Here is a 72,089-nt window from a genome sequence, read left to right on the forward strand (position 1 = left end):
ATCTCAGCACGCAACCGGGAATCCCTGTTCAGGGGTGAGTTTCTCAAAAGGGAAGTTGTTAGCCTGTTAGCAACTTCGGTAGTTGCCAATGGGAAAATGCATTGAAAGCAACAAAGTAACTAATGTAGTAAGCAACTTTGGTTTCGAGAAATTCACCCCAGAGCCGCAGCTGCTTCTCACACAACACTGAGAAGTCACACTGACTGGCACACTGACTGACACTTGCTCACGCACAGACCACTGACATTTCTGTGCTATCACATACTGTATCATACTCAAAGGCCTGTGGATTGTGGAGGCCATCAGAGAGGTATTGCTTTGGACTTATCAAACTAGGGCAGGAACAGTTTGTCACCACCAGTGAACATTGTAATGGCAGGCGGTGTGAGTAAGCTACTATGTGTAGACTTGAAATAGGACTTCAAGGCCTGCTTTGTCCAACTATGCATATTTCCAGCCCTGTTTAAAATGCATACCTTGCATTGCATAATCACGTCAATAAAATGCACTGCTACTTTGTTTAAATGCCTTTACTGATTCAAACTATTAAAATATGTGCAATCTATATGTCTTTATGTTTTAGCCTACTTTCTACTATCCTTTGAAGGGCAAAATGTTGTTTATTGATCATGATTTTGTCCTCTATTCATCCAATGTTCATCAGTAAAATGTATGGTTTTGAGAAACTGGGTTGGTAGAGAACCTATTATGTTGTATCGATGACAAATGAAAACTCTATGGGTGTTGTCAGGGCTCTCAAGTCTCACGCATTGAGCGTGTGACACACTCTTCAAAGTGTTTTCACACGCCACACACGCGTTTTCACACGCCCGTCAGTAAATACCATTGAAGTCAATTTTCCTCCTGGCAGCCTTTTAGACTTTGTTCAGGGTAAAGGTATAGCCCTGCAAGCCCTACCACCCATGACACGCCAAACACAGTAGGGGAATGCATCAACGTAAAGTGTTGTGCACCAGCTTGCATAACAATGGTGACAACTCTTTAAAATATAAAATAAACCCATCCACCCCAACATCGCGATCATAAAATGTTCACAATATCCCTCGTATATTTACACCCCACAGTTTAAGCATAACCCACTCCCAGCGTGCTCAGTTTCAGGAAGTAACAGGTACAGTACTGTCGTTGAGCCAATCAGAATAATAGATCGCTATGTTGTTGCGCAGACCTAGTCAAAGAGGGTGGAGTTTCCCTAGGGTGTCAGCTAAGCGCGCGAATAACTGTCAGATTCGAAACTTTTCTGACTTTTCTGGAGAACGGCACAGCTGTGACAGACAAGGAAATTGGATTGGCCTTCCCAAGACGGACCGGCAGGTAAAAAAAATCACGTTACAAATATATTCCATTAGGCTGTAGTGTTACTCGTGGTGAGTGACCAACACTACACATATCCGTTTCAAGTTACCGTTAGTTTAGGAATTAATAGCAAGCTATAAGCTATTAAAAACAGGCTATGCTGGCTATGTTTTAGTGTTTGTTTAGTCCTTTAGTTAAGTACTTTTCCCGAGTATTATAGAGTAGGCCTAGGCCTAGAATGACTTTAGTCACCTTAGAGCTGTCATGGACATGTAGGCATAGGCCTACGTTTTTTCTACACGTTTGTAACAGGCTGTTGTTTATTTAGAATGTCACGGAAGAAACAGAAGAGCCTTCTTTCCTTCTGGGAAAAGGCTCAGAAACCAAAGGCAGGGGGGGCAGATAATGTGATGATGGAAGAAATTGCTACTACATCAGTAGAGATGGCAGAGAAGACTTTGGCTGTGTGTTCATATATCTGTATGTCGTCCAGTATTTCACTGGAAATATAATTGTAGAGGTTTGGTCTTAGTGAGACCGCGAGGAAACTTCTCCGACCAAAGTTATTGTTTCCACTGTCTTTGTCCATGTAATTGAAATAAATCCACTCCACAACGTCTTGAAATGATAATCAAACTTTAGTGTTCTTCTCAAGGTATTTACAAAACGTACATGAACTAACAAAATGTCTCTAATGAAAATAAAAAGGTTTAAAGTCTCTCGGGTAGTTGAAGAGCAACAGGCAAGAAGACTGTTCGCTTCCACGGTTCCTTGCGATCTGAAATGAAAAGCGCGAGAGGCTATGGAAGCCGGCTCGTGAGTCTTAAAGCGACAGTACACATTTTTAATCCAAAACAACAAGTAATCTTATAAACATGAATTCTTATTCTTTTAACCTTCCTATATAATATTCATCATTTCAATCATGAAATTAACTTATCTATGAAATTACAAATTCAAATGAAATTATTTATTATCTATTTATGCATTTTTAAGCCATTTCTATTTATTTAAACTAAAAGACCACTTTGGCCGCTACAATAATAATTACTGGGGAAACCCAGCACCCATCTTTCGCATGGGCCTTTGGGTTTCTCACGCTAACTTGGTTGTTTTGAAAGGCAATATATAAAATTATTATTATTATTATTATTAGTAGTAGTAGCAGTATAACACACACAAAATATTCAACATATTTTAGTTTTCTTTACTAGATGAAACAAATGTCATAACTAGGCCTATTAGTGCTACTTATGTGTTATTGTTGTTGTAATAACCGGCCGATGGGCCGATGGGCCATGGGCCGAAGGTTTGGTGCCCCCCCCCACCCAATCTCACTCCCAACAAACTTCAAAACTTGAGAGCCCTGGTGTTGTTGTCAAGTAACAACCTTAATTTTGTTACTTGGCTGCCATCTGGTGGACAGACAAAGCATTGCACTGAAAAAGTTGAACAATAGCGTTCTTCATTGTGACACCCAAAATTAGGGTAGACTACTGGGGAAAAACATTCCTATAGGATTAAACACTTCTAGTGAACAATGAGGGCTCTTCCTGGTTAATGACATCATTTCTTTGTCACGTGAACAAGAATACACTTATTTACAACATGCAGTGGAATTTCCTCCCTTGAGAGAGGTTTGTGGAAACATTTTATCTCAGCCTCTCACACACACACACACACACACACGGGCGCGCGCGGACACACACGCACACGCACACTACATAATTGGGTTTCAGAAATAATGTCTTTATTATCTTCATTATTGCATTCAGAATGGCATGGGCATGATTAATAATAAGACGAAATGTACAATACTGCTGAAATGGGGTTGTTATGTTGGAATTCCTCCACCTTCCAGGTTGCTTTATGAACATTAAAACCATTTTACACAAGGACACTACGACACAAATCCCAACATGTAAGTATCAAAAGTGGGTCAGGCTGGAACATCACATTTTTCACAAAAAGCCTCGATATCTTAGTTTGTTGTTGATATTGGTGAATACCCGCCTTGGCTCATTCTTTTGAAATTCGGTAGTCGGAAACACAGACCTCCACCTTGGGAAAGTGCAAAAGAACGGGAATTCAACTCGGGGTTCCGAAACAAAGACCTCCGCCTCGGGGAAGTGCAATAGTCAAGTCAAGTCAAGTCAAGTCAAGTTTATTTATAGAGCGCATTTCGTACATAAAAGCATTTCAATGTGCTTCACAAAAAAACAGCCCAAATTACCTGAAAGGGGCGGCCCATTTTACCTTAACATGTTCAGCTGTGTTTAACCGGATCACACCGCACTCTCGACTAAAAGGTGCCAAACATAAACAAAAACTGTGTGAAATTGAAAGAAAAATGTCTGCACACTTAAATCCCCTTTGAGTTCTTTTTAATAATAGGCCAAGCTTTCGGTCTACTGACCTTCCTCAGGGCTCAGTTACAAATGGAACATACAAACAAACTTATCAATTAAGTGAGGTTAAATGGTGTCTCATTCTGCGGTGCTGTGAAAATCACACTCCTCTAATTGGTGTCCTCCTTCACTCATCTCAGTTGCTTTCTGCTCCTCCCCCTGGCTCAATGGTGCCATACTTGCCAGCAAAGTCTCATTCACTTGTATCTGTATGGTGACATAGCAGCAAATGTTATCAGCTTACAGTACTTCCATCTAAATACGGAAAACACGAAAAACTCACTCCATCAAGTCATCTTGAATGATTTAAGTTGTGGGAACTTATATAGGCTAGTGTGTATCCATGCAGCCTGATCTCACAGAATTCTGTGAAATGGGCATGGACCGGACAAATAATCTGTGGTAGTTTCACTGATGTGGGAATATAAAGAGAGCACTTCCATAGACCCATTAAAGAACTTCTGTGACCCCATCACAGAATTTTGGCAAAATCATTGAAACTGACACAGATTTTGTGTCGTAATGGCCCATGTCCTTTTTACGGAACTCTGTGATGTTATGTTGATCCATGTCGGTGGAAACAGCCAGCTCAGTTTTTGAAAATGTTCTGAGGAAGTATTTTGTGAAGAATTTGTTCATGGGCTTTCACATACTTCTGAAGCAGAAGTTGGTATACATGAACTCTATAATTATTTTGTTGTTATGAATAATTAGTTCACTCGTCAACAGCCGTTCTTATTGTAACATGATGGGAAGTGTGCCTTTAAGTGCGCCATGTGAAGTGTGCCTTTAAGTGCGCCATGTGATCAGTAGGCACCAATTGGCACTACTTGGCACGCCTTTAAAAGGTTGGCACAATCTTCACGGAGGTAAGTGGCAGATTGTTTGTCTGCTTGGGGCAAGTTTTGCCTTTGTTGGTGGTGCAGCTAGGGAATCGAACCCGTGTAGAGCCTCGCTTAACGAGAGATGGTCAATTTCGTGTAGTTTGGTCTATGACGGGGGTGCAACTTTGCCACATTTGACCACATTTAGTTCACTTCATCTTTGGGTATGTAGCTCTCGTCTATTTTCTACATCGCAATTTTAAGCCCATTCTATTGCATGCACGCTCATTATTGCTGTTATTTGGCGTCACAGGAACCGGGTGTTGTGCGCCCTCTTGCCCTGCGACTTGGAGACAGTCGGTGCTCCTCGCTGTTCTTGGTATAGGTCAGAGAGAGTAGAGAGAGAGAGGTTCCATTAGCCCATTGTTTCCGGGTTCTATTATTGGAAGGGGGGGGGGGGGGGGATCCCCCTTCAGGCAGACCTAGGCAGACCTAAGGACTGTTCTATTCAATGCTAGGAGCATTATGACACGCCCCTTTAGGCAGACAGGAACCTGGTCACGTTAGGTGCCCATAGAAACCTATTATGTTGGCATATCTCTATATACTTAAAGAATCTCTGGTATAGGTGACCATCTCATTGTAACCTAACCTAAGCATTACGCATTGCCTGTGTTGTTATGAGTACTTTACGGTAATTTCTGTGTGCAGGTACCTGTGAATCCACCTGCTAGCCTGTCTGCGGGCTGCTGCTTAGCCTAAGTTGTAGGAGAATACCTGTGTGTGTGTGTGTGTGTGTGTGTGTGTGTGTGTGTGTGTGTGTGTGTGTGTGTGTGTGTGTGTGTGTGCATGGGCGAGTGTGTGACGTTTTCCCTTTACTTGAGTTCTTAGTTGTGTTAATAACGAGAAAGTGAGAGTTCTCTGTTTGTGGCGGGTTACCCCCAGATAGCTCTTGTTTGCCGTGCGTAAAAGTAAAACACAAGTGTGCAGTGGTATTGGTGTGGGTTTGCCGTGCTTTGCATTTTCATTTCATTACTTAATTTTGGTTTGCTGTGCTGTGTACAACTAGTGGGGAAAATCTTGGCCTCCTTGGCCCATGTGGGGGGTGCGGGTGTCCAATAGCTGTTATTTTAATTGTTTGTATAATTTTAAAAAGAAAGTGTAAGACAATAAAAGAAAAAAAGTACTTTGAACCCTGTCTATGTGGTCCTTATCGAACCTGTGCTGCCTTGGGTTTACAAAGTTAGAGTTAAACTATATTCTGGGGGCGAAATCCCCCCAGTGGTGTAGTCGTGCAGTCATCTGTTTAAAATTGGTAATTATCATTTTGGCTAATTACCGTTAAATCTCCGCCATGCTACATTATGCAACAAGTCAACTAATCCTTTTTGACTGATAGTGATACAAATACATACAAGGACTATGCTGCAGAAACTCAGGATTGAAAACATTTCCAGAGACTACAGTATATAGGCCTACAATAGCTGCTGTGTTACATTAACTTAAATAGATATTTACCATAGGGCAGTCTGAAGTGCTTGTGTTGCTCTGTGTCCTGTTTGGAATAAGAGCATAGGAATGAAAGAAGTCAGTCTATCAACAAAAATGTGGATAAAACAAATAATAGACTTGTGTGTGAAATTAAGGGTTGGGCTTACTTGCAATTGCGTGTCCCTGTGTTAGGGGGTTATGGAGGATGCAAATTCAGTTTAGTTTACAGCTGTAACAAACACTCTGTAATGTTTTTCATTGTAAATTAACTAGAGAAGGCTACATCATGCATTTCATATCCACTCATAGTAGTTTTTTTGGAAACATTTTTTTAAACTCATTAACAATAATCAATTATCAATCCCAACCAATCAAGAGGTCAATGGTCCTTAAATCCAGCCCAAAGGTGACACAATTAACGAGAGACCATTACACAGTAATTGGCAAGCATACAGTGTTTGTCAATCCTAATTAAATCTGAATAAATACATAAACACTAAATGTAATCAGTAAATACTTACAGTAGCCATGTGTCTGCAGGGAAAACCATCCAAATACAAATATACAGTCTAATGGAAAGGTAACGAGTCTAAGATCAGGTAAATTTTTACTGCCATATCCTGAAATTAAGAAGGAAAACACAGAATATTACTACCATAATGGCTAACTAACTAATAAACTCAAAATATCAATTGAAATTTCCAACATTTGAGTGATTCTACGATTATAGTTCACTTTTAGGTGCATGGATTTTATTTGCCAATTCCACTAACTATTAACAGCATCCAATGATGTTTGGACATTAGCACACATTCATCTTTCATATAATACAGAAAGTGAAGACATACCATTATTTTCCTCTGCAATAATGAATATTTAATACTGGTTTTTGGACGAGTTCATGCCATCCTCGTTTTCCAATTGTCAGATTCAGTCTTCATATCGGCATGTAAAAAATCTTGTTTTGTCCAAGATCATTGCAAATCTTGATTCTTGATCACAATATGACAAAACTGTTAAAAAGTCTATTGTGCTTTCCATTATGCATTAAATTGGCCATTTTGTGTGCGTCTCAGAAAACTGTGTCAACCGTGTCACACACTGAAACCCCCGCCATAAATCAGTAAGGGTTTGGTCCTAAGTCCTCTGACCAACGCCATAAAATGTCATTACCTCTTTAGGTGGTGATGTGAAGACTGTTCGGTGAGTTTTGAGTTCACCTCTTCCATAATTTAATCCATTATTTTTTATGGTCTTAGAGAGGGTAAATTGGCTGTCAACTGTGTTTTCAACATAATCATAATAACCTGAATTAGAAATCAAAAGTAGAAAAACACAGATAAAGCGCACAAAGACATGAATTGATTAAGGTGTTTTGGTGGAAGTTCTGAGGTCTTCGGTTAGCACAACACTCTGAAAATGGCAAAGCTATGTTACCGTCAATTGTGTTACACATCAGCTATGACAGTTGAGTAGGAGTATGTTTTTGCCAATTTATCTCCATATTGATAGACAAACAAACAGAATCATTTGTGTTTTAGGGAGATGGGTTTGCTCTGTTTTCTTCTCCTAAAAAAAGTGCCGACTTGTTCCCCTGCACTGTTGACTGTAAGACAGTTGAGTAACACAGTTGACTGTTTTGAAAGTGTTTTTGTGCTATTGGTCTCTTATGTATTGGACAAATCCCATGAACAGATACTATCTCTGGAGAAGGAAGTCTTGTGTAAGGAGGGTGACTAAATTCAAATCAGACGAGGGATGTATAATGAAAAAAATGTCAGTCTGTATCACAGAGAATCATAAATTCCTACTTATGAAGCTCAACAATTACATTCTCCATATCAGTTGCACAGAATGACAACATTATTGTTTATGGACATAAGCACTGTCAAACGTATGCTGTTTCAACTGTGTAGTATTTTTGTATATGTTTGAAATGACAAAGTATTTGTCCATAACACTGTTGTCAAAATAATCAAGCAAACGTTCGCTTTCATTAAAATATTTAACAAATGATTTACGATTAAGCTTGGCAATTTGTTTGTTTGAAAACTTAAATGTATACACTATGGAAATATGTAGGTCTTTAAAAAAAAAAAAAAAAATACTGACCGTTGACATTTTGCTTTTGCCAAAAGCACACTCGAATCGTATAATCACTCATTTACAAATAAATGTTTTTTTACCTGTTGTCAGGAGCAGTTTGGTTGCCAATCCAATAGAATTGGCAATGCTTAGACCTACAGCTCCAAATATATAGAGAAGGGTTTGTGGTATTTCTGTGAATTAACAGCATTGTTTTTGTTAGGACACATGGGTGCATTATATGCATGATTCCAAAGTCCAACTGACTGTAACTGTAGCCTATACTTTGTGATAAGAGGTGTTAAACTAATGATGAAAGTGATCGATATAACCTTGCATTATTACATGAAAAATAAGACAAATACGTATACAGGTAATTAGAAATAGAACAATTGCATAAACAATGAATGCATTTAATTGCAATCCAAGGATCCGAGTAAGTACAGAATCAGAGTGACTTGTTAATGAATTACCATTATATTTCTATTAGCCTAATTTTGAAAAGTGCATCAACCACAACTTCTGCCAGAGTGCTCATTCTACAGCAAAGATGTCCAAACCTACTTGTTAACCCAGGACTTACTAGGTGTGTTATCTGGGTAATTAGAAAGGGAGACATACGACAACATCTTCAACAGAGCAAAAACACACAGGAGCGCTGTGCCCTCGCCAGGTAAAATGGCTGCAATCACACAGGATGATCAAAGAAGTATAAACACAAATTAAACAGCTTTTGTTTAAGTAACAACATACAGTAATGATTTGTTGTCATGGTTAGTCTTTGAGGGATTCAACAGAATAGTAGACATGACAGGCATACTGGAATATCTACATGTAATATTATTTTAACAAAATGTCCATTTCATGTCTTTCTTTTCATAGCCCTGCTGACTTTGAACTACAAGGCTTATGGACTGAATCACACTATTTTTAGTGTTACAAACAGTAACACATCTGTTTTGCAAAGTGCTTTTTCAAAGACAATAAGGTCCTTACCTTCAGATGCATCCTGGGCTTGCCCAAATACCGAAATGGTTATGACAAAATAAACAGGCATTAAAATGCCCATGGTTGCTGTCCAGCAGAAGGCTGCAATTAACCAAAAAAAGAAAATGTGTTCTTTTAGCAAGAGTATGTACTAAAACTACCCACATATTACTGCCGATGATATCAGCAAATATCCATTAATTTGTGTGTGAAAAAGTGGGAAAAAAAAGGTCAGTTTTAGTGTCATTGCTCATCATTACCTTTAAAAGTTAAGCAGAACAGTATGTGTAACACAATGTATTTTGGGCCCTATAGCACATGGGGACCTGGGGAACCTCACATCCCCAACATCTACCCTAGAATTGACTTAGGCACAAGGCACAGCCACACTCACAAAGTTGCTACTGTTATCAAGGCGCCCCCTCCATACAAAAGGGGGTCCTCTGCCTACTGTAGTTTACAGTATAATAACACTTGATAATGCCCAGGCAACCTTAAAGTGTTTATGAAACGAAAACAAAGTAAAGGAATTTGACCATTTCCAGGACAGATTCTGAAAGTTCTAAGCCTTGTGAATAAAATGGGATATTGTCTGGGTGATATTTTGTCCTAAAAGTCATGTTAAAACGTTCGCAAAAAGTGTTTTTTTGGTGACATGCAAATTTTATGCAAATGATATGCGTGACATAGAAGGGGTGAGTTCACCTCATTCCACCTTGTTCAGATCAATGGCGGCTAGTACCAAAACAAAGCGCAGTGTCAAGCAGTGTGTTGCTGGAGGGCCGAACGGTGCCAGCTGCAAAAATGGCTACTTGACAGAAGGAATATCTTTGCACAAGTTCCCTTCTGTGAAGAATGATGGAACTGTGGCCGACAAGGAGAAGGCTAAATCAAGCTAGGGCTCTGTGGATCCAATGCGTGGTTTTGAAGCAAGCTCTTGGTCACTGTTGTGCTCGGCACATTTCCACCCATTGTGCTTCACCACAAATGTGGAGGTCGCGGGCATGGTTGGACTGAAGAGAATGCTATTGCCTCAAGCAGTTCCAACAATTGACATCGCCGGCGTGCAGACTGAAACTGCCCCTGTAACTGCTCGGGCACGAAGACAGGTGAGTGCACTGCTTTGCTTTAGGCTACTCGTTTTACCTTGTCCATCTGCTTTTTATGTTGTTTTCAGGAAAGGGTAATGCACATTACATGCCAAACCGATGCAAATGCTCTTGGAATATGCACTTTTTATTAATTGCCATTCAACTGGTCAATAAATTGGTTTTGGGAGGATATCTGCACATCAGCATGGTGCTCTCGGTCGAGGACAGCCAACTCACAGATTGGGCTGCTTAGCGAATAAACAGAGATGCACATAGCGTAGGCCTACTTTGAAGCGTTGATTGTTTGTTTTTAGTATTGTGGTGCACGTGTGACTGACGTTTGGACACACCTCGTCCTCAGAGTCCGGCTGAGGGACACGCGACACCTGTGACTTTGAGCACAAAAAATAATAATAATGATAAACGCTAAAAATATGCTGAGGACTCAGGCTATATAGGGCGTTTTTCCAACAGCCTAATACCTCAGTTTTTTCTCTAGTTGATGATATTTTTGCATGTAGCCTACATGCATTTCAATCACACTATATCGCGCAATTGAATCAAAATGCCCCCCATTTGTCAACAAATACACACGCCATGTCATCTGTGGGTCATGGCAAAGCGCCCTTAGCAACCGTAACCATAAACAAAACGAACTGTCAGGCTATGTCAACAATCGTCACTTCGCCTGTCAGACATGTCACTTTCTGCAGATGTATCAGTGCCTCTGAAATAGATTTGTGCTGCTGTTTTTTTTTTTTCTCATGAGGTTGGATGTGTGGTTTTTCGACACGCTGATGTTTGTATCAGAATTTTGGTTCCTTTATAAGATGTGGGTCCATCAAATGTGTGTTGTTTTCTCAGATCGCCATACTAGCAAACCAGGGACTCCCCTCTATGATGTCACAGCCCAGCTCATTAGTCACACCAAATTTCACAGAATTCACACTTTGAGTTGCCATTTTCACAAGTTCCTCCAGGATGATTGGGTTCAAAGTCTCATCGATGCTATCAGAAAAAACAAGGCTTTAATGGGAATGACTGTTTGTTTTCGTTTCATAAACACTTTAAAGGTCCACTATGTAGGATGGTGGACAGAGAAGGTATTGCTGCTCAAATTTGATATTTTCATGCTGCGTGCCGAGTGGTGCTGTTAAACCAGGCCTATTCGTGTTTCCATTACAAATCGTGTTATCCAGACTATGGTTGGAGTTACATTTTTGCCATTGTCACGGGGCATTACATCACATAGGCTAGTTGACTTAACGCAAGGCAGACAGATATCTGACCTATCGAAGTAAGCCATAAATGCTTTTAGCGACATCATATTCGGATACTACAATTTTGATTTCTGCCCTCAATTTTTAATATCAAAATAATAGTGTCAAACTAAACAGCATTCCAACGGAGTCGATCTGGTGGCTGCCATGATTGCTTTTGATTCACTTGTCAGGGCGCGCTGCAGGGTATTCTGGGTAGTAGGCAGCTACGGTACTGCTCAGGGCCTCGTTGCCCGATAACGATGGTTCTTAGCCTTACGTGTGACGTTAACCAGTGATCCAATGTTCTTAGATTTCCTACGACTGTTTCCCAAAGACACTTGTACATGAACGCGCGTGCACAGCCTCTAAGATCATTCGTAGCGTCGCTCCTAAGGATCGCTGTCCACATATGTGGTGCTGAAGTGTCCTCGGAGTGAACTGCGCCGTCATGCTGCTAAACCATTTACAAAATGTAAGGCGTGTGTCAGTATCAAAAGTTGTTTTCTATAAGGGTGGGACTACATTTGTAGCAGTTTGCAACTATCAACAGGAGTTATTGTTGGCAAATGAAATAAAATGCACACACACAATGAAATCATGCAAAACCATGAGCTACGCCGTTAAACCAGACAAAGCGCGTGCAGTTGGCTACCGTGCTTAATATTTAAGAAGACAAGTAGGCCTTAGAGTTCCAAATTGGGATGCGCATTTGGGGAGCGGCGCGCAAAGTACCGGGCACTCAAGGCTTTAACTGTGAGGAACATTTTGCACGGCAGTCTGCTATTATTAAAACTAAAAATCTACACGAATCCCCATCGCTGCCTTTTTTATGTCATAGTTTACCCTTTGCCTACAACTATTGTGTCTTTTCTGCGTCGCCTTCCCTTTCTTAGGGTATTTGAAAATGAAAGAGGGCGCAACAACTCGCTGACCATTTGTCTTTTTTTTTAATGTTTCGGTAGTGGCCTTCCGACATCACCACTCTTGTCTCTGGTCGCCGAAGCCCCCTATTTATTTTGCGTGTGGATGCCTTGTTCTTGTTCACGAAGCACCCACACAAATTATGATTGATCACAGTTTAATAATGCCCTGATTTATCACAGCTGAACTATTTCACTGCCTGTAAAATATTTTCCAAACACATTGCTTTTATTTTATACACTTACACAATTAATGTTACCTTCTTATTCTCGTTACAGTGTCAACTGTGGTGCCATGATATTTACACTCCCGTCTTAAAACATCAACTTGAAGCGCAAGTTTCCTCTTTTCCTGTGGGTGTCTCCACTGTGCCATGCCACTCGCGTGTTAAAATAGCAATCTTATGCGCAAGTTTCTTTTTTTCCCTTCATATCCTGTGGGTGTCTCCACTGTGCTATGCCGTTATGATCAATCTTAGCGCGTTAAGACTACTCCAAACCACTCGTGGATTTCTCTTAGAGTTACGTGTCAACCTGCGATGGTTCTTTGCTAAGTTGGCTTTGGGAAACGCTCTGTGAGCTCTACAATGGTGTTACGTGTGAACTTAAGTAGCACGTAGCGTTAAGTAGTACTTAAGGCCCTTTCGGAAACGAGGCCCAGCTCAGTTGGGCCGGCTGGAACAACAGCTGGTTCTTGCCGTGTAATACTTGACTAGTCAAAACGGAATAAATGGCGGCCGTGCCGAGCTGCAGAAAACGGGCAGTGGAAAAGGGCTAATGGATGAAAAGTGCAATTTTCACAGTCATACTTAATACTTAGAATTTGATAATGTGTGAATGGGCAGCATGAATTGTGGAAATAAATTACTAAAAATGATCACACAGAGCACCTTTAATCCTGTTGACCAAACTTACGTGTCCAGCATTGCTGCTTGTACCTCACTAGTCTGCGGATCAGCAGAACAGAAATCAGCAAAAGAGGAGCACCACCATAAATTAGGAAGTTGTTGCTGAAGCCTGAAAGAGACAAAGACCCTTGTGGTTGCTCCCTGGGTAGTAGATTTCAATGAAATATTCTGGTACACAGGTGCTCTTTAAGTAGGCCTATGTCCATCTTAAGTTTTAAACAGAAGTGTACACTGATGATTTGTTATACTTTTGGTTCCATTAATATTTTTAAACATCAGACCTGAGCCATGATAGCAGAATATGTTTAGTGTTAACATGTTTACCGTCTTGAAATGCTCTAGTATGCATTGAGAGAAACAGCATCTGAAGTATGCAGCTACTTTCCAAAAATAAAAATGTCCAGGCTTGCTTAGAAGGCTCCTTCTGAGAATGGAGTGCTGAGGGAGTGTTGAAAATTTGCATCACAAGGTATGTGAAATGCAGTGGATGATGACCTTCTCCAATACATATAGTAACACAACGGCAATTGACATCAACAAGTTCAATGCAAAATGGTGAGCTTAAATGATGATGATTTATTAACATACAATTTCCTGTAACCTAATGCAGTAGCTGTGACTTTAAAATTAAATTTATGCATCAACTGACGCAATTTGTTGCTTGGGTCGAAAACCAGTTTTCCTGTAATGGCTCTGCACACGAGGTCTCATGTCACGAGCAGCGTGAGTTTCCCTCACTAATCCGCAAACACTATGGGCATTAAGCAATATTGTTTCTAGTTCAGTCAGCTGGGTATTTTGTTAAACAAAATGCAGAGGCAAGGCACTGGTATCATTGTAAAAATTTTGTTAAACACTGCACGCTTAGGCTACGCGTCCGAGTGTCAGAGGCTATGCGTCGGGAGCAAATATTGGGCTTTAATGGTTATGGAAGGGTCTCGTCCTATAGGCCTATCTGTAGGCATCTCTTACGCACTCATCTACTGAATTTCTGAAGTGCCCATGAACATGCACCTATCCCCACGTTGCTCCTAGGGCCTTTGCCAAAATCCCTTTGGATAAAGATGTATTCCAATAGTAAAGATGCAAAGCAAAAGGAAAAGCAAAAACATCTAAACAACTCACCTGATTCAGACCTTGGTAGCATGCATGGCAATGTACATGCAGTGTCTATGTCTACAAGAGTTGAAGGATATAAGGAATTTCTTGATTTTAATAACTATTTTAAAATTGTATTTACAACAAGAATAACTACTCCTCAACTTCCACTTCCATACAGCAATTTGATCATCGATGACCAATCAGTTTCAGCTTGCTTTTACATAATACTGTAACACTGTCAATGTAGAGTCAACAATTGATGAGTTCAGAGAGCTCATCTCAGATATAAGCGCAAGAATGTGAAAATGTGTATACAATATACTACACCTGGAAAGATTCCACATAGAGTCAAGAGAGCTGTTCCTATAAAATAGCCATGTAGTCTCAGTCTATGTATATGCCATCCTGAAAAAACGCCCATAGAGATCCAATGCAGTCGTTTAATATAGGCATCTGTGAAAAAAGTACACATATTTATAAACCATGGAAATGTATGGTCAATAGAATAGGTTTACAATACATTGCATTTGTGGGCAATTGTACAGCTTTCACAGATAATCACAGTCTCTCTCAAAGGTGCTTTTGAGCTTGTAGCCTACTCAGTCAACTTGGCATTTGCAACTCTGCATTGGGACATGTAAAACTTGACTTTTGACATACACAAGAGTTTAATTCCATCTATATGAGATGTAAAATCTAAAACTTAATATATATATATATTTACTCTTTCTTTTAAAACATACCTGTATATACTGCTACTACAATAACTGTGTACACCACACTAACACTCACACTTTTGATCAGTTTTTGGAGAGAATCTGTAGGAACAGAAATAGGTAAGTTTGAACTAAATCCAAAATTTCACAAATGTCCAATATGTATGATTGCTCAGGGTGACAGGGTAAAAGAAGACAACAAGACACACCCACAAGTGAGTTCATGATGTCATAATAACAGGAAGTAATAACAAAACAATTCTGTGACTACTAATAACAATATACTTTGTAGAAGTTGCCCCCACCCCTCACTCCCAACTCCAAACATTGTTTGACAGTTCACATCTACAAATGTTACACTGGCTGCCTCGTTATGTTTTACAACTATGCATCTCACTGTGAAGTTCTCTGAGGTACGGACAAGTCAAAAGCAGCAAGAGAATCCGTGTCAGATTGACTACCGAGCATGCAACTGCTTCACTGCACACGTCTTCTATGAATACAAAATAAAGACCAATTCAAAATGTAACATACATCCTAATTAATATATTTCTAATGTAAAGATAAAGTTAAATTTTAACATGGCTATATAATAATAAAACAATGCGTTTAAGGTTTGTCCGAGGTAGACATATAGTTATGGTAGTTAAGTTGAAGCCGGCAACATATTGTTAGAATCGTATCTTTTATTGCCATTATGTTGGTTAACATGAGAAATGTAGCTAAAATGCATGTGCGGATGATACTTTCTTGGTTAATATTAGAAGTGAAGCACTGTGATTATACACACCGTTTAATTGGTAAAGCATATTCTTGCACACGTTTGGGATATGAAGCTGTAGTCATACCTGGCTCTTAAAATAAAATTACGTTCTGACTTACCCTCAGCTAGTCCCCATAATAGGTATCCACTAAATGTCAGTGCATTTGGACTCAAAAACAGCAAGAAATGCACTGCCACATCTTTACAACTTCTCCCTGTATGGAAAATTACATGAACATATTACTGTATCATTGATCTTACAGAAATGGCACGTTTAATGGTCCATCTTTCCAAGAAACAGTTTGAAAAGTGTCTTACTAGCTAGATCCTGCATGGCTCTGTAACCTGTCAAAAGACACAGATAACAGTGAACTCTGCAGTGATGATAAGTAGCCTACATCCTTCAATATGAGTGTGGTGAAAATAAGCAATATGAACTTACCTTTGGTCATGAAATGTACAAGAGCCACACTGGTTACCACAAATGATCCAACAGAGCAGGCCAAGACTAGGCAGTGCAGAGGGGAGAGACCTAACGATGGTAATAGTAGGTCTGGTTATTAATCTATTGCTTAATATTATGAGCACAGACATGTGCTAGAAAGTACAATATGGGAAAATGGATTCACTTCTTTCTATCACACTGTGCATTACTGAAAAGTGTGCTGATGTTGATAAGAAGGACTTACCCAGTACAAGTATCCTTACAGTTGCTTTCCCTGTGTGGCTGCTGGTGTGGGCCTCACAGATGTACTCTCCTTTGTCTTCAGTCCTGATGTCCTTTAGTCTCAGTGAGAAGTTGCCTTTGGAGATCTCTGGGGTAGATTTCTCAAAGGCGAAGTAGCTAGTCGGTTAGCAACGTTGCAGAGTAGATACTAAAACGGTTGCTAACTCCTGTGTCTCAAACGTTAGCACACAAAGTAACTACTGCTTGGAGTAATGTGCACTCTGAAGTAGTGGTGACTTTGAAAGTGAGGCGCCTCCTATCCGTATCTCGACAATGAAGTTGAAGTACAGCTGGAGTAGATCCATTGAGTCCAGACATCACCTCAGCCACCCCAAGTAACACACAGCGCTAGTCTACTTCAGAGTGTGACTCCACCCATTAGCTAAACTTGTAGTACATATTTGACCACAAATGTGTCAATATCTTTTAATCCTGTGGTGCAAAAGCACTGAAAATCAATCGACATGCAGACAAAGTCATGATACAGAATCGAGAGTGTTCAGAACACAAATTCACGTCATATCATTTGTTCGTGGAAAAAATGTCCTAGGAATCTGATGAATCCCACACTAATAATATACTTTTAGCTGTATGCCGATTGAATTGCGTCTCATTTCGATGTGTAATTTGTGAAATATTTAGATAAGAAAGTATTGGTTACTCCCGGAAATGCGCTGGCTTACGTGTCAAGTACTGAAATATTTTTGGCGCGAATTCCATTTCACAGCCTAGGGGTATTTACGCTTGCCTATCAATGGGAAGACGCGAGCTACGCAGGTTCAAAACCAGTGTGCAGCATGTTGACAACAACTCGTGAAATCGTGTTTTGGACCCTACAGTGTAACACATATTCCCTTGGCTGCACGTGTGTGTTGGTAATGCACAACATAAATTATCTATTTCTGCCAGATATTTCCAAAATTGTGGCACTGCAACCATGTGGATTCCAGAGGTGGAACGTAACTAAGTATTTTTACTTCGTTACTGTACTTAAGTAGTTTTTTTCCGGAATTTGGACTTACTTGAGTAAAAATAAAAATTCAGACTTTTACTTTTACTCAATTACATTTTTTGACAATTACTTGTACTTTCTACTTCTTACATTTCTAGAAGAAGACTTTGTTACTAGTTACATTTATCCAAGGTTTTCCTGTTGTGTTTCGTGGATATTTGAGTAGCCTCAGCTGCGGGCAGGGAGGCGGGACCAAGTCCCTCTTCCAAACTGACACCCAGACAGAAAAGATACTTTAAAAAACATTAACAGGACTCCATAGTCATGTTCAAATATAACCGAAAACTGTTGCAGAAACTTTTTCCTATTGGATCAAGTAGGAGACAGACAACCATTGCGCGAGTAGGCCTACTTGTACTTTTGTACTCAAAAAGTACATTTAAAAGTTAGTACTTGGGACTTTTACTTAAGTACATTTTTGGTGTACAACTTTTACTTTCACTTAAGTATTTTTTTCGCAGGGTACTTCTACTTTTACTTAAGTACACAACGTCAGTACTTCTTCCACCTCTGGTGGATTCGAACCGGTGTGGCTGCTGTTTTCCCATTGGGATGCAAGCGTGAATACCACTAGGCTATGGAATGAAATCCGCGCGAAAATTTCTTAGGGATATCACACTTCAACAGACGATTTTCTGGGAGTAACCACAACTTTATTGTTCAAATATTTTACAAATTACACCTCGGGATGAAACGAAATCCAATCGGCATGCAGATAATACTGCATTATTGGTGCGGACGGTGTCAGATTGTAATGCCACGGCCGTGTTTTTTCACAAAGAAATTTCAAGGTGTGTTGTGGAGGAAACAGCGGAGTCACGGTGTCGTGACATCCAATCAAATGTGCTGGTGGTGGTTGTACACTATTGCTTTCTACTTCACGCACTGAATTTAGGAGGAAACAGCTGATTCATGACTCAGCAATCATGCTTATCTCTTGTTGCTTCTTTGGTCACGCACTGCAATGCCAAGAAAGTAAGTAGCGGTGTGGACTACTTTTACTACCGCACTACTTTTGGCTTACTGTGGAAATAGTAAGGTTTCGAGAAAGGCACGGATTTCGCCTTGAAGTAAGTAGATAACTACAAAGTACATCTGTAGTTCAAAGCTAACATTGCGGAAACGCACCCCTGTTGTGAAGAACGCAGCTCTCCCTCGATATCTGTGATGTGAGGAATCTGGGAGGACATCACCGTGTCGGTATTTCAGTACGGTGACCTCCTGATCTGCCTTTCGCCAGGTGACCTCCGTAATCTCCACATGGGAATCAACATGGCAGCTCAGGACAACCTCTCCACCCAGAGAGGCAAACACTTCCACATCTGATCCAGTCACCACCGGGTATTCTGGAAAAAAGAAATGCAAGAAGGAAGAAAGAAATGCACGAAAAGAAAAAAGAGAAGTAAATTAATGAAAAAAAGAGAAAAATAAATGGAGTAATTGATAGGTTTACACAAATATTGAAAAACTTATTTTGTCCAATGACAAATTCAAGAATATAGAAATAGTGCGCTTCTTCTACTTTGAATCATACATCATGTGATCTTAATGCTTGTGGTTTAGTAACTAGGCCTACAAATGAGTCCCTTGTTGGTTTAAAGTCAACACTTCCTAATGGCAGTGCCCAGAGAAGTCATGGGGGTACAACTGAATGGAATAACTTACCAACTCTCACAAGGTCAACTCTCACTTCCTTTGCCTCGTGTTCAGTGTAAACCTTGCAGCTGTAAACTCCAATGTCCCCTTCTGACACATTCTTGAGAAGGATGGAGAAGTTTCCTTTGTCCATGTCCACAGGGAAGAAGTCCACTCGTCCCCTGTATGCTTGATCCTGTGACTCTGGTCTCTCCTCTCCCTCCTGGAAGAGGTGCAGCAGGGCACCAGAGTCTGCTCTTCTCCACTCCACCTCCAGCTCCTCCAGAGGCAGGGGGGATTCAGCAGCACAGGGCAGCAGGACAGAGCCTCCCAGCTGGGCAGCAAGTGGACCAGAGGGACCCTGGAGTTGGAAACCTGAAAATCAATGAAACATCAACATGTTCAGAAATAGAGGTTCAAATAATTATGTATAAACATGATAATTGTAAAGTTCACTTTACTGTGTGTGAAGAAAAGCAGTTCAAGCATCACCTTTTACATTCACCAAAGCCATCAGCAAGCCCACATAACATAACATCCTCTTCAGGCAAGTTCAGCAGTCAGTAGCATGAGTTAACTCGCTTCCTTCATGACACCACATGGCATCAAATACAAAGGACAGACCTGTAAAAATAGGAAGTGGATATACCTGTAAAAAATCCTCATTGTCAACAGTACAATGGAGGCCACTGTATTGCATCCACTATGATTTCAATGACAGCAACAAGTACTCTGTACACTGTGGCATACAATAGCTCTGTAAGGTTTAAATGCTGCCATTGGTATTTTACAAATTGACCAACATGTTTTCAATTTGTACATCACGCTAACTGGAGAGAGTATAAAAACTACTACGTATCCGCAATGAAATGTAATTGACAAAATTATGTGAGCATATTCATGTTTCCAAAGAATCACATGGTGCACATACTACTACATACTGTACAATATGTCCAACATCTAATAGTTACAATGCATACTATATTCCTTGGAATTAAGGCAACTGAGATGTACAAGTATAACCATTTAAGAGAATAAATTACATAAAACACCACGATTTTCACATTACCTGTGAGCTCTCAAGCGCAATGTGTGCACTCAGTCCTCCAATCACTACTACTGTGTGGACAGCTCAGGAACAGGAAGATCCAGTTGGGTGAGGACTTCCCATAATGCACTTTAATATGCAAGACACTCATGTGGTCATTTGGAGCATTGCTACATGGAGTGAGATGCAGTGAATGTGGCATCAGATAAGGATTGTCCCATAGAGCTTGAAAGTGACGTCACTTCCCCCGATTTCATGGGACCTCAATGGCGTTTTTAGCCGAAAATCGTAGCATGTAATCCAATGCCGGTATTAAAATGATATTTCGATCCCCTTCGAGTTGTGCCACGAGCTCCACATATGTTGTTTCTGATATTTTTGTTTAATTTTTCATACGAACCCCTAAACTTTTTAGAAAGCTGTGTTTCTTTACATTTTTCATGCAGACGGCCTCGGAACAAAACACTGATACTTCTGCATGAATAATCTTTATCTAGCCTCTTAAACAGCATATTTGTAGCCCAGCGCATGTAATGACTGATATCGGAAGATATTTACTTGCTACCATGTTGTTAGATGGTCAGCTTAGGTCCCGTGAAATGCGGAACTAAGGGGCAGGACTTTCAAGCTCTATTGTATTTAGGGTATTTACCCAACTGTGTCTGTACCTGTTGAACAGTTCATGACTCAATGCCCATAAGTTAAATAAATGACCATTTTTCTTTTGCGATCAGTCTGATGTAGAGAAAATTAAATGTTCCACTGGGTTACGTAGATTGTTTTAGGATCAAGATATTGTAAGTTTTCATGCTTTTAAAATCTTAAAGAATGTAGGTAAAACATTACATCAATGTGTTCTCACTTCTTGCATTGTGATTAAGATTTTAATTCATGTCAATTCCTTTAACAAGATTCTTTATAAGATCAAAATAGGGGAAATAATATTTGCTTGCTCAACCTCAACGTAGATTCTGTTTATTAGGCCAGTGGTACATATGCTCACACGGCACTTAACAAAATGGATCTTTTTTTTGATAAATGTTCAATGAAAACTGAATTAAAACAAAACCATTGAGAAGAAAAAACTTTTATTTGTAATACCTACTACTTTAGACAACATGGACAGATAAAGGCACTTAAGTTTATTGCACTATGTCACAAAACATCACATTATACTGAACTAAAATATGATGAGCATAATACCTAGTCTTTTAGTGTTTGGATAATAAATGCATATAGGTTTAGATTTTAGATACAAAAGGTGGTGGTGGCGTCCACACCTGTCTTTTTGGAGACTTTCACTCGATGCAGAATTTTCTTTGTCTAAAGTAATGCAGTAGAGTGTAAAGGGGTCACACACCAGAGCTGGACTGAATTCATGAAAACTGTATTTAAAAAATCTGAAAATGAGAATAAAATCCAAAGACAGGACCCATTTTATCTTTGGACTTTATTCTCATTTTCGGCTTTTTCAATGCAGTTTTCCTGAATGCCATCCAGCTCTTGTGTGTGGCTCCTTTTCTCTCTTCATGAGATCTTTGTGTTTACAGTGTGGTAGAATGTTGCGAAAAAGGAGGAATGTAGCAGTTCTTTAAAAAGCTACAGCAAACAAACGTAATGTATGCTGACACGACTGCAGAACAAATGAACTGGACTCCAAAAGATGTTGACTGTCTCAAATACATTCAACATTTACATACAGCAGAAGCAATAGACCAAGACAGTGTGCAACAGGGACAACAGTCTACAGAAGGAGTCAGATAATGTACAACACATATCAGTAATGCACAACATAAATGTCAAAGTGCAAAGAGCAGTACATAATTAATGTACTAAACAATACTCTGAACAATATACAGCTGGCCGGTGTGCTTGTGCGCAATGTAATGTGCAAAAATAGTAAAAAAAATGGGACTGTAATTGAAAAGTTTTGAGTGTCAAACCAACAGACTACATGGAGCCTCCTCCACTGTGTGGGGATGATGTGAAAATCACACTCCTCCAATAGAGCTCTTCAGCGTTGACGTCAACTTGTATGCGGCGTTTGGACTACCGGTTCCCTGGCGATTTTTTACATTGCAAAACGCCATAGAGATTCAGGTTTGGCAAAAATATAAGTTGCACGGCAACAACGAACATTAGCGTGTCCCCGCATCCCTTTCTCATTAGTGGAACGGATCGTATCATCATGTTGGTGTATTCACATGTTAAATCATGACGATTATAATTCAATATTGCTAACCCCTTTCTGATCATTAAAACTTCCGAACTACATACTTTCCTTTGGTTGCCATGGGTACAACCTTCCGCACGTACATGCCGTTAGATACTGGCGCCGTTTCTGTAGTCGCCAAAAGCTTCCGGGTTTAGCATATGGACGCAACATCGTATTTATGTCGAAGTTTGACACAAAATGATCAACCATGTCATACCTACAGCCTATTTTTAACACCCTCGACAGTTTGCGGGGGTTCGCTAAGCGCGTGCTTGCACTCGGAGCTTATTTGAAATTTACCCCTGTTCATTCCCAATGGAGGCCGGAAGCCGATAGGAACCAGGACGTCCTTAAATGCTAACACGAAAGACTACAATCTACTACGTGCTTCCGCTTCCGCTGAAGAACTCTATTGGTGTTTCAGTCAGTCTCTGCAACTCCGTCACTTCTTCCTTCTCTCCCTCTGTCCCTGGTGCTGCGCTTGCCTGAGAAATATCACCCATCTGTACCTATACACAGACAGATCAGCACGTTATCGGCTTTCTTATAGATACTGCTATGCTTTCCATGGGCGCAGATAGCTTTTAAAAACTGAGGGGGACATTTTCACAACAGACCGTCAGGGGGTGGGGTTGGGTTATTAGGCTATTATAGCCTACCCTGATTATAATACACTGAATATCGTTTTTTTATTGTTAGTCGCCTATTCATCTTCCACTAAATAATTGTATTTGCTTTAGTGGCCTAGGTCTACTACATTAAAACAAATAAATCTTGATTAAAAAATTAAAAACATCACAAATGTTTTAAACCGCTCCAGCTTCTACTCAGAATGTGCACGAGTCTCCCACCAAGACCCCGCCCCAGTGCGCGCTTCTAAACACCTTCCCATCAGCAAGTGCTACTTTCCCAACCAATTTAAACTTTAAACAGGAGAACTGTCAACAAATTTCACGTTGTATTAATGTAGGCCTACAGCAGGCTATGCAACAGTGTGTGATTTATGGCTGTAGAAATTTTAAGACGACCAGTCTCGCAGTGGTTTTGCATGTAAACATAACTTGAGTCCAGGCGCGGTTTTTGGGGCGTGTGATTGATATATTGGTTTGGCTAAGCAAGAAACTGGGTAGGCCTAACCAAGTCAAACTAGGCTATATGGTCTCCTCCAGATTAGACATTTTTGATAAAAGCGACTTAAATGGTGATTCTTGAGCTCTTCAGACAACCTCTCTGCCACTAGGCTACTCGTCATTTTTCTACCACGCTGCGTGTGAATATTGTATCCTTCAGTTCACTCCACCACTTAATGCAATCCACACGTTTGCGTTGTAATACCGCCGTTTAACAACCCACAGTAAATGCATCCAACAGAATGACACCACCGCAATCATCATTCCAAAAATCCGTAAAAAAGACATTGAGTCCGATGTTCACAGCATAGGCCTAGGCTACAAAACAAGAGACCGACACGACAGCTACAGTACTTGCGTTGGCTTTGATTGACAGCTGGCATGGCATGGCCCTACAAAGCTGTCTTTTCACTCGAAAACAGGTCCACGACAGAGACAAAAAAACCCTTCTGAATAATTAACATTTGTTAACTTCAGCAACTACAAACAGCGTCACAGCGGATATGAACCCATAGTGACCTTACCTTAAAACGTTGTCTTGAAAGCAGCTAAATCCCAACTTTTAATCCATGCGTTCCACCACCATCGTTCACGTTCCACAGTTTTTGTAATCCACATCACAGTTAGCAAGAAAGGGACTGTCGTCGACATTAACTTTTAGGCTATAACAAAAGCAACTGGTCTGAGCCACAAATATAATGTAATGTAAATATGACGCCTGCTCTTCTCCACTTCCTGAATCTAGCTCTGTCAAAAGCCAATCACCGTGAGAAGCAAAAAGCTTATGGCGCTTCAAATCTGGGACTTCAGTGGCTGTTAGCCAATGAAAAAATAGATTTACTGCCATTAACTTCAATGCATTTGCTTAATTCTGCAATACCTCACCACACCATCGCAAGCATAGAGATTCTATGTCGCTACCTGGTGTCACTGTTGAGTCAGCTGACACAGTGAGCTGACAGAGCCGTTTATAGAGTGTAATGCCGTTTTTTGCCACATATGAAAGTGAATGGTCCAGGGAGGCGCTATTTCGCACATTGCAAAATGCAAAGGCAGAAATCAGATATTTTCTCCATAAAAGTGAGGGGGACGGGTCCACGTGAATGAAAATCTGGGTACGTCATGTCCCCCCCGTCCCCCCGCTATCTGCGCCCATGATGCTTTCTACAAATGCAAACGGCGGTGGCACTAGATTACAGAGACATAATGGAATGTGTAGGCACACAACGCTGTATTTGATATGTCAGAGATTTCATGAAAATGGACAACTGGTTGAAGAGTTGATCTTGGGATCAGAGGGTTGTGTGTTCGAATCCCACCCTGACCAGCTAGAATAATGTGTGTGTTCTCCAGCACTTTCATGCATAACAGACGTGCCCTTGAGCAAGGCTCCTAACCCCACATACGGTAGCTCCAGGGACTGTAGCCAATACCCAGTATAAATAAGTATAAATCACTCTGAATTAATTAAATGTCAGCTAAGTATAGTGTAATGTAATGTAATGATGCAATGATGACAATTTACCTGAGGAAAATAAGAAGTCACTGAGTTGTTATGTGTCCTGTTTGGGATAAGAATGCGGAAAATAAAATTAAAACTAGTCAGTAAACATCAACAATGAAATGGAGTTGGACGAAGTGACGTGTTGGGCTTACTTGTTACTGCGTGTCCCTGTTTTAGAGGGTTAAAAAGGACAAAGACTCAGATTAGTTTACAACTATAACAAACACTCTCCCATGTTTTATGCTCTAATGTAACTAGAGCTTCTTTCCAGTGTGCCCGTGAGTGGCAGCAAGTCAAGTAGCTCCGTATTCTGTCTCTGTTTTCTTGTCTTTTGTGTTTTTCTTTTTATCGATTTCTTTACGCCTGAACACTGCAAGGTGTCTATAATTATATCCCATGGATATGGATAAGTTTGGAATCCGTTACCTGTGAATATAACGTATGTATGGGGATATATGTGCAATGTTGTGTGTCATGTCTTTGTGTCTTCTCCAGTATGTATGTATGCTACTTGACACCTTAATTTCCCTCAGGATCAATAAATGATACTCTACTCTACTCTACATGATGCAATTCACATCTGGTCAATACACAGCAGTGGTCTAGGAAACTGATCCCTCCCCCACTCATTAACACTAATCAATGGGGTCATTTCACGTGAAATCAGACACTTTGGGACCCGACCGACCCGGATTTCAATCATACTTGGTGTGCCTTTTCAGTAGCAAGGTAGCACCCCAGAACTGCATTGGTTTGAATCTGACATTAATATTAAGGGAGAAACAGACTAGGAAAGGTTCACATGTGAGGGTAGGACACTATACATTCAGCCTTGAATATATTAGTCAGTGTTAGTCACAAAAAGATGCCTGTGGTGTTGTTTGAAAGCTCTTTTCTGGCTCTACATATTACACAATCACCTTGGAATACAACTACTCTCAGGATATGAATTATGATAAATTGAAAAATAAAAAATTGAATATCTAAAAAACTCATATTTTAAAATGGCCAGTTCCTTGTCCAAACGTAGCCGGCAATGTCATGAGCAGCACCTAAAATGCTGGTGTTCGGTTTGTTATTCATTTCAGAGAGAATTTGACTCACAAATATGGCATCATACAGACCACTTACTAATAATATGGTAATACCATAGTAGCATCACATGACAAAACAAAAACAAAACAAAAATGGTCAGTGGCCATGGTCCCAGGTTTCAGAAACTAAGGCAGATGTCAATTTATACACACCAAATGATGATATGTGAATGTTTGAACATTCCTTCTCTGTGTACCTGTGCCATCTTCCCTTTACCATACTTTAAAGAGATAATCAATGGCTACACTCTCATTTTGTACTCTACCAGTGCATTTGAAGCAGCAGCTGTGTCTTTTGTAGATAATGTATAAGTACGTCCCGTTGCAGTTACAGGTTCCACTACCAGAAGCACATCCTGATGATCCATGACAAGTCTATCTGGTCTGAAGGGAAAAGTGAAGGATGGAGATGGCCCATGAGGATGCAGGAAGTTCAGTTTCACCTCTCCAGTGCTCGGCATACATTCCTCAGCACATGCTAGCCACCAGTTGCCATCATATACAGCTACAACATACCCTTTGATGCTTGAAAATGTAACACATTCCTTTACTGGGCTCACTCTTTCAACTCTGCCTTCTCTGAATGCTGAAAATGGCCTAACTTCCACTGTGTCCATTGACAATGGGCAGAAGCTGTGTAGTTTTTGAGTACCTGGAATAGTTCTTGCAGATTCAAACCCTTTCAACAGGTTCTCAGCTTCATGATGGTACATCTCTGTTGTGGCAAACTGGCAATGGATGTTCTTGCTGAGAACCTGTTGAAGAGGTTTGAATCTGCAAGAACTATTCCAGGTACTCAAAAACTACACAGCTTCTGCCCATTGTCAATGGACACAGTGGAAGTTAGGCCATTTTCAGCATTCAGAGAAGGCAGAGTTGAAAGAGTGAGCTCAGTAAAGGAATGTGTTACATTTTCAAGCATCAAAGGGTATGTTGTAGCTGTATATGATGGCAACTGGTGGCTAGCATGTGCTGAGGAATGTATGCCGAGCACCGGAGAGGTGAAACTGAACTTCCTGCATCCTCATGGGCCATCTCCATCCTTCACTTTTCCCTTCAGACCAGATTGTCATGGATCATCAGGATGTGCTTCTGGTAGTGGAACCTGTAACTGCAACGGGACGTACTTATACATTATCTACAAAAGACACAGCTGCTGCTTCAAATGCACTGGTAGAGTACAAAATGAGAGTGTAGCCATTGATTATCTCTTTAAAGTATGGTAAAGGGAAGATGGCACAGGTACACAGAGAAGGAATGTTCAAACATTCACATATCATCATTTGGTGTGTATAAATTGACATCTGCCTTAGTTTCTGAAACCTGGGACCATGGCCACTGACCATTTTTGTTTTGTTTTTGTTTTGTCATGTGATGCTACTATGGTATTACCATATTATTAGTAAGTGGTCTGTATGATGCCATATTTGTGAGTCAAATTCTCTCTGAAATGAATAACAAACCGAACACCAGCATTTTAGGTGCTGCTCATGACATTGCCGGCTACGTTTGGACAAGGAACTGGCCATTTTAAAATATGAGTTTTTTAGATATTCAATTTTTTATTTTTCAATTTATCATAATTCATATTCTGAGAGTAGTTGTATTCCAAGGTGATTGTGTAATATGTAGAGCCAGAAAAGAGCTTTCAAACAACACCACAGGCATCTTTTTGTGACTAACACTGACTGATATATTCAAGGCTGAATGTATAGTGTCCTACCCTCACATGTGAACCTTTCCTAGTCTGTTTCTCCCTTAATATTAATGTCAGATTCAAACCAATGCAGTTCTGGGGTGCTACCTTGCTACTGAAAAGGCACACCAAGTATGATTGAAATCCGGGTCGGTCGGGTCCCAAAGTGTCTGATTTCACGTGAAATGACCCAATGAGTAATCCCAATCAATAGTCCATACATCAGGGCTATTCAAATGGCGGCCCTGGGGCCAGATGCGGCCCTTGGACAGCAAGGTTCTGGCCCCCCACAAGCCCCTTGAAATACAGAATCGTTTTTCGGAATTTAGAGATAAAAGTATGGGTTCCGTATCGAGCTGAAACGGATGTTAAAATGCTGGAAATTTGAATACAGAAATGCAAAACTTTCTGGGGAAGGAGGCACAGCCCCCCCCCACTTCAATGAAGTCTCCCATATTTTTTTCATTGACAGTCTGCAACCACAATCCATACATATAGTTCGGCCCCTTTACTGGCAGGAATTAGAAAAACTGGCCCTTGTTGACATTTAATTGAATACCCCTGCCATACATAGGGAGATTGAATGCTGAATAGTATACTATATAGACAAACTACATTGCACTGAAGTGACAAAAATATGTAATGGGAGACCATTACACAAGAATTGATACAGCATGATGTTTATGCCTAATTAAACCTCAGTAAATGGATTCAGTAAATACTGGTACTTACAGTAGTCATGTATCTGCAGTGCAAACCATCCAAACACAAACACACACTCTAATGGAAGGATGATGAGCCTAAGATCAGGAACATTTTGATTTCCATATCCTGGAATTAAGAAGGCAAATGCAACACATCACTACTGCAATTACATTAAACAGAAAATAAAACACATACAATATTTAAGCATTAACACATTAATTGATCTCTCTTTACCTGTTGTTAGCAACAGTTTGGTTGCCAATACAACAGAATTGGTGATGCTTAGACCTGCAGCTCCAAACATATAGACAATGGTTTGTGATATTTCTGTGAATAAACAGCATTGTTTTTGTTAGGATGAACATTTAAGGATGAACAATTTCAAAGCCCAAGGTGACTGTAAATCTGTATACTTTACAATGGGAGGTGTAACTAATGAGGAATCAACTAACATCTCATGACAAATAGGAAACATATGTGAAAGAAGAAATACAGCAGCTGCATAATTAAACAAAGTGTTTCAGGTGCAATCTGGCAAGAATCAAGTACACAAACAGTGTTTTGTTAATTAATTAACATAACATTTCTTCTTATTCTTAGTGCTAATTGTGAAAAGCACAAAAGGATCGAAACACCTTTGGCAGTATGCTCCCTCTACAATAAAGAAGATCAAACCTCCTTATTGCATTTCTCCAGCCGTAGATGTACAAAAGAAGAGGTAGTTAGGGTACAGATATGTACTGTCACTAGATCTGACTTACTAGGGGCGTTATCTGGGTAGTTCGATAGGGAGACATACGACACCACCTTCAACAGAGCAAAAACACACAGGAGCGCTGTGCCCTCGCCAGGTAAAATTGCTGCAATCACAAAGGATGATCAAAAATTAGAACGACAAATGAAACACAGCTTTTTACAGTAAACAGTCACAGTAATAATGATTTGTTGCCATTGTCATTCTTTGAGAGCTTTATTAGTCAAGTCAAGTCAAGTAGGTTTTATTGTCAATTTCTTTACATGCACTGGTCATACAAAGAATTTGAAATTACATTTCTTGCTTTCCCATACAGACATAGACTAATTAAGGTAAGGACATAGACAGTATAGACATAGACAGTACTTATACATGGACTTAAGACAGTATGGACATAGACAGTGCTCATACAGACATTTAAAGTGCAAGACTGGACAACAGAAGACTTGTAGAGGACATACATTAAGAGGTATTTGTTGTGCTTTTGTGCTTTTCCTAAAAAAGTCCTTTATAGCGTTCTGACATGGTAATAGTAGCATTTTGAAGAAAATAAATATAAAAAAGGTCTGTCAAGTACACCAGCAGCAGTGTGTGTGTGTGTGTGTGTGTGTGTGTGTGTGTGTGTGTGTGTGTGTGTGTGTGTGTGTGTGTATGTGTGTGTATGTGTTTAGTGCAGGTAGAAGGTGCGGTGTGCGTCTTGTGTGTGTGTTCGTGTGTGTGTGTGTGTGTGTGTGTGTGTGTGTGTGTGTGTGTGTGTGTGTGTGTGTGTGTGTGTGTGTGTGTGTGTCAGTGTGTGTATGTTTGGGTTTAGTGCAGAAAGTGCAGTGTGCTTGTGTGTGTGTGTGTGTGTGTGTGTGTGTGTGTGTGTGTGTGTGTGTGTGTGTGTGTGTGTGTGTGCATGTTTTGAGTTAGTGCAGGTTGAAAGTTCAGTCACAAGTATAGTAGTGCAGGTGGAATGTTCAGTCGCAGATATGGTGGTGGGGGATGGGGGGGGGGTTGTCAGTGGCCTTGCTGGCTAGAGGCTGACAGTGGGGGGGAGGGGGGGGGGGTTGTCAGTGGCCTTGCTGGCTAGAGGCTGACAGTGGAGGGAGAGTGGGTTGAGTGTTCAGCATCTTGATCGCTTGGTGCATTGTGCTGCTCGCCAGCCGGGTGGTACGGGAACGGAGGCGCCTGTACCTCTTTCCAGAGGGCAGGAGGCTGAACAGTTTGTGTGCAGGGTGGCTTGTGTCTTTGATGATCATCAGTGCTTTCCGGGTGAGGCGTGTGGTGTAAATGTCCTGCAGGGAGGGGAGTGGTACTCCAATGATCTTCTTCGCTGTGTTCACAACACGCTGGAGTGTCTTCCTGTTTTTCTCCGTGCAGCTTCCTCCCCACACTGTGATGCAGTTGGACACGACGCTCTCTATGGTTCCTCTGTAGAATGTTGTCATGATGGAGGGTGTAGCACTTGCCTTCTTTAGTTTGCGCAGGAAGTAGAGACGCTGATGGGCCTTCTTCGCCAGTGATGTAGTGTTGGTGGTCCAAGAGAGGTCGTCGCTGATGTGCACTCCAAGGAACTTGGTGCTGCTCACTCTCTCCACAGCATCGCCGTCGATGGTCAGTGGTGGCAGTTGTTTTTGGACCCTTTGGAAGTTGACAACAATCTCCTTGGTCTTGTTGACATTCAGCAGGAGGTTGTTGTCTTTGCACCATCTGGCCAGCAGGTCTACTTCTTCTCTGTAGTGAGTCTCATCGCCCTTGGTGATGAGGCCCACCAGTGTTGTATCATCCGCAAACTTCACTAGATGGTTAGTGCTGTGGGTCGTTGTGCAGTCGTGTGTCAGCAGCGTGAACAGCAGGGGGCTGAGAACACAACCTTGCGGAGCCCCCGTGCTCAGGGTCAGGGTGCTCGAGGTGTTGTTCCCTACCCGTACTGCTTGTGGTCTTTGCATCAGGAAGTCCAGCAGCCAGTTGCAGAGGGAGGTGCTGAAACCTAGTTTGTCCAGTTTTCTGATGAGTTGTTGTGGTATTATGGTATTGAATGCTGAACTGAAGTCAATGAACAGCATTCTCACATATGAGTCTTTATTGTCCAAGTGGGTGAGGGCTGGATGGAGGGCAGAGCAAATTGCATCATCCGTGGATCGCTTGGCTCGGTATGCGAACTGGTAGGGGTCTAGGGTGGGGGGTAGGGTGGCTTTGATGTGTGACAGGACTAGCCGTTCGAAGCACTTCATGATTATGGGCGTCAGTGCTACAGGACGGTAGTCATTGAAGCATGATGGTGATGATTTCTTCGGCACAGGTATGATGGTAGCAGCTTTGAAAAGTGATGGGATGACTGCTTGCTCCAGAGAGATGTTAAAGATGTCTGTGAAGACATCCTTCAGCTCTTCTGCACAATCCTTCAACACTCGGCCTGGTATGTTGTCTGGGCCAGCTGCTTTGCGTGGGTTGATGGTGGCCAGTGTCCTCTTAACACTGGCAGAGGACAGGTAAAGGGGTTGATCATGGGGGGGAGGGGGAGTTTTCTGTGGGTGAGTGTCATTTTGTGCTTCAAAGCGGGCAAAGAAACTGTTCAGATCGTTTAGCAGAGAGGTGTTGTTGTCACAGCTTCGTGGTGCAGGCTTATAGTCCGTGATGGCCTGTATGCCCTGCCACAGGCTCTGTGCATCTCTGCTGTCTTTGAAGTGTGTTGTTATTTTGTCTGAGTATTCCTTTTTTGCTTTCCTGATGCCCTGGGACAGGTTAGCCCTTGCTGTCTTTAGGCCAGCTACGTCTCCTGCTCTGAAGGCTTTGTCTCTGGCCCTCAGCAGTCGGTGAACGTCTCCTGTGAACCATGGCTTCTGGTTGGCCCTGGTAGTGATGTGTTTTATTTCTGTAACATCATCGATGCATTTTGTGATGTAGGAGGTCACGGTGTCTGTGTACTCCTCAATGTCAATGTGATTGCTGTGGGTGGCAGTTGTTTTGAAAATGTCCCAGTCTGTGGTTTCAAAGCAGTCCTGAAGTCGTGAGATGGCTCCCTCAGGCCATTTTCTCACCTCCTTCTGAACTGGTTTGGTGAGTTTTGCCTTTTGTCTGTAAGCTGGCAGTAGCAGAATTGTCGTGTGGTCTGATGATCCAATTGGGGGGATGGGCTTTGCCTTGTATGCTCTCTTCTGATTTGTGTAAACGAGGTCCAGGGTGTTTTGTTCTCTTGTTGGGAAGTTGACATGTTGATGAAATTTTGGAAGTACTGTTTTGAGATTTCCGTGGTTGAAATCCCCCAGTACCACTGTGAAGGCATCTGGGTGTGCATCTTGTTGTTCACTGATGCCCCGATGCAGCTCGTTCAGTGCCTCACTTTTGACGCCATTGTTGTTGCTGGGTGGGAGGTAGACGGCGACTAATAGGATAGCGGATATTTCTCTGGGTAGATAGAAGGGTCGGCACTTGATAATCATGAACTCCACTCGTGGAGAGCAGTGCCTCTGTACTACCGTAGCATTATTGCACCAAGCATCATGTGTGTAGACACATATTCCTCCTCCTCGTTTTTTCTCTGCAAGGGCTCTGTCCGCTCGGTGGCACGTTAGTTGTTCCAGATGTAAAGCCGAATCGGGTATGCCGTCGTTCAGCCATGATTCGGTGAACACCGTAACGCAGCAGTTCCTCACGGTTTTGTTCGCTGATCTCAGTAGCCGTATGTCATCCATCTTATTGTCCAGAGATCTGACGTTTGATCTGACGTTTCATTAGCATGAATAATTAGCAGACATGACAGGCATATTGGGGTGTACTAAATGTACTTACAATTTTATTATTTTTTTAAAACATTTTTACATTTCTCTTTCTTTCTGTCTTCATTGGACAGGACAGTCGAGAACAGGGAGATAATGGCTGGGAGCGATGTGGAAGGGTGAAGAAATGACCCAGGACAGATAACCCATGGACATGGGAGCGATGTGGAAGGGTGAAGAAATGACCCAGGCCAGATAACCCATGGACATGGGAGCGACGTGGAAGGGTGAAGAAATGACCCAGGACAGATAACCCATGGACATGTATATAGCCCACATGTGGAAGGGTGAAGAAATGACCCAGGCCAGATAACCCATGCACATGGGAGCGATGTGGAAGGATGAAGAAATGACCCAGGACAGATAACCCATGCACATGGGAGCGATGTGGAAGGGTGAAGAAATGACCCAGGCCAGATAACCCATGGACATGGGAGCGATGTGGAAGGGTGAAGAAATGACCCAGGCCAGATAACCCATGCACATGGGAGCGATGTGGAAGGGTGAAGAAATGACACAGGCTAGATAACCCAAGGACATGCAGCCCACGTGTGGAAGGGTGAAGAAATGACCCAGGCCAGATAACCCATGGACATGGGCAGGGGCGCAGATAGCTTTTAAAAACTGGGGGGTGGGGGGACATTTTCACAACCAACCGTCCGTCAGACAGGGGGGGGGGGGTATTATTTTATTATAATACACTGAATCATTTTTTTTATTGTTAGTGGCCTATTCATCTTCCGCTAAACAATTATATTTGCTTTAGTAGCCTAGGTCTAAATGACTACATTAACAATTTTTAAATCTTGATCTCTGCCTGATGAAGGTCTAAGGACCGAAAGCTTGCAAGTCAAGTAAAGCTTCTTTGCACAAAAATAGACCTGAAGTGTGCGGATTGTCTTCTTTTTATACAGAACTTTTTTATTGAATCCTGCACCTTCTAAACAGATGAGCGGTGGCCTATCACAACTTAAATCTTGATTTAAAAAAAATATATCACAAAATGTTTAAACCGCTCCAGCTTCTACTCAGAAATGTGCACGAGTCTCCCTCCCCCGTCCCCCCCGCTATCTGCGCCCATGGACACGGGAGCGATGTGGAAGGGTGAAGAAATGACCCAGGACAGATAACCCCTGCACATGTATATAGCCCACATGTGGAAGGGTGAAGAAATGACCCAGGACAGATAACCCATGCACATGTATATAGCCCACATGTGGAAGGGTGAAGAAATGACCCAGGACAGATAACCCATGCACATGTATATAGCCCACATGTGGAAGGGTGAAGAAATGACCCAGGACAGATAACCCATGCACATGTATATAGCCCACATGTGGAAGGGAGAAGAAATGACCCAGGACAGATAACCCATGCACATGTATATAGCCCACATGTGGAAGGGAGAAGAAATGACCCAGGACAGATAACCCATGCACATGTATATAGCCCACATGTGGAAGGGAGAAGAAATGACCCAGGACAGATAACCCATGCACATGTATATAGCCCACATGTGGAAGGGAGAAGAAATGACCCAGGACAGATAACCCATGGGCATGTATATAGCCCACATGTGGAAGGGAGAAGAAATGACCCAGGACAGATAACCCATGCACATGTATATAGCCCACATGTGGAAGGGTGAAGAAATTACCCAGGCTAGATAACCCATGCACATGTATATAGCCCACATGTGGAAGGGTGAAGAAATGACCCAGGCCAGATAACCCATGGACATGTATATAGCCCACATGTGGAAGGGTGAAGAAATGACCCAGGCCAGATAACCCATGGACATGCAGCCCACATGTGGTATACGTAGATATACCGTATTAGCTCGCTGCACCACAAGACCCCTGCAACTGTTCAATGTCATCTCTTTTTTGTCTCATCATTTTCTTATTGACTTTGAACGAGAGGGTCAGAGCTTCAATCATACTAACTATATATATATATATATATATATATACTAGGGGTGGGCATAGATTAATTTTTTTAATCTAGATTAATCTCACTGTAATTATGAAATTAATCTAGATTAATCTAGATTAATCTATATCAAAATGGCTCATTCAGAATAGGCACGCTAGCGAAATAATGACGAAAAAAAACCTAGGGGGTTTCTTAAGATGGTTGATATTTGGTGATGGAAAAAAAAATCACTGCAACATTTGAAAAGTGTTTCGAATATGTTAGGAAGCCTTTACAGTCATAATATACTGACATTTCAAAATGAACAGTGCTATAAATTGTAGAGGCAAATACAGATAAATCTACCAAACATTTAGACTATTTAAACAAAATGACCTCAACAATTCAGAGAGAGAGAGAGAGAGAGAGAGAGAGAGAGAGAGAGAGAGAGAGAGAGAGAGAGAGAGAGAATGAATCTGCCACTGACTGTTAAAAAGGGCAGCGGCTCCTTTAGAGAGGGAGGAGCTGCGCAGCAGGTACAGCAAAGTCAGAGCCAGGCTACTAGATTTCTAAAGCTAGTTCTAGACCCTAAAGCACTGGCCCACATCGATTTGGCCTAAACCTGTGTTGTTCTCTGTGTTAGAATGCCAGCAGAGTTACAACTCCAATTGAATTCAGTTTGAAAAAAAAAAAAAAAAAAGTCAAGCGCGATGACCGCGAGGTTGACTAACAACCGCGAGGTGTATTAGCCTACTGTCTGACATGAGTCGCAAATGCGCGATCATAACACAAACATTCAGCGAGAGTAGATATTGACAGTTTCAGTTTGACAATCTTCAAAATGTATATCACACGGAATGTTTTGCAATTATGGCACAGGCAAGATTTCTGGAACAGGACTGTTGTTTGTGTTCCATGCAATGCGTGAGGAAATGTAGGCTATGTCGGGCTGGTACACAATAATGTCTGCTTCACCTCAAACAATGACGTCTCTCTAGTCTACCACTTATGAAAAAGCACTAAAACAACACCTACCACGGCAGAAAGACTAATGTTTACAGCATGCAAACACTGTTCATATTTAGTTTGCTCTGCTGAGCAACAGGTGGAGAGGCGAAGTGACTGAGGGCAGTCTGAAAGCGTCTGTCAATCGAACGCTATGGTGAAGCGCATCCCCAAACCCCAAATCCATATTTTGAGAATAGATTAACGTGCGATATTTTCTTTGTCGCGCGATAAGAGTCTCACATTATCGCAGCACGTTATCGCCGATAACGGCCCACCACTAATTTATACGTATATATATATTTTAGGGGCTTTTTATTACTTTATTTGACAGGACAGTAGAAGATGGTGACAGGAAGCGAACGGGACAGAGAGACAGGGGAGGAGCTGGAAATGACCCATGGGTGGGCATGCAAGCCCAAATGTGGGGGGGCTTAGCTCGCTGCGCCACAGCGCCCCCATAAATCACTTTTGAGTGTTACAATCTGGGCTATACCATACCTTCAGTTGCATCCTGGGTTCGCCCAACTATCGAAATGGTTATCACCAAATACACAGGCATCCAAATGCACAGGGTTGCCATCCAGCACAAGCCTGCACATAACCAAAACGGAAAATGTGTTCTTTTAACAAGAGTACTGTATGTAAGTCAATATCCACCAAAATATTACTACTGTAATATACTGATGCAACCAAAATGTTATGTGCCTGAAAGAAAAAAATCCTAAATTGATCAACAGTTGTAGTCTATTGCTCATCATTACAATTGACTGCCTTGGTGAAAAGTAACAGCAGTATATAATGTCCATGCCACGGTGATGAATCCCTTTAACTAAACTTACGTGTCCAACGTCGTTGCTTGTACCTCACTAGTCTGCGGATCAGTATAACAGACATCGGCAAGAGAGGAGCACCAACAATAAGGGAATTTTTTATTTCTGGAAGAGACAAAGGACAATCAGGTTGGTCTTAATGGTATTACTGTACGTACGATATGTAGTAAAGCTGTATGCTGTTTTAATGCTCTTTCAGTATGCTGCGCTTTAGTTCTAAAGAAATTCAAGTATACTAGCCTCTTTGTGCAGATGGGGTCTATTCACTATTTGCTGAAAATACTAAACTACATTATAACAACATTACTATGCCATTACAGAGAACATTAACTAAGAGATTAAGACAATGCCATTACAATTTTGGTGTCAGTAAGGTTATAACATAGGATTTGCGCAAAGGGTTTAATGACATTAAATTTTGAAAGAGGTGTTTCAAGTAATAATGTTAAAGGTACCGTCTGTACTATCAATCTCTGCAATCACCTGTGACCTGAGCAGAAACTCTCTACACTGAACACGCTTACCGTAGGAAAATGTTGTAGTTTTCATTGAGAGAAACAATATCTGAGCGATGCTGCAGAGTTCCAGGAGTACAAATGTCCAGGCTTGTTTAGAAGGCTCTTCCTGAGGAGGGAGTCCTAAGGAGGGAGAATTGGAGAATATGTGAGATACAGTGGATGGATGGGGACCATGGCCGTAGTTACATTTGAGGCTAGCGAGGTCCGGACCTCGCCTATCGTGAGAGTTTTTATTATTATTATTATTATTATTATTATTATTATTATTATTATTATTTTAACGGCAAATATGACCAACTGAAACACACAAAAACATCTAAAAACCTTTGTGAAGCGTCCTTTGCAAACTGTGGTTAACATCCATGTGCTATGTGTTCTAGTTTTGCCTTTGTGTTCTGTTTTTGAGAGTAAATAAGATTGATTAATATCGCAAGTGGTGCGACTCGTGGGAGAGAACGCAACTCAGCCGACATCGCAAGTGTTTGGTCGCGTTCGTGACAGAGCATTGCGCAACGCAAAATTACCATGCTTTCTGGTTGGAAAAATGCATTGAAATGGCAAAGTGTGCGTGTGCAGCCTGCGCAGTAATGTGCCGTCACGAACGTGCCCATTAAGCACGCGCTTGGTGAGATCTCCACTATCAGAAATCCCGCGCTTGGTGAGATCTCCGCTAACAGAAAGCCAACCGTTGTATAGCCTACATAAAGCTCATGCGTAACAAGTAGGCTATGGTGTCTTAAAAAGCCATTTGAGTCATTATTTTTAGAAGGCCGGCTGCTGCATCAGCTGCTGTATAAAGGTAAAAGCAGGATATCCGTGAAAGGTAATTGATTGTAAATTGTAAAGCATGTGATAAACACTGACAGAGGAGGTCACCGGAACATCTTCAGGTGTGGATATTTTCCTGTTAATTTGGACAAGTGCCAAGACTATCGACGTTGCCACGTCTTCGTCAGAGTCAATCGCAGTAAAATATCCACACCTGAAGAGGCTCCCGTGACTACTGTGTCTGCATATAGCCGTGACGCATCAGAGGGCTCAGGAGCGCGGAGGATAGGCTACTTTTCTTTCTCGTTGATAGACTTTTGTCTTCTGCGCTTGTGAAGAACTATAACAACTAAATAAAAACAAAACGTTTGATGCGACTCTAGGAAGAAAAAAGTTTACTCCAAATTAGGTGGTTTGCGCTACAGAGATAGCTATCCCTGAATCTTTGGAGGAAAACAGCTGAAGTGTAATTTCATTGGGAGAAAAATATGAATGGCTGAGCAACATGCCATCTGAGGATGTAGCTTATTGTGCAACTTCAGGGTCAAGCTTTAGTTTCCTTACAAAGGACTTTACTGACTGGGAGGATGCTGTTTATAATAAAAGAGGCATGATACCAAAGCATAGCCATTCAAAGGGAATAGGCTGAGTTGGCTGAAAACTACAACATATTTATTATTATACATGTCTACATATTTACTATTTCACATTAGGCCTATACATTCATAGAGGAGGGCCCTATATATAGGTCTGTGTAGCCTATATTTATTTATTTTATGAATTCATTTTTAATTTATATTTTAAATTAATAATAAAATTTCGGCGCGCGCGACCTCGCCTACTTCACATGGCTGGCTACGGCCATGATGGGGACTTTCTCAATTAAGACAGCTGCTCATCACAATGCCAAATGACCAAAACAAATATTTCAATAGCCAATGATATGATTCAAATATAGCCATGATTTATCCAAATCTAACTTCATGTAGCTACCGGGTTTAGCAGATTAGGAGTTGTTAGGATCGGAAGGTTGCAGATCTGGGGTGATTTCTGGAAAGTGTAGTTGCTAACTATGTTAGCTACTTTGTTGATTGCAATGCAATTTTCCATTGGCAACTACCAAAGTTGCTAACTGCTAACAACTACGCTTTCCAGAAATGAACCCCTGACCCCTTGCCAATCACATCCACATCCATGGCTGAAGTGCCCTTGAGCCAGGCACCTATCACCATGCTGCTGTAGGGGCTGTAACCAATATGCTCTACCATATTTGTTTTGGGTAAAGGCATTTGCCAAGTCTACATGTGTAATGCAAGCCGTTCGTGTAAACAACTCACCTAGTTCAGACCTTGGAAGCATGCACGGCAACGTATAGGCTGATTCTATGTCTACAGGGATTGAAGCAGACAGAGTTAAATTACTTCTAACTACTTTGCAAATATTAGTAATATCAATCGCTATTCATGATGTGTTGCACTACAAAACAATTGCATCATAGATGAATATTCAGAGTAGGGATCTTTTTACTTAACATCGTCAGAGGTTTAATCACCTTTGAGGAACCTTACATTTTACCATTGGTGAGTTCAGGGGTCTCAAATTAAACATAATGTGAGATACTGTATATATAGGCCTAGTGCTTCAAACCTGGAACGATTCCACAGAAACTGCAGAAAGTTATAGCTCCAAAATAGCCACGTATTCTCGTTCTATCAATATGAGAGGCGGCAAGAATGCCCTCAGAGACCAAATGCAGTCTTTTTATGTAGGCATCTGTGAGAAAAAGTAAACAGACACACATATGGTACAAAGAAAAAAATAGTTAGTGGAGAATTGTAGCGCTTTTTAGAAGATTTACAACAGCATGTTGCTTACATGATTTGCATTTTTAGCGGTTAGCATAATTAGCATGAATAGGGAGTAAAGCCAAGACTTAATAAATACATAATAATTATGACTAGGCTACAATAGGACATACCGGTGTATACTACTACAACAATGGTGGTGTGCACCACAGTCACACTCACACATTTGATCAGTTTTTGGAGAGAACCTGTGGGAAGAGAAATATTTGAAATCACATGAAATGAAATCAAATGAAATCACAACTGCACACTATGAATGTAAGGTTATGACTGCACTGCGTTTATGACTGCACCGTAAGACTGTGTCATCCATGTATGTGATCAAGAAAAGATTGCAAAACAATATAAATATTGGGTTACCCCCTTCATGTTATTACAAATGTAAAATATAAATACAATTAGAAGACTTTTAATTGATGCTTATGATAAATAAATACCACATTTATGGCAACACAACTTTTGATAATATAACCAAACAATGTTACACACTCTATCATTGAGTTAATACATTTGGATAAACTCTCTCATTTTGTTTTCAAACTATTTATCATACCGTGAAGTTCTCTGAGGTATGGACAAGTCAAAAGCAGGAAGAAGATCCGTGTGAGATTGACAACCGAGCATGCAACTGCTTCACTGCACATGTCTGTGAATACAAAATGAACAGAAATTCAAAAGGCAATGACTACAAACGCCTTTCAAATGACAGTTATGATAAAATAAAGCCTAATGTGAAATACCAGTTTCTGTTTTACCCCTTAGCGCAGAGCCTGTTATAACCTTACCATCACCAAAATTGTAATGGCTATGTCTTAATCTGTTACTTAAGGCTCTCTGTAATGTCATAGCAATGTTGTTATGATGTAGTTGAGTATTTTCAGCAAATAGTAAATAGGCCCGCCGGCAACCCCATCTGCACTAAGAGGCTACTCTATTACGAAGCTATGTTTGTCTAATGTCTTAACAGAAGACAGAGAGCCAAGGGAAGCAGAGATATACTGTACACTATTCTACTTGTCGTTCTACTTGTCATGACACCTTATTTTGTTTAAAGTGAGGTATTTGATAATGCATGTCTGTGATTACAGAATTAATGGTTAACATGATTAAAAAAGAAACAGACTGCAAACACAATTTCAGTGTGATGTGAAGAGATTCTAGCAACATTACATTATTGTTGGGATATACAACAGAAGGCATAGTTCTGAAATTGAAATATAGAAAACTGACTTACCCTCAGCTAATCCCCATAAGACGTATCCAACAAACAACAGTATGGTTGGACTCAAAAACAGCAGGAAATGCACTGCCAAATGTATCCCTGTGTGAAAATCACATCAGTAAATAAAGTATTATCAGAGATCTTACATAAATGGCCCCAATAAAGAGTGGTAAAAATAACCAATATGAACTTACTTTTGGCTATGAAATATGCAAGAGCCACACTGGTTATCACGAATGATCCAACACAGCAGGCCAAGACTAGGCAGTGCAGAATGGAGAGACCTAAACATGTAAAATGGTAGACCTATGTGTGAATCCATTCCAGAATGATGTGAGAAGACTCTTGACGTCAGATTCACATACATCAGCCATGGCGCGACAGAAACACAGCTATAATTTGTGTTGGAAATAGAACTTTGCTATTGTAACACAGCACTTCACAGCACACACAACAACATTGCATTTATGCCTCACCCGTACAAGGGGTCAGCCCCAAACTTTACCTCCTGGGACAGGTACCTCAGGCATGGGGGAGGCCGGGGGAGAGCACTGGTTAATTACTCCCCCCACCAACCTGGCAGATTAAGAATCGAATGGTAAACCTATAAGCCTGACACCACTCACCCATGACTGCCCCACACACAGGTTGGTCAGAGTGAAAGTTCAAACTGAAGACTGACACACCACTCTAACCCTGTTTATCTCCCCACCTCCGCCCTGTTTCCATGCCATGACTGCTGTATGTGAATCTGCCATAACAAAGTATGTGGTGCTGCCCTACTAATAGAAGAGATCATGTTTACATTGATGGTTTAAGTTAAGGGAGCATGCCTTACCCAATATACTTATCCTTACAGTTGCTTTCCCAGTGTGACTGCTGATGTGTACATCACAGACGTACTCTCCTTTGTCTTCAGTCCTGATGTCCTTTAGTCTCAGTGAGAAGTTGCCTTTGGAGATCTCTGATGTGAAGAATGCAGCTCTCCCTCGATATCTGTGATGTGAGGAGTCTGGGAGGAGGTCACCGTGTCGGTATTGCAGTACTGTGATGTCCTCATCTGGTTTTCTCCAGGTGACCTCCGTAATCTCCACATGGGAATCAACATCGCAGCTCAGGACAACGTCCTTACCCAGAGAGGCAAACACTTCCACACCTGATCCAGTCACCACCAGGTATTCTGGGAAAACACGAACAAGGAATTAAGTGAATGATAAAGGCAATGAAGAGAAAAAGAAAGGACATCATTGCTAGGTTTAACATGCTTGTTTTGTCCAGTAACAAATTAAGTCAAACCATACCAGGGTTTCCCCTGCCAAGTTAAAAAAAAAAGTCCGGTTGTGAATGTAATTTCTAATGTAATGTCATGCAATGTAGTGTAAATTGCTTCACTAAAATGCATACTTTTAAGATATTTTATTATATCATATATCTGTACCACTTTAGAATAACCTATTCACAGTTTTATAATCACTTTATTAACATTTAACGAAGCATTTACAAATGTTTGTAAATGAGTAATAACCAAATTACGACTACACAGTGGAGTGGGAATCAACTTCTACTGTGTGGGTCTTATGTGGTTTCATGCCTTCTGTTTTTTGGAGGAGAAATTCCAGGACCGATGCGACTGCGCTGTGTATTTCTTGCCCATTTATAAATATTTGTAAACATGTTGTTGATAATTAGTTAATTACTTACAAAGTGTTTATAAAGCTGTGAATAGGTAGTATTCTAAAGTGGTACCCATATATCATATGAAACTGAATAGCATAGTAGCCTTCCCTGATAATAGTCTCTTTTACTAGCCAATGCCCTTGGACTAACGGAAATTCTGCAGAAAACACTGAATACAGTAATCTCATTCTACTTCTATACTAAGGCACCAGGGGACCCAATGTGTTTGTGGTTACGCCGCTACATACTGATCCATTGTTGACTTCAAACGTGGCGTTACCCACTTCCTGGCAGTACCCAGCAATGTGGTGGGGGAGATGAATCAAAGAACTTACCTACTTTCAATACGTCAACTTTCACTTCCTCTGCCTCGTGTTCAGTGAAAACCTTGCAGCTGTAAACTCCAATGTCCTCTTCTGACACGTTCTTGAGAAGTATTGAGAAATTTCCCTTGGCCATTTCCACAGGGAAGAAGGCCACTCGTCCCCTGTATGCTCGATCCTGTGACTCTGGTCTCTCCTCTCCCTCCTGGAAGAGGTGCAGCAGGGCACCAGAGTCTGCTCTTCTCCACTCCACCTCCAGCTCCTCCAGAGGCAGGGGGGATTCAGCAGCACAGGGCAGCAGGACAGACCCTCCCAGCTGGGCAACAAGAGGACCAGAAAGACCCTGCAGTTGGAAGCCTGAGAACCAAAGACAATGCTGGGTAATAGAGGCAGAAGCCATTTTGTTCAAATACAGTATGTTGATAGTCATTAGGACTCCATTGGATGTCTACACAAACAAGTCACCTTCTGCAGCAATCACCAAAACTACCAGCAAGCCCACAAGGCATATCATTCTCTTCAGACAGGTTCAGCTTTGCTCTCTTCACGACATTGCACATGGCATCCAATCAGGCAGTGGACAGTCCTGTATAAATAGCAACATATATAGATACAGTATCTACCTGGACAGTATTGTAGATACTACTGCATGATACAGTTACATCAGTTACAATCTGAACACAAATACAAACTACTTCCAGTATTTTCAGGACGTTGAAAAAAGAAATATCTCAATGTACCTTACATTACTGTAGCTAGAGAGAATTTGTTTATGGCTTTACAGGTTCACATAAATGAAATGTAACTGACTAAAGCAAATTAGTGTATTCATTTCTTTACACTGTATAAAATAGGCTACTTTCATATTAACACATACTATAGGCTACTACAACTACCTTAAATGAACTCATACTACATACAGCACTGTTTAGGAGTTACATGTTAAAAGATACATGGATTTAAGATGAAGGAGATGTATGATATAATCATAGCCTTTTAAGACATAAATTACATAAAAATCTATACTGCAATCTACTTCAAATGTCTACTTACCACATGAGTTCTTCTCAGATGTCTAATGTGTTCACTCACAACACACAATGACTACTACCTCATCTGGACACAGCTCAGGAACAGGAAGATCCAGTTGGGTGAGGACTTCCCATAATGCAGTTTACTATGCAGGCAGTCATGGCCTGATGGTTGGTAGGAAGTCAGTCTTGGAATCAGGAGGTTGTACGTTTGAATAACATAACATCCATGGACAAAGTGTCCATCAGCAGCACACCTAACCCCACATGGCTCCAGACAGTGACTGTAACCAATATCTTGTAATAATTGTGAGCTAGTTTCAGATAAGGGTACTGGTACATGTGATGTAGGCTATTCATGTGACCGTTATCCATTGGCTGGTTGGTCTGGAGAGGGGAAGTGCATGATTGACTACTGATACTGCATACAGGTATACTGCATCAGGCAAATATTCCAAGTGAGATTCTCTGTTTGTGCTGACACTTCAACTGTAGAATTAAATATTGTTACATATTGTTGTAAATATTAAATACTGTTTATTTATAGGTATTTCTATTCAGAGCAATCTTGGATAAGCCTGCCAAAAAGCCTCTTTTTAATACTAGATGGAAATGTTTTGGAGAAGATGGAAAGGTCAGTAGCTTGTACGTTGTATATGGATGTCCTCTCAGGGCCACTGACCCCTTTTACTGGGCCCAGGGAAGAACCATCTGAAAGGACCCCCTTCTACATACAATGTAATGAGGACCCAATTCTAGCCCCACCCCTGTGCCTGGGACAACTGACACATTTTTCCACCCCCTATCGGCGAAATGTGTGCTCTTATGCACTAATCATAAATGAAAGAAAACAGAAGAAGAGATGTTGGTATTGTCTGGGGCTGGAATCAGATACAGAAACTGTAAAAAACTGTTTTTCAAATATTGTATTATTATTTATTGTATTATTATACAAGATGATGGTGTACAGTGAAGCAAAAATGTATTTTATTCATCACATGCTCATGCAATTTGTACAGAACAGAACAAATCAGAATGGAAAATAGCATACAAATACAAAGCTATTATACAGTCCTAGAACACAGAGGTGTTATGACCCATAAAAATAATACTTACTTTAAGTAGAGATGTTTTGTATTTGGCCTCATGCCGACCAGAACAGGAGTCATGTACCAAAGTTGTTTCCTAGGCAAATTACTATTACAAATACTCATACATTTATAGCGGTAGAAAATACTTTAGTATTTAGGTAAATAATATTTAAGTATTTTCTTCAAATTTGTAAATGGCCTTGCAACAAAGTACTCTGTGCAGTTTTGGATAAGTGAGGTCACAGTTCAGATTTTATGTTGTGACCAAGAATAGCGCAAGTGTAACGGAGGCCAAATAGCAGAGTGCGGCGTGGAACGTTAGGAAACCTCCCTCCCGAAGCCTTAATACAGTGCGGTAGCGTTTGGCTATCAGACTTGCCCGTTAGCTCAGCAGTCCTGTACTGTGCCTCCCATTAACGTAACGAGGTGTTGATGAGATGGTGAGTTCGCGGCCCCAAGGGGGACGAACTGCGCAGGAACACCTCGGTCACATGTGGTGCTGTTGACCCGGGATGGGAGTGAGGTTTAGTGGGGAGAGTGTAACGGATGCCAACTAGCAAAGTGTGGCGTGGAACATGTCAGGAACACTAGAAATGGGACCCAAAAGCAGAGAGAAATCTGGTGCCGAGTGCTGATTTATTAAGTGACATGCAAGAGATCCCAAGTAACACAAAAATCCTCTTCACAGGGCAAAAGTATTGCAACTCCAAAAGGCAAAAACTATAAGATCCAGTCAACTGTGCATGGAAAAAGTCCAACAAAATCTTCTAAGCAAAGTATCAAATGTCCAAAAAAAAGTCTTCATCAATTGTCCAACAAAAAAAATCTTCAAGTGCTTCATTAAATGTCCAACAAAAATCTCCAAAGCAGTTCTTCAAAGTTCAACAGAAATCTTCTTAGCAAAAACAGGTAAACAGTACAAGGGTCTCAGAGAGGAATAACTCACAGAGTGTTGCAGGTCACGGTTTAAATAAGGTAAGAAGGGGGAACCAGAACCAATAGAGGGGCAGAGAGACAACAAGGTCAAACGATCACAGGTGAATCACAGACAATGGCACAGAGTTCAGGTAAGCAAAAGGCTGGTAAGTATCAAAAATGTCCAGCGGATGGAGACAAAGGGGCTAGCAGGCTGGGGCCCTTACAGAATGTTATTAAAACTCCCTCCCGAAGACTCAATACAGTGTGGTAGCGTTGGGTTATCGGACCTGCCCTTTAGCTCAGCGGTCACGTACTGTGCCTTCCATTGGCAAACCGATGCGTTGAGGCGGTGAGTTTGCTGCCCCGAGGGGGGCGAACTACGCGGGAACACCTCCGTCACACATACCCATATGCCCATACATTCATATCTGTAGCATGATCTGCCACATACAGTACATAAACATGCAGTGCATGGTGATTGCCACTTATGGCATCATTGCTGTCTCACTATCCCTATAGCAGAGTGTTGCTTACTACTCAGTTAAGGACCACTGCTCTCACACATAGTCTACCCTAAAACACAATCAGGATTGTGGCTGGAGTACCTGTTTCACAGCTACTAAGTTATACATGGAAGTTGGAATCATAATACATCTCCCATCACAATTCCAACAAACCCATACAGTATCTCCCTGAGAATTACACAGTGCAAAATGCTATGACCAAAAACAAAGAAACAAACGAACAAACAAACAAATAAAAAAACAAATAAAAATGTGAAGGTCTGTGGCAAAATAAAAAATGCACTCTGCTGATAATAATTTTTACATAAAAATTCAGCTCAAAAAGTTCATAACTGCAACCTCACACATAAAGCTATTGTATTTAGACTAGTGGCATTTGCATCACTGACTTGACTTGACTTGACTATCAAAATACAAGGAAACTTGAGTGGACATTTCCAGATGCTGAATGTCTTTGTGTATGACATTTACAAATGATCCACTTTGACTCCTCATTCAAAGCTTTCATGAGATTTGTGGGTTTTGAGCCACCATCTCATATTGCTGCTGACGAGATTCCTGCAGGTTACAAGTACAAACATGAGAAATATCAATTCCACTAAATCCTGAGTATGCTGATGGGCTGTAATTAAATGCATCACATACCTGAGGTGTGTGCTCTCTGCCTTGTCTGTAATGAAAAATGTCAAAATCCAAAGAGATGTCATTATGAATGCAGCATTAATATAGAAGAAATCTTCACATTAAATGCAGTAATATATTTGGAATTAAGTTGGCAGAATAAATAGTAACACAGTCTCAACCACAACACAACACTAATCTCAACCACAAGGATTTCAGGAATAAATTATGATTTTTAATAGAATCAATCAATTGTGCAGATGGGATTGCTGTTGATCCCATTCACTATTTGCTGAAAAAGCTGAACTACATCATAACAGCACTGCTATGACATTGGCCATTACCATTTTGGTGATATGTTTATAACATTGACTTTGCACGAAAAATTTAAATAAATGATAAAACACAGCAGCATACTGTATTCATCAGAACTAAAAAATAATAATAACACGGAAAATATGGGAAATTAAAACATTAATGTTGTGAATGTGTTGAATGCTCAAATCATTATGCATTAGTTACTATGTTAGACACTGCATTTGTGAAATATTCAATTAACAGTATATATGTAAATCTTGCTTACCTGAACTTCTTCCCTTTATGAATGAAGTGAAGAAATCCATGTCAATGGATTGGAAAAGCACAGGAAAAAAAGAATAAAATCAAAGCACGGATTACATTCATTATACATTATTTTCAAGATCTTATATATTTCATTTCACTGCTCATATGCCAATGATTTATGTAGGCTGCAGTGTAACAAAGCATTCCAAAACTTTCAGTGGTATTAAGTATGCATTCAGTGTAAGTGCATGCAATACATTTTGTTAAATTTGTAATATTTTCAGAAACAGATTTACAAAGTAAATATATATTAATTCAGATTGCATTCACCATAGAGTACTATGGTACATATTAAATCTTTCTTAAAAATTCAGCATAAGATAATATATTTAAGATCATTATGAGCACTTACAAATACAGTAGAGTGTCAATGATATCCAGCATATGACGAAAACACTTTCAGTCAGGAACAGAACTACTCGTAGGTCAGTAATGTTGCGTTGTCCAGTCACTACAACATATGATTAAATGACACACACACAAACACTTAATACATAATAAGTGTATATCTATACAGATTCAGATATCAAGTATGGACAATAGTATGGAATAAGCCATCTGAAAATCTGAATTATTTAGATAATTGAAAAGTCTGTCTGTAAAAATACTTACTTGACTTATAAATCAATTCAGTCATCAGGGCAATGGAATTCACTACACTCGGTCCAGAGGCACCAAGCATGTACACAACTGCATGTGGCACTTCTGTGATGGGAAATAAAATACCAAGAGTGAAGGCGTAACAGCAGGCAAACATTTCAACCATTGTACGGGAACCGGTTTCCTCAAAAGGTAGACTAAGCAATTACCTAAGGCCACACCAAAATCTGCCCTACATACCCCCCCCCCCACCCCACCCACATGTCTGTATTTTACCTAGGGCCACAAAATGGGTAAAACCGCCACTGCATGAGACAGATTACCAATGATTGCACTAAACACTGTTTCACCCATGTTTAAGTCATGCTATGTAGGTTGTTGTCAGCTGATGGTGCAAAGCATTTTGCATTCTGATCTAGTAAGCACCCATAGCTGAGATATAGCCTCAATGATAAAATGACTACAACAATCCTAGTAAAGTGCACAATTTTTATGCATACCTGGGTGAAAAATAATCCAATGATATTTACTAACTTTTAACTTCATTCATTAAACTTCATTCAAGTCATCGGAAAAGGTCTGGTGTCACCACAAATATAAAGTGCCACTCTGAGTCATGACTTTCCAAGTTTCCAGAAGTCGTACACCCACATTGTTTGTGAGTTGGTTCTTTTATTCTCAAGCTAAAGGTAGGGGTCAGGCAGGCGTTATCGAGAAACAGTTGCCTGCAAACACTGGGAGAGCCCATTCAAAGTGAATGGAAGCTCTCGCAGCATTCTAGGGCCGTATAATAATACAGGTGTAACAGACACTGTTCATGTAGGTACAGTACATTATGTACCACAGACAGTATACAGTGTTTTGCAGTGAATGCTACTGTTATCAATGGGACATTTATATATTGATTGAGACATGACCTCAAGGCAGAAAAGTGTGCTAAATCTCTTAGCTATGCTGCTTCCCACCTGATACATTTCAGTACAGACAAGTCAAGTGCATCTTCAAATGATCAATATTCACAGGGGGAAAACATTTACCTGGTGTGTTTATGGGATGTTCAAGAAAAGACAGAAATGTCAGTGAAAGCAGCAGCTCCACCACACTCATCAATCCACCACGATCTGTAGAAAAGAGTTTCAGCCCATATTTGCATTTTGACCAGGTAAATGTCACCACATAAGTGTCACGGTATTTGGTATAGCCACTGCTGTGTACTGTGATTTTTAGGACAAAGAGGATTGTAGAGGGGTGTTGATTGTATCCCAGGTCTGTGAGGAGTTATACATTGTATTGCATTGCATTGCACTTAGCTGATGCTTTTATTCAAAGTGACTTACAGTTATTTATGTATGACTTACAGTTATTTATAGTGATATGGCCTTAAACCTGATTACAGCCTGTGATGAATTCTCATACCAGGGGTTTCATGTCAAAACCTTGCTTACACACAAAAAAGCTATGTACACAACTTCTCACGCAAACATTTGGATGTAGAGCTACTAAGACTGACTTAACATACAAAAGTGCAGGTGCACTGAATTTCACATTTAAGTATATGTACCACGAGACTGTGCATGACAAGCCTGTCTACGCATGGATTGCTACTTATTATTTTTTTAGTGCATACTATGCATGTGTTTTTCCAACATGATCTCCAAAATTAGTACATGAGGCCCCAAGTCTGAGTTTACGTACACTGTTTGATAAACACTGTTGGGAAAGTTACTCAAAAACTGTAATGCACTACTTATTACACATTACTGCCATTTTAAAGTAATGCCTTACATTATAACATTACTTAAAAAAAAACTAAGGCATTACACTACTTTTGCATTACTTTTAGTTACTCTAGCCAAAATGACTGGAAACAAGGATTTGGCAATCTACAGTGCAAATCTATGAGGTGGCATGACTTTCACCTGCTATCCACAAGTCGTTTTGGAAGCTTGCAGACTGAAAACCAACATTTTCAGGAATTGTGTCTTACCCACATAGGACTCTCTTCATCATATTTTTACCCATTGATTTAAACGGGCCCTATTATCCTATTTAGGATGACTTTCATGGTTAATATTTTTGCTTTACTGTGTGTATTAGAGTTAATTTCCAATGACCACGCATTTTCATGACCATTCTGTTTATCATTGTGTCCATGTTCCCTACATCCCCTGTTAGAAACGCGGGAAGTGCAGAATTTAGTCTGTCAACGTTCTGAAATCTCGGCGTTTCATCAACCATTCTATTACTAATATTACGTCAGCGTGGCTAATTTTGAACTGAAATCCAACCCTGTAGCCTATGCATAAAGTTGAAAACCAAAGAGTTCACCCGGTGTTCACAATTAATCTGAAAAGGGTGAATCATCATCCCACCTTATTTTATTAAACGTTACTTTTGAGCGCCGCTTTGTCATTATCTGAAGCACATTGCCTGCGAGTCCGCCGTGCGTGTGGTGGACTCGGGCGTCAGTTTGATTTTAAAAGTGCTGTTGACAATTACCATGACAATTAGGCCTACCAAGGTTTGGAAAGTGCTGGGTTCAAACTAAGGCTATTACGTCCGGTTTCATGAAATAATAGGCATTCCATATAATGCGTAACGCGATGTGGCCATATTAAAATCTAAAAGCCATCTGCACTGTCTTGTTTATTTCTGATATCCTGTGCCATCTAACCTTGCATAGCCTACTGTAAAGTTGAAGTTGTCAGCCAAGTTTACTGTTCACAAACAGACAAATGTCGCGCTGTTCGTTAAGGTGGGACTCTAGATCTGCTGTTGACAGGTGGAAATTTGAAGACACAAAGAATATCCTCGGGGAGTCTTGAAAACAGATCACTTTTCCTTGTTAATTGCAAGTTAACCTTTACAAAATATCCAAGAAGCTAATCATCTGCGATTGCTGCACACAGTTCAAAGGATATTTATTCAGCGAAGTTGTGGATATTTCCACCTATTCTCCGCTCCAGCGGCAGCCCTTCTATGTTTGGCTGTCAAAGACGCAAACCGAAATTGAAAGAGTGCGCCCGCCCAGTTTAAGACGAAGTCGAACTCAAACCTATCATTTCAACGTCTGTCAGTGATATCGTGACATTTGTGATATGAACGCCGTGTTCAAATGTGTTCTGTGGTCTATCCCCCCTTCTTTGCAAGCAGCTAGGCTATGTCAGGCTGAGTACTGAGTGCACGCGTTGCTGTTGTCTGTTGTTCTTGTTTTCTCGTTGTGTAGGCCTAATACACAATGGCGATAGGATTCTTCATAAAAATACATTTCAGACCATGTATTTTCAGATGCATGGTTTCATTTTAGGAACTGCATTTCTATTCAGTCGCACCTGGATTGAAAATAGTGGGCATATGCCCATCTTGAGAATATGCAAACTTCATCTGGTTCGGTCATCCTGTCAGCCTGCCATTTGAAGAGACGAGGCGTGAAAGAGGAAGTTCAATGTTCTGCGTGGAACTTTAAAATCTCTGCGCGGACGTAGGCTATCCGATGCATTTGCTGATCTCGCGGTGATCCGCGAACATTGTATAAAGAAAACAAAATACCCACACACAATTTAGGTGAAAAAAATGTGTTGTAATGTGCGCGTTACTTGCATTGTAACGAGGACATATTACCGATTTCCCCCCCTGTAGTCCGTTACATTACTGCGTTACTCAAAAAAGTTATGCATTACAGTAATTAGTTACTTTTGTAATGCGTTACTGCCAACACTGTTGATAAACAATAACTCCAATTGATTCTTACTTTATGTATGCTACGCATTATATCAAAATCACTGTGGCTCTCTCAGGCCTAGAAAAAGTTCAAAAGTCAGTTTTAGCTTCTCCACATATTAGGTGCATACTTGTTATGTTTGAGTAAATTCTAAAGGAAAGGCCTCTGTACGTATTGCAAGGCACTATACTGTACATTGGGACCTACCTTCTGAATTTTCAAAGGCCACACTCAGAGGATATAAAATTCCAACATGGATATAAATCCACAAAGTGCTAACAGCCATCAAAAAGGGACCTAAAGAGTTAAGGGAAGAAACAGTGAGATCCTTCCTTGGTCGTTATGTTTACTAACTTGGTGCTTATGCATTTTTTCAACTCACACTGCTTAGCATTTTAAACAATCATCAGAGACCTTGTGTACTTACCTCTATGGTTGTTGATGGACCTTTTCAGACACCAGATATCGATTAGTAAATATATACCTATCACCAAGCCTGTTGACTGTAGTAGGACAAAGGCACCTAAAACATTAAAATATTAAATTAATCTTACATTTTCTTTTCAAGTACAGTACAATTAGGTTTGTATGATTTAACAACATTTGTTGTGGTCACAAAATATTGTAGCCATTCATTGTGTGAAGTAAAAGTTGTCTCCAGTTCTTCACTCCCAATCATAAAAAAAATCTACTGACTAAGCTAGCAGATGCCTGCCAGTTTGCCGAGTTTGAGACTGGGTCTGAAGGAACTGCAGAAACTAAGACTTCAGTACACTATGCTTGAAATGCAGATGTGTGCAAACATAACTTATAACTCCCAAAACAAGTCATAGAAATGTCTAAACCATCAGGGGTGTACACACACAGTAGTTATGGTTTCATCAATAAAGTTACTGTATCCTACTCGGTAACACTTTATTTTAACACATTGACTACCAAGGCACGTAAAAATATGTTTTTGCCTCCCATGTGTTGGCTCCTGAATCTACACATTCTAATGCAGTGTTTCCCAACCACTGTGCCGCAGCGTGAGAGATCGTCAAGTGTGCCGTGGAAAATTCTTGGGGATTTTTTTTTTTAGTGAATTCATCGTTATGATCAGCAAATAATGCCTATGTCATTTTCTAGTAGCCTAGTGTCTGCTGTTGACTGGCGTCCTAAGCATGAAATAATTCCTTATCACTAGGTGGCAGCAGGTAGCGAATTGCATTGATGTATCTTCAGTAGCCCTAACAAAAAACGTCCATCAGCTGCTAGTCAAAACAATCCTCCTGACGTGACTGATAGTTAACTTTGCTAGCGCTGTTTCTTCATTAATTAGGTCAGAAAACCAAAATCCTACCCTGAAACTTGTGTTTTGCTTACAAACTTACTGAAAAGTTAAACGAGTGAGGTGGTGGCATGATTGAGCACACAACGTATCCAATGTCTAATGTCCAGAGGAACGTTTCATCAGTCTCTTCCCGTCCAGCAGCATCTGGATGGTGGTGGTGCAGATGTGCCTGCTCATGTGACTATCTCGTCTCTCACGGCCCAGTCATGGTCCACTGGAGCGTTTCATTCTGATCCGTTGGCAACTACGGATTCAGGGGTGATTTCGAAGCTGAACCTTGAAATGCGCCACCACCACCCTGGCATTACACATCGTCGGACTAAATGCAACAACAGAGTCTCTCGTAAGTCGCCTGCTCGTTCTGTAAATGTGGACAATTTATGTAGTGTAAAACTTTCGGAGCCCTCTTCTAATCTTGGAGCTGCCACACTCTCGTCCTTTGCTCTTTTAAATGTTCGGTCCCTTAACAACAAAGGGCCATTTATTAATGATGCAATTACAGATATGGACTTGGACTTCATGTGTCTAACAGAAACTTGGCAACTTCCTCATGATTATATGTCGTTAAATGAAGCTGAACCTCCTGGCTATTCTTTTATTGATAAGCCCCGCCTTTCACGGCGCGGGGGAGGTCTGGCTTTAATACCTCGCTGTGCTTTTAATGTCATGTCTGTGCCCCTGCAGTTATTTACATCTTTTCAATGTCTTGCTGTAGGGTTTACTGGGAGCCAACCTTTACTCTTATTACTTGTCTATATACCCCCTAAGGCATCCTCTGTCTTTATAAGTGAATTTACGGAGCTGCTCTCTTATGTATGTCCCAAGTACTCCTCCATCCTGGTCTTGGGTGATTTAAATATTCATGCTCACTCTCATCATTGTAACTTTGCCATTCAATTTTTAAATGTTTTAAACTGCTTTGACTTTACCCAGCACGTACATTTCCCTACACTCTCTAAAGGTCACACACTGGATCTTGTGTGCTCCAGTGGTACACCACCATATAACATTGTGCCTAAAAACCTGTCTATCACTGATCACATAGCTGTTCCTTTCCATCTTGCTATCCCTGTTCCCCAGCACCATCGCCGCCCCCTTCGTTCCATCACATATCGTAATACTAAAAACATAAACATAACTGAGTTAACAGAGCTGTCAGTGCTACCGCTCAGTCTGTGCTCTGATGATCTTGTGTCATCATATAACTCTAACCTCTCCTCTACACTTGACAAACTTGCCCCCCTGAAAACGCGTGTTGTCTCCTTTTAATTCTGAGCTTAGGGAAATTAAGGCAGCTGGGCGTAGTCTTGAGCGTTTCAGTAAAAAGACTGGGCTTACTGTTCATAGGCTTGCTTTTAATGACCATGTCCAGGCATACAAAGAAGCCCTAAACAAGGCCAAGTCCTCGTATTACAGCTCTATTATTAACACAGGCCAGAGCAATCACAAAGCCCTCTTCTCCACTGTTAACAATATTCTCAAACCATCCAAACCTTTCCCACTTACCCCTTCAACTGATCTCTGCTGTGAATTCTTGAATTATTTTAATAACAAAATCAACACCATTTACATTCAACTACAGTCCCTCCCCTCCCCCACTCTAAATGACAGCCCTTCTCTTCAGCTACCTCCACAACTATTTTCCTCCTTCTCTCCAATCAATGTTGAAACTGTCTGTGATCTTGCCACGATGGCCAGGCCTACCACCTGTCTCCTGGACCCCATGCCCACCTCTCTTGTCAAGGCCTGCCTACCAGTTATCAGTCCCCTACTTACTAACATTATTTACACTTCTCTCCTGACAGGCATAGTTCTGAAGTCCCTAAAAATTGCAATCATCAAGCCAGTCCAAAGAATCTGGCGCTGCAGCGGGTGATTTTAAAAGCTACCGTCCGTCCATCTCAAACCTTCCCTTCATCTCCAAGCAGCTAGAGTGTACTGTGGCAGTGCAGATCCAAGACCACATGACATTTTAGCCCAGTGGTTCTTAACCTGGGGTGCGGGCACCCCCTGGGGGTGCGCCAGAGATTTCAGGGGGTGCACGGAATTTTGTTTGTGTTGAGGTTGTGACCAAAATTCTGCTTCCAAACATTATAAGTAGGCCAAATCAAAACCAAATTAAAACGTGTTTTTGACCTAATGTAAAGTCATTATAGTATTGATTAATGTCTAAAGCAAGAATCATTGTAATTATTCACTTAAATCATTTTTAATGCGTATACACACGTGTAGACGTTTGGGTTGGGGGTGCGCGGCTTGTCTTGGGCACAGGTTAGGGGGTGCTTCAAGAAAAAAAGGTTAAGAACCACTGATTTAGCCTATGGGAGGAACTGCAGTCTGGGTTCAGGGCTAAGCATAGCACTGAAACTGCACTAGTCAAGGTTGTAAACGACCTTTTGTTAGCTGCAGATTCAGGACATTTCAGTATCCTCCTGCTACTTGATTTAACAGCTGCTTTTGACACAGTCTGCCACAACGTCCTTCTCACAAGGCTGGAAACCCTATTGGGCATCACTGGTACTGCACTCTCATGGTTCAGGTCCTACCTAACTGGAAGAGAGCAGTTTGTCTCTATTGGTGATTTCCGGTCTCCAAATTCACTCCTCACACATGGTGTTCCTCAAGGCTCAGTCTTAGCCCCCCTACTCTTCATCATTTATATTCTTCCCCTTGGTAACATTCTCCGAAGACATGGCCTAAATTTTCACTGTTATGCAGATGACACCCAAATCTATATACACACTAAACCCTCCCATCCACTCCCCCTCGCTAACTTAACAACCTGCCTCAACGAAATTAGTAACTGGATGACCCAAAATTTTCTTAAACTTAATCAAAACAAAACCGAAGCCATCATCATCGCCACCCCATCTTTACTTAAAAAGATAAACCTTTCTCAGTTCTCCATCCCTGATTATTTTACCTCCACTTCCTCTGAAGTAAAAAATCTGGGCGTCATCATCGACTCTTCTCTCTCCTTTGAATCCCATATTAAACACCTCACCAAAACTGTGTTTTTCCACCTTAAAACCATCTCCAGACTCCGCCCTTCTCTTACCCCTACCTCTGCTGAGACCCTCATTCACGCTTTTGTAACCTCCAGATTAGATTATTGCAATGCCCTACTCACTGGTCTCCCTACTAAATTGATTAACCGTCTTCAATACATTCAAAACTCAGCAGCTAGACTACTTACACACACCAGACCCTGGCATCACATTACCCCTATCCTCTATCAATTACACTGGCTTCCTATCCATTCAGGTATCCATTTCAAAATTCTCCTCCTCATATACAAGGCCCAGCACAACCTTGCACCCTCCTACATCACAAGTCTCCTCACCCCATACAATCCCACCCGCACACTACGCTCCACTGACTCACTCCTCCTTACAGTTCCCTCCACACACTTGCGCACCATGGGCGACAGGGCATTTAGTGTTGTTGGCCCCAAACTCTGGAATGCTCTCCCACTCTCACTTCGACAGTGTTCTACACTGTCCACTTTCAAAACTCAGCTGAAGACACACCTTTTCACTTCTACTTTTAAATTTCACATTGGCACTTCCACTTCATTTTAATTATCAGTTTATTTTCTATTTTACATATTTTATCTTTTTTCCCCCTCATTTTTATTTTATTTTCAATTTTCATTCTACTTCTTTTTGTTATTTTAAAACATTTATTTTTATTGTACTTTTTTCCCTTTATTTTATTTTTGCATTTTAATTACTCTCATTACTCTCCTATTGTTAATTCACTGAAGCTTTGTTATACTTTCCCTATTGTTATGTATTTGTTTTTGATTGTAAAGTGTCCTTGGGTATTTTGAAAGGCGCTCAAAATAAAATGTATTATTATTATTATTATTATTATAACGTAGTTTGTTGGTCCGTGTGCAGCTTTCTAGTCGAGTGTGAGGATCATTTAGACATCATATAGTAAGACTAGATACGTCATCGCGTATTTCAAGCACGTCCGCACAGGTCGGCCATATTAGCGCAGCCTAAACTCTCCACAGAGCGTCCGTTACACCTGAAGTTAACTGAAGAATTAAATGTTCAGATGCTGAAATATGTATGCTGTTATTTCGCTGAAATATTGACACGTGTATATAAATAGTAGGGCTCCTTGAAACTTAAGTGCAGACTGAGGTAAAACGCACAGGAGAGTAATATGCTTCCCACTTATTTATTTGTCCAAAAATAGAGATGGACCAAGAGCAAATACACATTTTAACCGTTGTTGTGCATTACGTTGATGGAAGGGATATATTAATCGCATTTGCACCAAATTAAAGGCGACAGATGAGGTAGGCCTACTGGAAGAGAGATTACATCGCAACAATTTAATTCTAAGCGTCATGACTCATTTTGAACACAGGGTGGAGCTGTCGAACCCAAAGCAGAAAGTAGCACACATGGGACCGTTTAATTGTTATTTTACTCAAAATATAAAAGAATACTTTGTACATTTGTTTATGGGATCTATTTAATTACTTGAATAAGCCTACTAAACCATATTATACATGATTGTAGGCCCATGTACATTATAATGTAATGTAATATAATATAATATAACGTGAATATTAATCACTATGCAGTATCAACATAATACTTACGTTCGGAATTTTTTATACTGTATTACAAAACAAACCTTTTGAAATTCGATGGAAATTTGACAGAATTATGGCCATCTGAAGAGTATGTATCACCAAAAACTCACTGCAACTGGTTGAGGCTGCGCTAACATGGCCGCCATGCGTGGACGTTCGACTTGCATGACGGGAGCGCGGATGGCGCATCTAGTCTTACTATATTGTGTCTGTGGTGAGGATGCCGAGACCCTTCAAGCCAGACTATCCAACTGCTGGTAAGCATAATTAGTCCGGTTTTAGGGAAAGGGGAAAGCGATTAGGCCTACCTCCTGTTCCCCTTTCGCGGGGAAACCTTTGTCACAAACACCCCAGGCACAATTTCCAATCAGTTTTTAATAATAATATGACCGTAATATCTTGCATTTGAAAACATGAGATTTCCGCTTTGAGTTCATGGAGCGCTGTCAAACTGTCCGACTTCTTCTGACCGACCTCGTCCTTTTGCAGCGCTGTGATTGTGGTCAAACAGCATTTTAGGGCGGGCCTTAGCCAAAGGTGAAAGACACATAGGTTTCACATTAAGATTAAGTGAGTAAAATATACAGAGATTGATATTTGTACATATGCATCTTCAGTGAAATATTTCCCAAATGTTGCTACTGTCAGAATAAGCATTATTTTCTGTATTCCTGCTAATAGAATGCTTTTGGACAGAATAACAATTTGTAAATTGTAGGCCTACTTTGAAGTTTATAGCTTCTTTAAGAAGTGAACATTAAGTGCACTTTTTATTTGAAAGAGGAAATATAAAATATGACTAAAAAAATACAGTTTTGTGTTTATTTGATTGCTATTCAAGACACTTTGTAGCTGCCAGTCATTCTTATCAGAGAATAATTTGTTTTCATTATTTCATCATTTTTGGTTGGTGGTGTGCCGTGAGAATTTTCAAGGGAAAAAGTGTGCCTTGGCACAAAAAAGGTTGGGAAACACTATTCTAATGCACATTCTGTGTGATTTCCGTAATAATGTGATGAACAGAACTGACATAGATCATGAAAACACCTTCAAAGTCAAAACACCTACAAAGTCAGTATCAGGATATTTCATCATCTGTTCATTTTATTACAGACAGTATTTGAGTTTTATTATAGCGATTCAAACCACTTCCTGATCACGTCACGTCACGTCTCAAGTTACTTCCTAGAGAATCAAAACATGTCCTGTCAGTGCCTTGCTAGCTAGCCTATTCCTAAACATATGATGGAAGGATACAGAATTTTGCTGCCATCAAGATAGGTGTATAAAAAGAAGACAATCCGCACACTTCAGGTCTATTTTGTGCAAAGAAGCTAGACCTTTACTTGACTTGCAAGCTTTCGGTCCTTAGACCTTCATCAGGCAGAGTGCATACAAACACTCTGCCTGATGAGAAATAGACCTGAAGTGTGCGGATTGTCTTCTTTATACACAGAAATTTCTACTGAATCCTGCACCTTCTAAACAGATGAGCGGTGGTCTATCAAGATAGGTGTAAAATGGAAGGTTGTAATGAAAAACAGCATGCAACACAGCAGGAAGTAAGCTAATTTTGGGTGAGAACTTTGGCTTCTACTTTTCTACTTCTATTTTTATCTACAGAACGAAAACTGCCAGTCAAATGACATCAGCTAGCTAGCATTTCAGATGATGAAGATCTGAACAATAGCCTGACCAGGTGATTTTTGCATCGAAATAGTTTACTTGAAAGCTACTGGAGTTGTTCTTCGGGCATGAAAATGTATTTAGATCCGCAATTTTCGCACAAGTGACAAAAAAGGCCTGTTCTCCGTTCGAACGCTATTTCTACCTAAACCAGTGCTCGCTTAAAGTGGAATAACTTCGTAATGGAATAAGCTAGAAACAAACCGTAAAAATGTACAGACAGCTCAGATTTTGGGCTTTCGAACAAGCCCTGATATGTGTCTGTAGGTTTAAGACAAAATATTGGGTGGCTTTTCAAAAAATGATGAAATTGGCTGGGAGTCTACAGCTAAAAAAAAAAAAAAAAACGCTGGTATTGAATGTGTTAATGGTTCATTATTACAGTGGATCTACCACATTAGGTAGGCCTACAGTGTAATAACCAGTGTAAGCGCTGAATACTTCCAGGTAGGCAATGGGCTGGACTGAGACCTGGACACCTTATGCTGGACAGTGGATGAATCACTGCTCCGAACACCCGATAGCACTTAATAGGGCGCCCTAGTTGAACATAATAATAGTTGTGTGGATATGCAAAATGCTCTTTTAGATTAGTAGACAGAACAGACTTAGATATCTACAATATCACTATACAAAAATGTTTAAACAATGCAATCTGTAACCAGTAAGGACAACCATTTTACGCCCTGAACATATCGGAATGACTGATTCCACCGCCAAATTTAATGTAGGCCCACATTATCAATTAGCTCATTTTAATTTGTAAACCCATACAGTATATTTTGTTATCCATACATCATTAGCAGCAACCCTGTTGGTAGGCCTGGTGGTATAGTTTTGCGCAGAGAATATAGGCCTACAGTGCTATAGGAACATACATTATATTGGCCAATAGTTGAGAGGCGGTGACATCAATGTACCATACAAACCACCCCTAGATGCAATGAGACGGCCTGCACTGGTACACAAGTGTGTGTGTTTTCTCTTCTGTGTCTTGGAACAAGTGGACCTCTACGCAACATAGTACATGTAACAGCTGTGCTGATACACCTGTTACCCTTGGGTACTACTGTGTACTAGGTACCTACACTGGTATAATGCATGTTATTTCAAAAGAACCGTTACATAACATAGTGCATGTACGTAACAGCTGTGCTGATACACTTTTGTTACACATACAGATGGTCCCCCTACAATGCACACCCTTTGTCGCGACAATGCCACGTCATGTACCGCGTCACCTACCGGGCCTAGCTGCAGTGTACCCAAACAACCGCCAGGTGGCACTTGGGAGCGCTCGCTATACGCTTTACCACATGGTAGCGCATGTTCAGGTTTGTAATGAAAGACCAATAAGGACCCAAGAAAAAAAAAAAGTATATATATGATATATCTCTCTCTCTCTCTCTCTTGTTCATATCAGATAACCATAGCACAGATTGGTGAAGAAGCGCAAATGTGTAGGCAACATTTATTACCATATGGAATATTTTGGACGATGCTGACGGCATATATATATTTTTTTTTGTTACTTTGTTTATTGGTAGAATTGTTCACAAGGCTTACAGTTCATTTCAATATGACAAATTCATCATCATCATCATCATCATCATCATCACCATTTTTTCTCTCTTCTTCTAGTTCACGATATATGCCCATACAAGACTTCTTTTCAATGACTTTTCAGCATACTACCAAATAAACTTTTTTTTTTTCCCAAATACGTAAATGACAATAGACAGTTGACACAGACAAACATATAGACAAAAACAAACAAACCAACAAGGACAGAGAATAAATAAATAAAAATAAAAAAGCACTTCAACTCAAACCTTACGAGACAATGATAGAGAGAGAGAGAGAGAGAGAGAGAGAGAGAGAGAGAGAGAGAGAGAGAGAGAGAGAGAAAGACATTCTATAGCTCACCTGTAGGTGTATGTGTGTGTGAAGTAGGTGTTGTATTGGATGTATTTATGTGCTGGTGTAGAGGGTGGGTGTGTGGGGGCATGCACAAGCTGTGAAAGATTTGGAAGCTTATGTTGTTGTTCTATTTTCAAAATAAAGGCACATATTATTGCAAAGATTTTCTGGGTACATTTCTTCCCATTTGTGTGAGCACTTTCTAGAAAATAATATATTTTTTTCCATTTTCAAATTTTTTTTTTTTTTATTATACCATAGCTGGACATCTGGTTGTTTGCTTTGTTTCCATAGTTTTGTAATTTGCTTTAGTGCTGTAAGTCTTAGAATATGAAAAAAATTACGGTGCGTTCTTTTTATCCTGTTCGGTAGGTCGATGCATAATACGTTTACTGGTGTTAGAGGTTGTTTAATATCAAAAATGTAAGGAGCGTAGGGGAATGGTGCAAGGGGAGATCCGAGCTGTGGAGGAGGAGAGCAGGCAAGCCAGGGCAGTGGCGATGAAACAACAAGGCAGCTGGACACGGTGGGACAGCGTCCGTGGAAGATCCCTTAGCTGGAAAGACATCTGGACCATGGAGGGGCATCGACTGAAGTTCTTGCTGAGCTCTGTGTATGATGTACTGCCAACACCGACAAATCTACAAAGGTGGAGGCTGTCAGAGGATCCATTTTGCGCACAGTGCAAGAGACCAGCAAACCTCGAGCACATTCTGTCGTCCTGTCAGGCAAGCCTGAGCGAGGGGAGGTTCAGGTGGCGCCATGATAAAGTGCTGGCGCAGCTGGCGGAAGGACTAGAGAGAGAGAGGAAGCGGAAAAGACCCCAGGCTCAAACCAAGGGCCCTCGCTTCATCGGCTTTCTCAGGCCAGGCGAAAAGGCGGGCAAGGAGGACAGGTGTGCAGGGATCCTTGGCACGGCACAGGACTGGGAAATGAGAGTTGACCTGGGTAGGCAACTCAAGTTCCCGGAAGAAATCGCCACCACCAGCCTCCGACCAGATATTGTGCTCTGGTCTCCTGCAACAAAGCAGGTGGCTTTGATAGAGTTGACGGTACCCTGGGAGGAGAGGATCGAGGAGGCACATCAGCGCAAGTTGGGGAAATACCAGCCACTCATCGCAGAGAGCCAGCAGAGGGGCTGGAGAGCCTGGAACCTACCAGTGGAGGTGGGGTGCAGGGGATTCCCAGGCCAGTCCCTCTGGAGAGCACTAGGGAGTCTTGGGGTTAGAGGCGCAACCCGCAAGAGCCTAGTGAACAGCATTTCAAAGCAGGCAGAGCAGTCATCCAGGTGGCTGTGGCTGAAGCGGAGCGATCGTTGGCAAAGCCAGGCAGGCAGAGAGGAAGGGAGTAGAGCTGCACTGTAGGGTCCTGATCGGCAGAGGGGGCAGTTCCAGGACGCTGGTTCTGCTGTCAAGCCCCACTGAGGTGTCGTGGGCTTGTTGACGAAACACCAGTAAAAGAGGTGGGGTGCCCACTTGAAAACCCAATGATGTTAACAGGTCCTTGCTGTGCAGCTCTGCCCCAATGGAAGACGTCTGAGGGGAGCGACTTCAATGCTAGCCACCACACAGAGGGAGCAGGAGTCAACTCCTGCCAGGGGTGGTGGCTGCGGTATACTCTACCGTTTAAAGACATTCCACATCTGATGACTCAGTGACTGCTAGGAAAGACTAGCTGGCAACCATGGAAGAGTGGTGACAGCGGGGAGAGACTGCTGGCATCTGGGGAAGACCAGAGACGGGGTGCTAAGGCTTGGCAGGCCAAAGCACTTCCTCCGCGAGGAGGAACCCACCTAAAGTCGCTATGGAAAAGTTTATTGTAAGACACCCCCTAGGTCGTGCGAGAGCGGGGGAGGATGAACGACCTACAGGACAGACTACGGTTACGACTACGGATGACGATCAAAGGTCAACGATTCAGAACAACGGAACAACTAGAGTCTGTAGATGTGGAAAAGTCTGCAAAGGCGATAGAGGTCTGAGGATACATCAGAGCAGGATGGGCTGTCTACGCCACAGTAGTGAGCAACGCACAGGGCAACCTCATGAGACGGAGGAGAGGCAGGGTCAGGTGGCCAACCACAGCACCCAGAATCTCCAGGCTCACAACGAAGGCGTCACCATCCTCTCAACTCACAACAGTGTACCAGACGGCCTAGAACAACAAGAGATGGAAGTCAGCCAGGAAACAAGCCAGCGAACGCAGGCCACAGAGGCAGGGGAAGCCAGGAGGGAGGCAGTGAGGTGGCCAACAGCAGCAGCTAGGAAAGACTGGGAATCATTTGACAGGGAGGTAGATCAAGTCCTGGAGTCTGTTCTTGCGGGAAGCAGTGGAAAGAAGGTGAAAGCAATGTCCACCATCATCTGGAGTATGGGTGCAGAGCGCTTCGGGATGGTGGAGAGACGGTGCAGAGGTCCCCAGCCGATCAAAGAGAACAGACGCTTAAGGGAGATAGCAAGGATCAGAAGTGACCTGAGAAGGCTCAACAAGGCTTTCCGGCAAGCTCCTGACGAGGAAAAACCTGCACTGACAGAGATGCGAGGGGTTTTGAGGGAGCGCATTAAGACCTTGCGCAGAGCAGAGTGCCAGCGGAGGAATAGGAGGAGACGTGAACAGGAGAGGGTGAAGTTCACTAAAAACCCCTTCAAATACCTGTCTGAGCTCCTGGGAGCTAAAAGGTCAGGAGTGCTAAAGGCCTCGAAGGAAGAGGTTGAACATCATCTCCGCAAGGTCCACAGCGATCCAAGGCGGGAGGAAGAGCTGAACCTGGAAGGAAAGCTGCGCTGTCCAGAAGAGCCGGGCATTGCATTCGATAGTGGAGAGCTCAGGTGGCAGGAGGTCAATGATTTTATCAGGAAGGCCAGGGGAGGATCGGCACCAGGGCCGAACGGGATCCCGTACAGAGTCTACAAGAACTGCGAGAGGCTGAGAAGACGTCTATGGAAGCTCCTTAAGGTGGTGTGGCGGAAGAACCAGTTGCCAGACAGCTTTCTCATTGCTGAAGGATGCTTCATTCCCAAACAGGAGGACTCTTCCAGCCTGAAAGACTTCCGCACAATCTCGCTGTTGAACGTGGAGGGCAAAGTGTTCTTCGGAGTTGTGGCGAAGAGACTAACGCAGTTCTTGATAAACAACAAGTACATCGACACATCTGTACAAAAAGGCGGAGTCCCAGGAGTCCCTGGTTGTATTGAACACAACAGCATCATCTCCAGGATCATTGAGGACGCCAAGAGGAATCGAGGAGACCTAGCAGTCCTGTGGTTGGATCTGACCAACGCTTATGGTACTGTCCCCCATAAGCTGGTCGACCACACACTCAAAGCCTACCATGTCCCAGACAGGGTTCAGCAACTCCTCCGGAGCTACTTCGGGAAATTTAAGATGCGCTTCTCCTCTAGAGACTTCACTACCAATTGGCAGCGGCTGGAGGTGGGAATTGCTACCGGGTGCACAATCTCAGTGATTCTCTTTGCGGCAGCAATGAACCTCCTGGTGAAGTCAGTGGAGAAGCCTAGACGAGGAGCTGTACTGTCAAGTGGAGTCCAGCAGGTTCCAGTCAGGGCCTTTATGGACGACTTGACAATCACAGCAAGGTCAGTCCCGGAGGGCAGGTGGATCCTGGAGGACTTGGTGGAGCTCACCACCGCAGCCAGGATGGAGTTCAAACCCTCGAAGTCAAGGAGTCTGGTCCTGAAGCGGGGCCGGGTCCAAGATCGTTTCCGGTTTAAGATCGGTGACGACACCATCCCCACGGTAACAGAAAAGCCAGTGAAGAGCTTGGGAAGATGGTATAGATCTGACCTAAACGACAGAGCAAGTGTAAGGGAGATGCTCAGCCAGGCAGAGGAGTGGTTGCAAGCCCTTGAGAGGAGTGGTCTACCAGGGAAGTACAAGGCCTGGGGTTACCAGCACGGCATCCTACCAAGGCTCTTGTGGCCACTTCTGGTGTATGAGGTCCCCTTGACAACAGTGGAAGCTTTGGAAAGGAAGATCAACAGCTTCCTTAGGAGATGGCTGTCAGTGCCCAGAAGCTTTTGTTCGTTGGGCTTATACAGCTCGGGGTCAAAACTACAACTGCCCATCACATCTGTCGTGGAGGAATTCAAGGCTGCCAAGGTCCGGTTGGTCATGACGCTGCGGGACAGTGAGGATCAGGCGGTGCGGCAAGCAAACATCACCGTGAGAACTGGCCGGAAATGGAGCGCAAGCGGAGCTCTGAGAGAAGCAGAGGAGCGGTTGCAGCACGCCGACATCACGGGCACTGTGACACAGGGGAGGTTGGGCCTTGGAGTCATTACCCGAGCAAGCTGGAAGGAGGCGAAAGGGAAGGAGCGTAGGGGAATGGTGCAAGGGGAGATCCGAGCTGTGGAGGAGGAGAGCAGGCAAGCCAGGGCAGTGGCGATGAAACAACAAGGCAGCTGGACACGGTGGGACAGCGTCCGTGGAAGATCCCTTAGCTGGAAAGACATCTGGACCATGGAGGGGCATCGACTGAAGTTCTTGCTGAGCTCTGTGTATGATGTACTGCCAACACCGACAAATCTACAAAGGTGGAGGCTGTCAGAGGATCCATTTTGCGCACAGTGCAAGAGACCAGCAAACCTCGAGCACATTCTGTCGTCCTGTCAGGCAAGCCTGAGCGAGGGGAGGTTCAGGTGGCGCCATGATAAAGTGCTGGCGCAGCTGGCGGAAGGACTAGAGAGAGAGAGGAAGCGGAAAAGACCCCAGGCTCAAACCAAGGGCCCTCGCTTCATCGGCTTTCTCAGGCCAGGCGAAAAGGCGGGCAAGGAGGACAGGTGTGCAGGGATCCTTGGCACGGCACAGGACTGGGAAATGAGAGTTGACCTGGGTAGGCAACTCAAGTTCCCGGAAGAAATCGCCACCACCAGCCTCCGACCAGATATTGTGCTCTGGTCTCCTGCAACAAAGCAGGTGGCTTTGATAGAGTTGACGGTACCCTGGGAGGAGAGGATCGAGGAGGCACATCAGCGCAAGTTGGGGAAATACCAGCCACTCATCGCAGAGAGCCAGCAGAGGGGCTGGAGAGCCTGGAACCTACCAGTGGAGGTGGGGTGCAGGGGATTCCCAGGCCAGTCCCTCTGGAGAGCACTAGGGAGTCTTGGGGTTAGAGGCGCAACCCGCAAGAGCCTAGTGAACAGCATTTCAAAGCAGGCAGAGCAGTCATCCAGGTGGCTGTGGCTGAAGCGGAGCGATCGTTGGCAAAGCCAGGCAGGCAGAGAGGAAGGGAGTAGAGCTGCACTGTAGGGTCCTGATCGGCAGAGGGGGCAGTTCCAGGACGCTGGTTCTGCTGTCAAGCCCCACTGAGGTGTCGTGGGCTTGTTGACGAAACACCAGTAAAAGAGGTGGGGTGCCCACTTGAAAACCCAATGATGTTAACAGGTCCTTGCTGTGCAGCTCTGCCCCAATGGAAGACGTCTGAGGGGAGCGACTTCAATGCTAGCCACCACACAGAGGGAGCAGGAGTCAACTCCTGCCAGGGGTGGTGGCTGCGGTATACTCTACCGTTTAAAGACACTATGTGACAGCTCGCCTTACCTCCTCCCAAAATGGTTTTATAATAGAACATGTATAGAATATATGTGTATGCGACCCTTCTTCTCCACATCCTCGCCAACATTTTATGTCAGCTCCTGAGATATGGGCACATTGTTTAGGTACCATAAAAAATCTTTGATTGACCTTCCAGCCAAACTCTTTCCAGCATTTGGACTGGGTTGTTTTGAAAGTCTCTTTCCATAATTCACTCCAGGAACTATCTGCAATAGTAATTAGTAATTCATTCTCCCATTTTTCTTTTGCCTTGCACTTTGTTTTTGTCATTCTTTGTATTAGTTTATAGGCCTTTGCTAGAGCACCTCCCCTTCTACTTTTGTTTCTATTTTCTAACAAAAAAATTAAAACTTCATTAGTTGCCTTTTCCGCCTTTTGTTGTATATAGCTCCTGACCTGTAAATACTTAAAAAAATGTTTTTGTGGTAGACTGTATCTCTCTGCAAGGGTTTGAAATGAAACTACTATATTTTCTTCAAAAACTTGTGCAAATATGGTCAGTCCTGCACTTGCCCAAGCGTCCACAATGTTGTCATCATTTTGTGCTCTAAAATCTGGGTCGTGTCTCATTTTTCTTAGCCGTACGCTTTCACTATTGATTTTTAAATAAGAGCATAATTGTTTCCAGGTCTTTAATGTGTTTCCAATGCAAAATGTTTGTAGATATTGCTTTTGTGACACTTTTTTAAGGAAAGGTAAAGAGCCAAGTATTCCATTTGACAACTCTCTTTCAGTATTGATCCATTTTATTTGTGATTCCTCTCCCATCCAATTCATTATTGTTAAAATGTGTGATGCGAAGTAGTATTTTTGTATTTGTGGAGCCCCTAAACCTCCCTCTTCCTTTGGTTGAGTTAATGTCTCATATTTGATTCTGTGTTTTTTGCCATTCCAAATAAAATCTGCAATTTTTTTATTCCAAGTTCTAAAAAAAGTTGGAGGAAGTGAAATTGGAAGTGCTTGAAATAAAAAGAGAACCTGTGGGAGTACCATCATTTTAATTGTCTCTACCCTACTATAGATTCCATCAGGGATTAATTTCCACCTATTGAGATCCTGATTTATCTTTAATTCTAAAGTATTATAATTGTTGTTATATAAATCACTCAAGTCCGAGCTAATATAGATACCTAAGTACTTTATTATTTGTGAGTCCCATCTAATATTATAATGTTGCTTTAGTTCTTGGTCCATTTCCCTGCCAATTGTTAAGGCTTCACATTTACTTTTATTAATTTTATATCCTGAAATTGTACTATAATTTTCTATTTCTTCCATCAGTTGGTGCAGTGATTCTTTTGGGGCTGTCAAGTAAAGTATTATATCATCAGCAAATAGTGCTAGCTTATGTGTTTCCTGTCCTATTGTAATCCCTTTAATATTTCTATTTTGTCTAATAGCTATTGCAAGAATTTCAATGTAAAAGGTAAAAAGAAGTGGAGAAAGGGGGTCCCCTTGTCTTGTTCCCCTTTGAATTAAAAACCGTCTTGATAGTGTACCGTTTGTCTTTACAACTGATACCGGGTTTGCATATATTGCTTTAATCCATGTACAGAAATTTTCATCAAAACCAAAACTTAACATTACTTCAAACATGAAAGGCCATGAAACTAAATCAAACGCCTTTTCTGCATCCAAAGTCAATAAAATCAGATTTTCGTCATTTTTTTGGGAGTAATCAATTATGTTTAATGTTCGTCGTATATTGTCTGCCAGGAGACGTCCTGAGATGAAGCCACATTGATCTGTATTTATCAAATTAGGAATAATGTATTTTAGTCTTTTGGCAAGGATTGATGTTATTATTTTATGATCTGTATTTAATAGAGATATTGGTCTGTAGGATGAACAATTTTTCGGGTCTTTCCCTTCTTTATGTATCAAAGTGATAATAGATGAAGTCCATGTTGGAGCCCATCTACCCGTGCCCAATGCGTGATTGTAGGCTCTTACCAATAAGCTACCAAGCTGATCTTTAAATGCTTTATAAAATTCATTTGGAAAACCATCATCTCCTGGTGTTTTTCCTTGTTGTAGACCTTGTATTTCCTCATTTACTTCTTCAAGTGTAATAGGCTTTGTTAATTCAATATTATTGTCTTGTGTTGCTTTTGGTATTTCAAGTTTTTTAAGATAATTCTGAATTAGTTCTTTATCATCTTTCAATTCTGTTTTATAGAGATCTTCATAATATTTAGCAAATTCTTCTGCAATTTCATCTTTATCCATTATAACTTTATTCTGACGGGTGATTAGTTGTGTTATATGTGTCTTCTCTTGCTGTTTCTTTAATTTATACGCCAGTATCTTTAACGCCTTTGGTCCACCATCATACCGTTCCTGTTGTGTAAATTTCATTAGTTTCTCAATTTCCATCATGCGGAATTTATCTATTTCTTTCCGCTTTTCTTCTAACTCCATCTTAACCTTTTTATCGTTTGTTGCACTATGCTGTTGTTCTAAACATTTTATTTCATAAAGTAGTTGTTTTTCTAATGTTTCTTTTGATCTTTTCCTTGCCGAGGAGTAGGATATTATTATACCTCTTAATACAGCCTTTACTGCTTCCCATAGTGTGATGGGATCTATATCTGGTGTGTCATTTATTTCTATATATAATTGTAGTTCCTTTTTTATTTTTTCTACGAAGGTTATTTCCTCTAAAAGAGAATTGTTCAATGTCCACAGGGATTTACCTTTTTTACAATTAAGTTTTAGAGACAGAGAGATGGCAGCGTGATCTGAAATATTTATAGAGCTAATTTGACATGAATTAACTAGTGTGAAATTGTGTTTATACATGAAAAAATAATCTAACCTATTATACACTGAATGTCTTCCTGAGTAGCAAGTGTATTCTTTTTTACTTGGGTGGAGTGCTCTCCATACGTCTACCAGTCCAAATTCTTGGCATGCCTTCCTTAATAAGTCAGCATTCTTTTCGGATTTATGCAGTCTCGTGCTTGTTGAATCTATTTTTGCATTCATGACAAGATTTAGATCCCCAGCTAATACAGCTATTCCTTTTGCTTTTGTCACTAATAAATCTATTAACTTAGTCATAAATTCTATACCAGTATCTGGTGGATAGTATATGTTTAAAAAAGAAAGTTGTATCCCTTCTATTTTACCTACTACAAGAACATATCGTCCATCTTTGTCTGTAAAAACTTCTTCCATTTCAAAAGCAATGTGATTCTTAATTATTATTATTACTCCCCTTTGCTTTGTGTTATATGAACTATAATATATTTTACTATTTGTTATTTTCTTTAATTTCTCATGTTCCTCTTTCTCCAAATGTGTTTCTTGTAAATAAATTATATCCGCCTTCTCTTTTTTCATTTCTAATAAGATCTTCTTCCTCTTTATAACATTGTGCATTCCATTCACATTCAGTGACACTATTTTAAGATTATACATGAGGTAATAATGTACTCTTTGCAAATACTAGTGTGCCATATGCATGTGTGTAATTGTGTGTGATTTGAGCTTGCAGTGGTGTAGATACAGGTAAGCCATAAATAACAAAGGAACACGAAATACTTAAACACATCCAACAGACAACGAAAAAACAAAAAGACAAGGACTCACATACAGAAATCAGGTTCCATCTGTACTCCATCCGTATGGGACGGTAGCTCTTGGTGATTGATGTTGTAGGCATCCTTAAGATCAGGGTGTTAGCCAACATGGTCAGCAAACTCATTCCCTATTGTGCCAGCTTGTTTTAACCCCCCCACCCCCACCCCAACCCCTATGATTCAAAGTGATTGCCCTAATTTATACCAATCGTTATCTTCAATCAAAAATAATAATAAATAAATAATACCATAATTCAAACATACTCTGCTGAGAAAATCAGGCAAGAGGCAATAGCAACACAAAATTAAATAATAATTAAATTCAATATATTATGGGGTGCTATCCTACACCCAAGCAGGCCTGGTCTGCCGAGAGAGAGAGAGAGAGAGAGAGAGAGAGAGAGAGAGAGAGAGAGAGAGAGAGAGAGAGAGAGACCTAATACTCATAAGCCATATCTTACTTACGTTCACATACTCACCCACTCCCCCAACCCCTCCCCTCCACCCCAACCACCCCCCGAGAGAGAGAGAGAGAGAGAGAGAGAGAGAGAGAGAGAGAGAGAGAGAGATGCAGCCATCCCGAATCAGTCACCAGGTAATACCATCACAAATTCAAGTAATTTAAGTAAATCCAATAAATTATGAGGGCTATCCTACACCCAAACAGGCCTGGTCTGTTTTGAGAGAGAGAGAGAGAGAGAGAGAGAGAGAGAGAGAGAGAGAGAGAGAGAGAGAGAGAGAGAGAGATGCAGCCATCCTGAATCAGTCACCAGGTAGCATCACAAATTCAAGTAGCCTAATTAAAGTACCTCCAATAAATGATGGGGGCCATCCTACACCCTAGCAGGCCTGGTCTGCTTTGAGAGAGAGAGAGAGAGAGAGAGAGAGAGAGAGAGAGAGAGATGCAGCGCATGCAGGAGGTATTACTAATCAGTCTCTCATCCCTTCGTCCCTCCAGGGTCCTAACA

At 41.4% G+C, this 72,089-nt stretch overlaps 3 protein-coding genes and 1 long non-coding RNA gene across 4 annotated transcripts; all 4 read right to left on the reverse strand.

Moving 5' to 3' along the window:
* Positions 1–3,104: 3,104 nt before the first annotated feature.
* On the reverse strand, positions 3,105–16,082 carry LOC134438547 (uncharacterized). The gene is made up of 13 exons (XM_063188128.1): positions 15,993–16,082; positions 15,508–15,603; positions 15,138–15,212; positions 14,722–14,847; positions 14,419–14,469; positions 13,618–13,731; positions 13,301–13,402; positions 9,122–9,214; positions 8,227–8,319; positions 6,562–6,660; positions 6,208–6,223; positions 6,068–6,104; positions 3,105–3,932 (listed from the first exon to the last, which is right to left on the reverse strand). The coding sequence occupies exons 4-13, from the start codon at positions 14,813–14,815 to the stop codon at positions 3,804–3,806; spliced, it is 828 nt and encodes a 275-aa protein (XP_063044198.1). The 5' UTR covers positions 14,816–14,847; positions 15,138–15,212; positions 15,508–15,603; positions 15,993–16,082; the 3' UTR covers positions 3,105–3,803.
* A 65-nt stretch (positions 16,083–16,147) lies between these two features.
* Positions 16,148–43,029, reverse strand: LOC134439274 (butyrophilin-like protein 2). The gene is made up of 7 exons (XM_063189176.1): positions 43,026–43,029; positions 42,118–42,459; positions 19,278–19,622; positions 18,741–18,958; positions 16,563–16,686; positions 16,316–16,405; positions 16,148–16,218 (listed from the first exon to the last, which is right to left on the reverse strand). The coding sequence occupies exons 1-7, from the start codon at positions 43,027–43,029 to the stop codon at positions 16,148–16,150; spliced, it is 1,194 nt and encodes a 397-aa protein (XP_063045246.1).
* A 52-nt stretch (positions 43,030–43,081) lies between these two features.
* LOC134439275 (V-set domain-containing T-cell activation inhibitor 1-like) lies at positions 43,082–43,679 on the reverse strand. Its single transcript, XM_063189177.1, has one exon. It carries the CDS (start codon positions 43,677–43,679, stop codon positions 43,233–43,235), a length of 447 nt encoding a protein of 148 aa, XP_063045247.1. The 3' UTR covers positions 43,082–43,232.
* Positions 43,680–48,441: 4,762 nt separating this feature from the next.
* On the reverse strand, positions 48,442–49,811 carry LOC134438408 (uncharacterized). The gene is made up of 3 exons (XR_010032571.1): positions 49,726–49,811; positions 48,701–48,793; positions 48,442–48,539 (listed from the first exon to the last, which is right to left on the reverse strand). It is a non-coding gene; the product is annotated as an uncharacterized LOC134438408 (long non-coding RNA).
* Between the last annotated feature and the right edge of the window lie 22,278 nt (positions 49,812–72,089).

Source organism: Engraulis encrasicolus, chromosome 22 (assembly GCF_034702125.1).
Source record: "Engraulis encrasicolus isolate BLACKSEA-1 chromosome 22, IST_EnEncr_1.0, whole genome shotgun sequence".
Classification (NCBI taxonomy): domain Eukaryota; kingdom Metazoa; phylum Chordata; class Actinopteri; order Clupeiformes; family Engraulidae; genus Engraulis; species Engraulis encrasicolus.

Bases quoted from the DNA above. Each gene is read 5' to 3' on its own strand.
- LOC134438547 (XM_063188128.1), bottom strand. From the start codon at position 14,815: ATGGGCGTTTTTTCAGGATGGCATATACATAGACTGAGACTACATGGC. The intron at 14,470-14,721 runs GTGTAGTATATT...CAACTCTTGTAG, and splicing joins TCTATGTGGAATCTTTCCAG to ACATAGACACTGCATGTACA. The intron at 13,403-13,617 runs GTAAACATGTTA...TGTCTCTTTCAG, and splicing joins TACTAGAGCATTTCAAGACG to GCTTCAGCAACAACTTCCTA.
- LOC134439275 (XM_063189177.1), bottom strand. From the start codon at position 43,679: ATGGCTTCTGCCTCTATTACCCAGCATTGTCTTTGGTTCTCAGGCTTC.
- LOC134439274 (XM_063189176.1), bottom strand. The intron at 19,623-42,117 runs GTAAGGCATGCT...ATTGATTTTCAG, and splicing joins TGTAAGGATAAGTATATTGG to GTTTCCAACTCCAGGGTCCC. The intron at 16,219-16,315 runs GTAAGTTCATAT...GTCTTTTGACAG, and splicing joins TGTACATTTCATGACCAAAG to GTTACAGAGCCATGCAGGAT.